The 72,089-nt window shown below is 37.3% G+C and overlaps 2 protein-coding genes and 1 pseudogene across 2 annotated transcripts in view; 2 read left to right on the top strand and 1 right to left on the bottom strand.

Annotated features, from left to right (window-relative positions):
- LOC103101495 (SLAM family member 9-like) overlaps positions 1–8,602 on the top strand; it is an 8,894-nt gene extending 292 nt beyond the window's left edge. The window contains exons 2-7 of the mRNA XM_007481635.3: positions 1,249–1,596; positions 2,824–3,093; positions 3,386–3,502; positions 5,313–5,416; positions 6,908–6,973; positions 7,973–8,602. Coding sequence (XP_007481697.3) covers positions 1,249–1,596; positions 2,824–3,093; positions 3,386–3,502; positions 5,313–5,416; positions 6,908–6,973; positions 7,973–8,014 — 947 coding nt within the window. The 3' untranslated portion in view covers positions 8,015–8,602. The remainder of the gene's footprint in view (positions 1–1,248; positions 1,597–2,823; positions 3,094–3,385; positions 3,503–5,312; positions 5,417–6,907; positions 6,974–7,972) is intronic.
- Positions 8,603–38,500: 29,898 nt separating this feature from the next.
- LOC103100675 (SLAM family member 9-like) lies at positions 38,501–69,455 on the bottom strand. Its single transcript, XM_056816156.1, has 4 exons — positions 68,610–69,455; positions 67,022–67,130; positions 43,759–44,100; positions 38,501–39,843 (listed from the first exon to the last, which is right to left on the bottom strand). Exons 1-4 carry the CDS (start codon positions 68,706–68,708, stop codon positions 39,740–39,742), a joined length of 654 nt encoding a protein of 217 aa, XP_056672134.1. The 5' UTR covers positions 68,709–69,455; the 3' UTR covers positions 38,501–39,739.
- LOC107651324 (zinc finger protein 711-like) lies at positions 53,259–55,111 on the top strand (annotated as a pseudogene).
- Positions 69,456–72,089: the final 2,634 nt, after the last annotated feature.

Here is a 72,089-nt window from a genome sequence, read left to right as displayed (position 1 = left end):
ATTGAAAGAAAGTATGAGAGAAGAGGTATTTGGTTGCATACCAAACTGAAGGTCTACTGAACCATTTTGCTGATTTCGTTGTTGAATGCTTATGAAACCAGGACAGTCTATCAGTACTATGCCAGGAAACAAATCCCTTCCACCTGAATTATCTGAGGAAGATTCTAAAGATTATCTGCCAAGATAAAGTACCAGACACCAAATCCTCTCTCTAGCTGAATCATAGCAATACAGTGAATCTGAATTGGTGTTTTGCATTTTCTATGTAATCTGAGTCTTACAACTACTTTGATAGGTTGTTATCCCATCATATGCATCTCTGGTGAAGTAAGGAGTGGTTTTGTGTCAGAGGTTATTATTATTGTTGTTGTTCAGTTTCATCTAACTCTTCATAATCCAAGTTGGGGTTTTCTTAGCATAACTACTGGAGTGATTTATCATTTCCTTCTCCAGTTCATTTTACAAATAAGGAAACTGAGGCAAACAGGGTTAAGTGATTTGTCCGCACAATAGTAAGTATCTGAACTCAGATATTCCTGACTCCAGGCCTGGTGTTCTATTCGCTGTGCTACCTAAGACAGGTATTTAAGTGTTTGCTCTACTTTTACCTGTACTGATCAAAGACATGTCTTGGTTCAGTGTGGGAACTTCAGTTTCTTCATCTGTAATATCAGGAGGTTGGACTAAAATCCTTCTGTTATAAATTGATGACCCCCAAATCCTCATGAAAACTTTCAGCAGATAGTATTTCATTTTATCTCTCTGAGATGAATCAATGTTAGAAATTGCAGCTGTTCCATGGGGAACTAGGACTAGAATTTAAGCCTTTCATCTCTCAATTAGTCTAGTGCTCATTTCCCTGTTTATAGGAGGAAGGTGACTTCTTTACCTATCAGGACTCTACTATTTAGGTCTCAAACCCATTGATGAGTTATGTGAAGACTTCTTCTGGTGAAATGGGAAGAATTATACTGTGTATTGGTTCCTAGGCAGAGGAGCAGAAAAGCTAGGCAATGGGAGATAAGGGTACTCTTCAGAATCACACAGCTAGGAAGGGTCTAAGGTCAGACTTGAACCTAGGACATTCCATCTCTAATCCAGGATCTCAATTCACTGAGTAATCTAGCTGTGGGCTATGGATCACTTCTAAGGGAAGGTTTCTGGAAGTTTTTCTGGGTTCTAGACTGATCTGGGGATGGGAAAAGTGAAGTGAAAGGTATTAACTATGTTCTTCTTTTATGTTTTCAGAGCTATATGCTTCTGGAGAGGACCTAGATTCACAGATGCTGACTGGAGTCCTAGGGGAGTCTGCTATTCTCCCACTGACAATCCCAAAAGAAAAGCAGATCACATACATTCTCTGGACTTCCAAAAGGTCTCTTGCCATCATAGAGATGGGAAAAGAAGGAAATGCAAACAAAACAACAATAATTGATCCTCATTATAAGGAGCGAGTGAACTTCCTCAAACAAAGCTATAATTATGCTATGCAGATCAATCACCTGAAGATGGAGGATGCTGGCTCCTACCAAGCAGAGATAACAATAGCAAACATTACTGAACCCATGAAAAAGATGTTTACCCTCCATATCCATGGTCAGCATTAAGTTGTTTCTCAGGATCTTTTCAAACACAGCAACATCCAAAAATTGAATACATAGAATACTTACATGGCTTCCAGCCTGATTTTTGGGAAGACTGCTTTCTTCCTGCTCCAGAGTACAATTTAAATGTAAAGGAGATTCTGCCTGATTGGCAGCTCTACCTAGGAGTAATGCAGTAAAACTCTATTGTAACAAGTCCTTACTGGTGAAGTCCAATGATCCAGTACAATGAAAAGAACCCCGTGTTTACAATCAGGCAATTCAGCTTAAATCATCCCTCTGCCTCATTAACATTCATGTGACTTTAGACAAGTCACTTCACTTTAGGGGGAGGGGGTCTTGGTTTCCTATATATCAATTGAGGGGAGGAGTCTAGAAACCCTTTAAGATCCCTTCCCTATGTCCAAGATCCTATAAGTTAAAATGATTTAATGTAAGGAAGAGAATTTAATGTAAGTACAGCTGTTCCAAATTGGAATTGCCTGTTTTGTGAGGTAGTGAGCTCTCTTTGTTTTAATATGCTCAAACAGAGGCCAGATGAACAATTATCGGAGATGCTGGAGAGGGAATCTTGGAACTGAATAAGATGTTGGACTAGCTAACCTTAAGGTCTCTTTCATCTCTAACACACTACAATTTCATGAAATCATGTCACCTGTGAATATAGTTAAGGATAATTGATTTTTCATATGATACAACATCTTATGCTTATAACCCCCTAAAGCAAGGTGCTTTATCCTGGGATAACTGTCTTCCTCCTCCCAACCTTTTCTGATCAATGGTGACCTAAAATAGGTAAAATAGTTGCCCAGAAAGGTTGGAGAAAATATGACTTCCCTGAGCACTATTACTCTCTGTTCCACAAATGTAATGGTAGTCTCCAGCCTGTCAGAAATGGGCCCCGAGAAAAACAGTACCTATTACACTCCACACATTTCCATTTGTATAGAAGGAGGTGTTTCTTACCTCAGTACTCTACCCTTTTGTAGCTCTGGGTGTACAGACTCAGGTAATGTTAGCAACTGGAACTGGATAGTCATTGTCCAGGCACTGATTTCTTCTCCTCTGTGGTACCCCAGGCCAAGAACTCTGAAATCCAGGATTTCTGTATATCATCCAGGATGATATTTAGTGCCTAAAGAAATCATTAATCATTTTTATCAGGGTAGGGGCACAATCAAAGCATCTCATTGAATATCATATTTTACTCCTCATGCAGAGCGATTGACGGAGCCAAAAATTATACCAAGTCTGAAGTTCAATGATAATGGTACATGTCTCATCAATTTGACATGTTCTGTGGAACAAATAAGAGAGAATGCATCGTACAGCTGGATGTCCAACAGACAGGGGGCTAATATATCCACAAGAGGGCCCATCCTCACCCTCAATTGGAAACCTGGTGACCATGACCTGAACTACACCTGTACTGCCAGAAACCCTGTCAGCAACAGCTCCTGTACCATTCTTGCCAAGGAGCTCTGTGCAGGTAAATTTCTCACTGTCTTCCCCGGACTCTGAGAGCATGGGGACCTTCAGGAATTGAATTTGCAGTGATTCTTGACTTTGGTCCCAACCTAGTACCCACATGGACAGACCTCCTGAGCTCTGTTACTGGCCAAGTCTCAGCTAAAGGTAATAGTCCTGCTCTGAGACTGTGAGAAAGGCAGTTGTCTCAATGGTCAATTCCCTCTAGATGAACTTATTAAGACAACTTTTTTTTTCTCTGTATGGTTTAGATTGTTCCTAGTGACTGCTTTTTTGTGTTTTTTTCTTTCAAGGTATTGAACATGGCACACACTGCTTCAGAGTCCTGTACATCGTGGTACCCACCATCCTAGTTTTTCTCTTTATATCGGGACTGTCTTTCTGGCACATTCAGAAAAAGAAAGAAAAAGGTTGGAGTTTTTCTGGAAGATGAAGCAAATTTTGCTTATTGCAGAATTTCAGTTAGAAGGACTCTCAAAGACCATTTATTTCATCTCATACCTATACAACAATAGCCCCTACAACTTTCCTGACATGTGGCCATTCAGCCACTACTTGGAGATCTCTAATGAGAAGGATCTCACTCTTATCTGAGGCAGTCCATTCCTCCTTGGGGTTGTTCTATTTGTTTGAAAGCTTTTTTTCTTACATCTAGCCCAGATTTTTTTCTTGATAATTTCTATCCATCCTATCCTCTGGGACCAGGCAGAAGTATATATATAATCCCTCCATTTTATAACAAATATGCAAATACATGAAGGTAATTCTCATAGATACCTTTACTTTTTTGAAAGAATTAACTCCCCTAATTCTTTCTATTAATATTCATATGCCATAGTCCTAAGTCTCTTCACCATTTAGTTGCTCTCCTCAGAATATGATCTCATAAATATGATCTCTTTCCTTCAATGTAGTAAAGAAAATAGTACTTCAGCTATGAGTCTGATGAGGGTAGAGTACAATAACATCTCCCTAGATCTTGACAATATTCTTTCATTTATTTGTTCACTCATTTCATTCACTCATCAAGCATTTATGAAGTACTATCTCATGCCAGGAACTATATGGGGAAGGTAGATATGACATTTGGGCCACTGATGGATGCCATTGTAGGAACTACTCAAATAATCTCAGAGAACAACATGCTTTTATTTTGTCTTGAGTATATAAAAGACAAGACCAAAATGATCCTTGCCCCCAAGAAACTTACATTTTACCCTGTGTGACAACATTTAAGTAGAAAAGTAACTACAAATCATAGACCAAGTAAAGAGAAATTAATTTGGGGGAGAGAAGGCACTAGTAACTGAGGTAGGGGAAGGAGCCAGATAAGGCTACATATCTCAGTGTACCTAAGATTGCATTGATTTTTTGGAGCTGTGATATCACACTTTATATCAAGCTTGCAATTCAGGAAAATCCATAGATCTTTTTCAGATAAATAACGGTCTAGACATGACTCCTCCATTTTGTAATTTTGAAGTTGGAGATTTTATGGCTATGTGAAAAACATTGCCTTTATCACTTTTCAATTTCATCTTACTAGAATATGGCCAATGTTTTAGCCTTATAAGATTGTTTTAGAAAACAATTGCTATCTAACATATTAGCTAGTCCTCCAAACATTGTCTCACCTGTACATTGAGTTTGTGATTACTGTCTTTGCCTTTATTCAAAACATATCCAAGATAAATAAAAGTTAAACTATTTAAAGTCAAGTACCCCAGGGCATTTTAATTGAGCAGTCTTCCAAGTTGAAATTGAACCCTAAATTTTCCTGAGGTTTGGTGGTTCTGTGTGAGTTTCTTACTTCCTGGGAACAAGGGAGATTAAGGCACAGACACTTCTCAAACTTGGTTTCTTAATCCTCCTGATCCTTGACTCCTCACCTACCTTGAGAATCTCCTCATAGCCAGTTCCTTACCTCCCTTCAGAGGATGTTTTTACTGGATTCCTCTGGTTGGTTTGCTTGTTGAGGCAGTCCCTATATAACTGGGTGCTTCTTTGACTGGGAAGGTGGTCTCAGATAACCAAGAGATTCATCCTAGGGACAACTATGGGTGCTGACCTGTGATGTGGCACCTACAAGATGATTTGCTACTAGAAATATGTAAGGGGTAACCTTGTGTCCCTGCTGGCAAAGTCCTAGGTGGTAGGACAGGAGTGTGGTAAATGGATGGTATCATGAATTCTAAACTGTCTTTCCTTTCTGGGTTGCAGAGGCTGATATAAGAGACAATGAATGTTCTATGTATGACTCGATTTCTATTCTAAACCCGGATGAAACAGAAACTGCAGAATATGTCACAGTTAACAGTTTTAAAGTAAGTTCCTCATCCCTGCCCAGAGCCTGGACACCTCCTACATGAAATCTTTGATTCCCTAAAATTGAGGTTTGCCAAGTATCAAACCATTTACAAGAAAGAGGAAGGAGAGAAGTGCATCCCACAAAAGGCAGTACTAAAATCTTCCACTCCCAAGTGATCTCACTGTTCATCCCCATCCTACTCCCTACTTATGAGGATATAATTTTGTCTTCCATTTTTTAATAATGTAAGCATTTCAAGTCACCTATTCTTTTTTAACTTATAGTATGTAGTACAAACAAGTAAAACACTAGTTTAAACCTTATTTTCTGATAGTGATTTCTAGTTTTACTGGCAATTCTTGTCAAAAAGGAAATTCTTCCTTATGTAATCTATATTCTTAGTTTTGTTCTGTTCCAAGGCAGAAGACTTGTAAGGGCTAAGCAATGGGAGTTAAGTGACTTGCCCAGGGTCACACAGCTGGGAAATTTCTGAGTCCACATTTGAACCCAGGACCTCCTGTCTCTAGGCCTGGCTCTCAATCCACTGAGCTACCCAGCTTCTCCCTATATTCTTAGTTTTAATGAATGTTAGATTAGAGTTCGATTGCTTCTGGTTTTTGTTTACTAGTCTGTTCCATTGATCTGCTTCTCTATTTTTTAAACTAGTTCCAAATAGTTTTTATTGCTATTTTAACATAATTTGTTTTTTGGAAGCACAATGTCTTCTTGGTGTTTACTTTCTCCTCATTATTTTCCATAAGATTATGTCTTTTGTTCTAATGAATTTTATCATTGTTTTACCTAGTTCCATATAGTCATTTGACTAACATATCACTAAATCTGTAAATTAAACACCAGAGTAATTTTATTATATTTCTGTGCCCCAATGATGAGACATAAAAACATTTCAGATTACTAAAGTCATCCTTCATTCCCTTAAAGATCATTTTGTAATTATACTTTTATCTTGAATATACTTTGCTATACTGACTTTCAAATGTTTTACATACTTCATAGTTATTTGAAATGAAAATTTCTTTTATATAATTTCCTAATGGATTTTAGAATTGTTATACAAAATGCTTATTACTTTTGTCAATATTTTGTGCATTTTAATTTTAATAATTATTTTTCTATGATTTTCTAAGTAAACCATTATATAAGGATAAAACAAATGTTTTCTCCTTTTTTGCCAATGTCTTTAATTTCTCTTGTTTTATTGCATCACTAGCATTAATGTAGAGAAAGAGGGTATGCTTGCTTTAGACCTGGGGAGTACTACCCTATTCTCACCTTTGGCTCTAAGAAGCAGTAATATGTGCAGCAGCCACACTTTGGTAAAATTGGCTAAACTAGATTGAAGCTAACTGACAGGTCTGAAATGCATTGGTGAGTTAGGGAGATGTCTACCCCAAGCATCTGAAGAATTTTCCTGGCAGAATAGTTGGATGGGAATAATTCTGTGACCCAAGGAAATGATCATATTTGGATTTTTGGTTTTTTATAGAAAAATATCCAAGAGAGTTTAGAAGCACCAAACACACTTTATGCCACTGTGCAGAATACTACAAAGGTAAGGATTTTTTCCTTAACTTTTCATTCTTTTCCTTTCCACCTAAAACCTTCACTGGTTCACACATTTTCTGGAACTTTCTAAGGAAAGGTCAATTCCTTCAGATCTGTTCTTTATGGCTAAGACATAGTACCTGCCCTCATGAAGATTACCCTGTACTAGAAGACTGATAAGTAAAAAACAAAACTCTGCCTGATACAGGGCAAGGAAGAGTTGTTATACCAGTTGGGGAGCTTCAGAGAAGGCTTCATAAGAGGTGACATTGGACTTGGACCTCAAAGCCTTGGTAAAAATTTAACAGGTGAACAAAGGAAACAACAATCATTCTAAAGACAGGCAACATCATGAGCAAAGACAAAGAGCAGGGATAGGTTCCTGGGATGTTCCATCAGCAGAGCATTACCCACAATTTCTGAAGATTGTCCAACTATGAGAATAGCCTACCAAGGCAAGTTGGGGGAATCTCAGGTTTAGGGGGCTTTAAAGGTAGGGTAGCTTCCCTATGTGTCTATGCTGACTAGGTCCTTTCCAGGACAGTGGACAAATGGGAAAATAGAGAAGACTTCAATAGACAATCCATGCATTTTTATGCTTATGTCAGGAGTGAGTATGCTGAAGCCAGCTTTAATCAGAAAACATTAAGTTTTCGTTATCAGAATTTATACCTCAAAATCAGCCAGCTATTTGATTGTTTTTAATATTGATAATGCAGATTAAATTTAAAATATGCAGGTGTGCATTTTCTTCTACCACCAGTTTGGTTTTCAACAATTACTAGTACATCTTCTTTTGCTCTAAAAATACTTTTTGAATTTGGTATGAGTTCAGTAGGAGACTCAAGGAAAGAAGTAATCTACAGACCAAAGGCCTCTGGCTTGGAGGCTAACAACAACAACAACAACAACAACTGTCATTTATATAGTACTTTACTATTTACAAAGTGCTTTATCTCATTTTAGCTTGATAATATCCCTACTTCTGTCTTTTTTTTTTTTACAGATGGATAAATCTGAGATACTTGAAAGAACCCAGAATCTCTAGGATAATTAGACTTTGGTATTATTATCTAAACAACAAAATGGTTCTTCTAAATCTCTCCCTGGTGGTGTTAGGCATCCTCATCAGTTGCTAATGCAGAATTTGAGGCTTATTAGGAGAGCATAACCACTTATGAGAAAATATGTTTAAAAGAAGAAAGTTTGTGGCAAATTAGTAAGCAATCAAGTAGCGCTTTAGTCATTATAAAAGCCTTCCCCTTCTGTATTCACTCTCGATATTCCTATTATCTGAATCCTGACATTGATACTTGTAGAGAATGAATCGGTATCCATGCATTAAAATTTCTTCTGTACCTTGTTAATCCATGTTACTTTCCCTAGACAAGATTTATGACTTGATAACTTATTATTTCTATATTGCAAAACACCTAGGATGTTTCTCTGCCTTTGGAAAACAGATTAAAGATCTTCACTGGAATAAAAATAATACATTAATAGCACCTACCTCCAAAAGTTGATATGAGGATCAAATGTGATCATATTTGTAACATCCTGTACATAGTAGATAATTAATAAATTCTTGTTCCCTTCCTCTTTCTCTATTTCTTTGTATCTTAGTTAGGTCAATTGAATAATGACAGAATTGTATTAAATGATCTCAGGGGTCTCTTCTAGGTTTAAGATTTTCTGGTTCCTATTCCCAAAGACCTATAAAACTCTTCATATACTTTGATATAGCAACATCACTACTAGATCTGTATTCCAAAGAGATTTTCAAAAAGCAGGAATGTGAGGATGGGGGAGGGATCTATTTGTACAAAATATTTATAAAAGCTCTTTTGGTGGTGACAAAAAATTATAAGGTTAGGGGATATGTCCATCAGCTAGGGAAAGTTGTGGTATATGATTGTGATGGAATACTATTTTACTATAAGAAATGACAAGCAGAATGATTTCAGAAAAAAATCTGAAAAGACTTACATAAACTGATACAAAGTGAAGTGAGCAGAATCAGGAGAACTTTGTAAATAGTAACAGCAATATTGTCTGTTGCTCAACTGTGAATGACAGCTACTATCAGCAATACAATGATCCAAGACAGTTCCAAAGGACTCATGATGAAAAATGTCAGAGAAAGAATTGATGGAGTCTGAATGCAGATTTAAGTAAATTATATTTCACTTTCTTTTTGCATTTTGGGTTTTTTTTAACTCCCACAAAATTACTAATATAGAAAAATGTTTTTCATGATTGCAGATGTAAAATTTTTTTCAGATTGCTTGCCATTTCAAAAAATGAAAGAGGGTAGGGAGAACGAGAGGTAGATAATTTGGAACTTAAAATTTTTAATGAATGTTATAAGTTGTATATCACATGTTATTGTCAAAAAATAAAATATTATTTAAAAATAAAAGTAAGTAAAAATATAGCAAGAAAAAATATTCTGTGGTTCCAGGGGGACTTTCTGTTTTCAAAAAACAACTGATGTCTGGGTTTAAGATTTCCTGTACTTGAGATAGGTTAGGGGTATTTTTGACTGATAAAGATAATGATCTAAAGTAGACCTGATATCTTGAGAGACTAAATCTCACTAGGAATATTTTAAGGACAAATATAAGTGTAAAATGAGAATGTGGCTCAAGGAAAGACTCTAACTATCTTTGAGAGTTCCCCTAACCTGATGCAATTACAGGCTATGGGGACATTGTTTAGTGGCAATGATAGGACAGAGGTGGTGAATGTCTTCTTGTGACTGCTAAAGTTGATCTTACCCTCTAGAAGTTTTGTTCTCTAATATTTTTTGCCTTCACACTTTCAGTTTCTTCCAAAATGCCCCAGAAGCCACAGTGTCAGCTTCAGCAGAAGTTCATAGCAATGTTAAATATTTCATTACACTTAACATGACTGAAGAGTTCAAGGCAAATATTTCTGAAATCCATATATAGAAAAGGGTGTCTATTGATTTCCTGTACAGAATGAATAAAGCCTTCAAGGACTAAAGAGAGATTTCTACAAAAATTTGTGGAATATCATGGATAATGAGGCTTTCATCCAAGTAATTGATGTCCAAATTATGCTTAGTCTTCTGATTCTTTCTTCTTTTTAGCATCACAGAAAACAGATACTCTTTCCTGCTTTTACATGTGTTCTGTTCTTCAGAGAGGGAGATAAAGAAGGTGAATCATACAGAAAGATAATAAGAGCAATAATTTCCTTCATTAAGGAAACCAGGAAATTTGGGGCATCCTCACCCAATGAACAGAGCAAGATAGAAAGAAGGGGAAAGACATACATGTTTATATATTTATATATCTATATCTATACAAGAGAGAGAGAGAGAGAAAGGGAGAGAGAGAGGAGAGAGAGAGAGAGAAAGAGAGAGAGGGAGGGAGGAAGGGAGGGACAGAGGGGAAAGTCTAAGAATGGGGAACAGATGCTTAATATTCAGCTATCTGACACAGTAACAATATTGTATGATGATCAGTTGTGAATGATAGCTATTACCAGTAATGTAATGTTTCAGAACAATGCCAAAGGACTCATGATGAAAAATGCTAAAGGACAGATTTTTTCGAGTGAGAGGAAAACATGATCATTAGACAAGAAAGGGAACAAGCAAGTTGAAAGAACAGAAGGGAAAAGTCATTCCTTCCTCTGAATGATTACATGAGAAAGGGGCAGATGTAGTCCCCAAAGTGAAGAGTGCTGGACAAAAAAAGACGAATTGATATATGAATTTAGGGGAAACAATGGAAATTGTGCCTTTAAAAATAATTATGTAGTTGAGAGAGAGCAAAGAATACTTTTCAGTGAGATTACAGAAGGGGAATAAAGGAGCTTCTACCCTTAAAGGATGAAAGAGGTTGTCAAAATAGAGTTTATCTCATGGTGAAAGGAAAGAATTGAGAACCAAGGAGAGATGGGATTGTTCTTTCCTCTGGGTCTTCATGAGTCCCTTCACTTTGCCCCCTGTCCCTTCTGTGTTAAATGGGGGAGGAGGTGTCCAGTAAATAAGTAGAGAGTTGTCCCCTTATTTTTTAATTTTACCAGTGAGAAAACTGAGGTATATTGGAGGCAGAGGCAATTTGTTCAAGTCTTACAACATAGGAATTAATATATTTGGTTAAGAATGACAGTTGCCTCTCGTCACCAATATCAGCACCAACCAAAAGGAACAGCATAGAAGGCATACACACTACCCCTCTTCCCTCAGTCTCTGAATCAAAGGATTTACAGGAGGATGTCAAGTATGAATTTTCAATGATGATGTCACTTTCCTGTTAAACATAAAGAGTGAAAGAAACAGTGAAGAATCTCTCTTACAAACAGAACAGACATAGAACAAACGGTAGTAAAAAAATTATAATAACTTTGTGTTTGATAAAAGTAAAGATCCAAGCTTTGGGGATAAGAATTCACCATTTGTTAAGAATTTTTGGTAAAACTGGAAAGCAGTCTGACAGAAATAGATATCTTATGCCATTTAGCAAGATAAGAACAAAATTGATACATAATCTAGACATGAAGACAGTTATCATAAGCAATCTAGAAGAACAAGAAACATGAGCTATCAAATTTATGGATAAAAATTTGTGAGTAAATAAGAGATAAAAAGTATTGTGAGACATAAAATGGAGACTTTGAAGACATTAGATCAAAAAGGTTTTGTACAAATAAAACAAATGTGGCCTAGATTAAAAGAAAAGCAGAAAATTTGGGTGTGGGATTTGTAGACTGTCTTGGATAAAGGCCTCCTATCTAAAATATATAAAGCACTTTGTAAAATTTGTAAGAATGAAGAATGAGTCATTCCCAAATTGAAAAATGGTCAAAAGATATTAATAGATAATTTGGGAATGTAGAAATAAAAGCATAGATATACAATTTTATTTTTAAAATGCTCTAGATCATTAATGATTAGAGAAATTCACATCAAAACAACTCTGAGGAAATTCAAAATGGGTGAGTGACTTAAACATAAAGAAGGAAACCATAAGTAAATTGGGTAAACACAGAATAGTATACATGTCAGACCTTTGGGAGGGGAAAGGCTTTAAAACCAAGCAAGACATAGAAAGAATCACAAAATGTAAAATAAATAATTTTGACTACATCAAACTAAAAAGCTTTTGTACAAACAAAACCAACGTAACTAAAATCAGAAGGGAAACAACAAATTGGGAAAAAAATCTTCATAGAAACCTCTGACAAAGGTTTAATTACTCATATTTATAAAGAGTTAAATCAATTGTACAAAAAATCAAGCCATTCTCCAATTAATAAATGTGCAAGGGACATGGATAGGCAGTTCTCAGATAAAGAAATCAAAACTATTAACAAGCACATGAAGAAGTGTTCTAAATCTCTTATAATCAGAGAGATGCAAATAAAAACAATTCTGAGGTATCACCTCACACCTAGCAGATTGGCTAACATAACAGCAAAGGAGAGTAATGAATGCTGGAGGGGATGTGGCAAAGTGGGGACATTAATTCATTGCTGGTGGAGTTGTGAACTGATCCAACCATTCTGGAGGGCAATTTGGAACTATACCCAAAGGGCGACAAAAGAATATCTACCCTTTGATCCAGCCATAGCACTGCTGGGTCTGTACCCCAAAGAGATAATGGACAAAAAAGACTTGTACAAAAATATTCATAGCTGCGCTCTTTGTGGTGGCCAAAAACTGGAAAACGAGGGGATGCCCATCAATTGGGGAATGGCTGAGCAAATTGTGGTATCTGTTGGTGATGGAATACTATTGTGCTAAAAGGAATAATAAAGTGGAGAAGTTCCATGGAGACTGGAACAACCTCCAGGAAGTGATGCAGAGCGAGAGGAGCAGAACCAGGAGAACATTGTACACAGAGACTAATACACTGTGGTATAATCGAACGTAATGGACTTCTCCATTAGTGGCAGTGTAATGTCCCTGAACAATTTGCAGGGATCTAGGAGAAAAAAACACCATTCATAAGCAAAGGATAAACTATGGGAGTGGAAACACCGAGGAAAAGCAACTGCCTGAATACAGCGGTTGAGGGGACAGAGGAGAGACTCTAAATGAACACTCTAATGCAAATATTATCAACATAGCAATGGGTTCAAATCAAGAAAACATGTAATGCCCAGTGGATTTACGTGGCGGCTATGGGGGGTTGGGGGGGAGGAAAAGAAAATGATCTATGTCTTTAATGAATAATGCTTGGAAATGATCAAATAAAATATATTAAAAAAAAACAACTCTGGGGTATTATCTCACCTATCAGATTGGCTAAAATGATTAAGGGAATGAAAAATGTTGGCGGAGATGTGAAAAAATGGACACTAATACAATGTTAGTGGAAGGAACTCTGAACTGATCCAATCATTTTGGAGAGCAATTTGAAATTATGTCCAAAGAGTTCTAAAATTGCATATGACTTTTGACCCAGCAATACCACCTTTAGGCTTATTTCCTAAAGTGATCAGGATAAAAAGAAATGAGCCTGTATGTTCTATAATAGTTATAACAACTTTCTTTGTCTCGACAATTGAGGGATGCCCAACAATTGGGGGAATGTCTAAACAAGTTGTAGCATACAATTATTATGAAATACTATTGTGCCACAAGAAATAATGAGCAGGTTAATTTAAAAATATGGAAAGACCTATGTAAAATTATGGAGTGAAACAAGGAGAACATTATATGCAGGAAAAAGTGTTTGAAGAAAGAATTGTATATGTTCATCTCCAGAGAAAGAACTGATAAATAGAAACAAGCAAGACATAGTTTTATATATACATATATCTTTCATTAAATGATGTCTTCTCTGGTGTAGAGACGGGAGGGAGTGTTGGAGATACCTGTGAATTTTAATGTAATAAACTAATTAATTAATTTTTAAAAATCTTACCATACTAAATAGTGTAATTCCAAAAAGAACACTTTTTTTTTTGCAAAAAAAAAAGCACTAAATCTGGAAATCTAATAATCTTGAGAGTATGACTTTCACTTCAGTTTTTTACTACCAATATGACTTTAAGATAGTCATTTTGATTTGTTTATGATCACACAGTTACAAGGCATAAAGGAAAGATTCTAAATTAATCCCTCTCAGTTTTATTGTTTTCTGTTTTAGATTCCACTCTTCTTTTCTTAGGGATGAATAGACTAAGAGGGGGCCCTAGTCTCTAATTTATTCCTCCACCCTTTCTCTGAAAGTTCCCTAACTTGGTACTCAAAAGCCTTCACAATGTGGTCCTAAACCAGCTTTCTATCTCTTTCTTTATCAATTATTTCAATTCAATATTCAAGTAAACCATTTGCTCAGTATCTCCTTTAGCTTTCTTACCTTTGAACTTTCATATGCATTGTTCCTCTCACTCTGATGGTCACATATCTCAATTTAAAACATAAAAGCCTATGAGACTTAGTTGAAATCCAACCTTTCTTGTAATGATTTCTTCCATCACTTTGACTGCCTCCCTTATCTGAACTCTTAAAACACTTGGTGTCAATACTTGTCATATGGCCCTGAGCACACTGACATCATCTTTTTGTTATCTCACAGTATTCTTTACATTTTATATTGTTGATTCATTTTTCTGTGGCCTCTGCAAGGTCCTCATGAGCAGGGTTCTTATTTTTGTGACTTTCTCAGCACCAAAGAACCTCACACAGTAGGTACTCAAGAAATGCCTGTTTATTTGGATAACAAAAAAACTATGTTTTTGTTTCAAACCTTGTTAAAAATTTGCTAAAACATGTTATTCTGCTTTCTGAATTAGTAAGAGGGTAGTGAACATAACTCTCTCCTCATTCTTGCCTTAGGACTTCATAGCCATCATCTGATTGTACATAATTTAACAAGAAGCTTACTACCACAAGAAAAAAAAATAGGGATAAAATGTGAAGCAGACTGCTCACAAACCATTCATATAAGGAATGGCCAACAGGTTACACTAATGGAAATGTTTAAAACAGTGGTTTCTGTGCAAACTAGAGAGCAGTGGTCCTGGATAGCATTCGTAATTATTGGCTCAGATTTTTCACAGTGATGAATGAATTATCTGGGAAGAACATCACTGGCTTTCTGTTGAGAACAAGGGTGATCCCACCTTTCTGAACCAAAGGCATCAACTATTACCAAAAGATGAGAACACTAACAGCCATTGTTATTCAGTCATGTCTGACTCTGTGAAATCCTTGGTAAACCTAAGGCTGCTTCCTTTTCCAGTAGATTAAAGCAAACAGTCTTGTCCAGCATCACACAGCTAGTGAGTGTCTGAAGCCACATTTGAACTTAAGTCTTCCTGACTCCAGATCTAGCATTCTATCCACTGAACCACCTCTCTGCCTCCATAGTGGTTAGTCAGTTGTTTTAGCCATGACCAACTCTTTGTAACCCTGTTTGAGGTTTTCTAGGCAACGATACTGTAATGGCTTGCCATTTACTACTCCTCCAGATCATTGCTCATCTGATAGATGAGAAACTGAGGCAAACAGAGTTAAGTGACTTATCCAGGGTACCTCAGCTAGTAAGAGTCTGGTGTCAGATTTGAACCCAGGAAGAGGAATCTTCCTGACTCCAGACCTGATGCTTCATCCATTGCACCATCTAGCTGCTCCATAGTAGACTGATTGTTGTCTTTTGTTCTGGAAGAGGACTAAAATGATACCACTGATGTCTTTTAACTTGCACATAAATTGTATCTAAGTGAGGCAGAATTGCACAAAGTATCAAGCCCCAGTGTTTCTTCCAGAGTCATCCAAGTACAGTAGTGAGACAAAAGTCAGGGTCACTGGTGATGGCGTGGAATGTACTGGATGGTCTTGGCATCATCAGTGTCTAACCAAACTCTAAGCACTCTCTGCCCCTGCTTCCACTGCCTTCATGGTCATTGGAACAAAATGTTTCATTGGTCCTTTCTGCTGGGAGAAGCCTCCTGTGCCTGTAGTAGACACTCCCCTAACTCACTGATGAGCTGATGCCTGCCTGTTCTCTTCAATCTGGTATAGCCTGCCTGCTGAGACTGTTTACTGGACTATGGCTACTGTGAATGCTATAGCTTGTTGGAATCACAAAGAGAGCTGGGTGGCCAGTGGACACCAAAGGAGGAAAATAACGCCAAGGAAGGCTCCGCCAGGCATCACATCAGGGGTCCTAGTCTTCCTTGAAAACCCCAGACACCCAAAAGGCACCTTTTTGACAAAGTATATAGAGGGCCACTGAGTTCAAATCCAGCCTCAGAAATTTACTGGCTTTGGGATCCTTGGCAAGTTACCTAACTATGTTTATCTCAGCCAGAGTAGACACAATAAATATTTGTCTAAGAGATGCCTCATTTCTGATAGAAAAGGCCTAGAACTGAAGTATGTAGAAGAGCAGGCTCAGGGTGGACAGCTAGGTGGGAGCTGGGTGGTTCAGTGGATTGAGAGTAAGGCCTAGAGATGGGAGGTCCTGGGTTCAAATCTGACCTCAGACACATCCTAGCGGTGTGACCCTAGGCAAGTCACTTAAGGCCCATTTCCTAGCCCTTACCACTCTTCTGCCTTGGAACTGCTACACAGTTTTAATTCTAAAATGGAAGGTAATGGTTTTAAAAAAGAAGAAGAGCAGGCTCAGGCCCAACAGAGATTACTGCACCCAGGAGGAGCAGACTCAACCTCTAACTGGGATTGCATGGAGGGAAAGAGTAGGGAAGAGAGATTATTCTGGACTACAGGTCTCTTTTAAAAACAGTCAAAAATTGCATAACACTTCATATTTATACCTACTGTGTTTTACAATGCTGAGAAGTAAATATAATTATTATCTCCATTTTATGGTTGAGAAAACTAAGACTCATGGAAGATAAAACACTTAACCTGGAGTCAAGAGCTAGTAAGCATTCGAATGGTGATTTAATCCCAGGATTTTTTATTCCAATTTTGGAACACTATCCACCAAACTATATAATCTCTCATTTATAATGTGAATTGGCAAATTTCATTATCAAATTTCCCAGCTGAGATATCTGTTCTTCTCCATCACAGTCATGGAAAAGGACAGAAGAATGATGTGGTCACCTCAGATATATATTGCTTGAGACAAATAGCCTTCCTCACCACAATCTTCCTTGCCACAATTACCATGGACTCATCTGTCCCCAAATCTGATCAGCTGAATAATCGACCAACTAGTGCTTCCCCAGTCCTAATGTTCCAAACTCCCATGTGTAGCCGTTCTTTCTTTTTTCCATTTGAATTAGTTTATTTAGTCAATTTAGAACATTATTCCTTGGTTACAATAATCACATTATTTCCCTCCATCTCCTCCATGCACCCTTCCCATAGCCAATGCGCAATTTCATTGGGTATTACTTGTGTCCTTGATCAGAACCTATTTCCATGCTGTTGACTTTTGCAATAGGATGTTCATTTAGTGTCTACATCCCCAAACGTATCCCTTCGATCCATGTATTCAAGCAGTTGTTGTTCTTCAGTGTTTTTACTCCCACAGTGTTTCCTCTAGATGTGGATAGTGGTTTTTCTCATAGATTACTACAAGTTGTTCAGGGTCACTGCATTGCCACTAATAGAGAAGTCCATTACATTCGATTGTACCACAGTGTATCAGTCTCTGTGTACAATGTTTTCCTGGTTCTGCTCCTCTCACTCTGCATCAATTGCTGGAGGTTGTTCCAGTCTCCATGGAACTTCTCCACTTTATTATTCCTTTGAGCACAATAGTATTCCATCACCAACAGATACCACAATTTGTTCAGCCATTCCCCAATTGAAGGGCATCCCCTCATTTTCCAGTTTTTGGCCACCACAAAGAGTGCAGCTACGAATATTTTTGTACAAGTCTTTTTGTCCATTATCTCTTTGGGGTACAGACCCAGCAGTGCTATGGCTGGATCAAAGGATAGACATTCTTTTGTCACCCTTTGGGCATAGTTCCAAATTGCCCTCCAGAATGGTTGGATCAGTTCACAACTCCACCAGCAATGAATTAATGTCCCTACTTGGCCACATCCCCTCCAGCATTCATTACTTTCCTTTGCTGTCATGTTAGCCAATCTGCTAGGTGTGAGGTGATACCTCAGAGTTGTTTTGATTTGCATTCTCTGATTACAAGAGATTAGAACACTTTTTCATGTGCTTATTAATAGTTTTCATTTCTCTAACTGAAAATTGCCTATTCATGCCCCTTGCCCATTTATTAATTGGAGAATGGCTTGATTTTTTGTACAATTGGTTTAGCTCCTTATAAACTTGAATAATTAGACCTTTGTCAGACGTTTTTGTTATGAAGATTGTTTCCCAATTTGTTGCTTCCCTTCCAATTTTGGATGCATTAGTTTTGTTTGTACAAAAACTTTTTAATTTGATGTATTCAAAATTATTGATTTTACATTTTGTGATTTTTTTCTAGTTCTGACTTGGTTTTAAAGTCTTTCCTTTCCCATAGATCTGACAAGTATACTATTCTGTGTTCACCTAATTTGCTTATAGTTTCCTTCTTTATATTCAGGTCATTCACCCATTCTGAGTTTATCTTGGTGTAGGGTGTGAGATGTTGATCCAAACCTCATCTCTCCCATACTGTCTTCCAATTTTCCCAGCAGTTTTTATCAAATAGTGGGTTTTGGTCCTCAAAACTGGGATCTTTGGACTTATCATAGACTGTCCTGCTAAGGTCATTTACCCCAAGTCTATTCCACTGATCTTCCTTTGTTTCTCTTAGCCAGTACCAAATTGTTTTGATAACCACTGCTTCATAGTATAGTTTGAGATCTGGGACTGCAAGTCCTCCTTCCTTTGCATTTTTTTCTCATGATTTCCCTGGATTCCCTTGATCTTTTGTTCTTCCAAATGAACTTTCTTATGTTTTTTTCTAATTCTGTAAAGAAGTTTTTTGGTAGTTCAATGGGTATGGCACTAAATAAGTAAATTAATTTGGGTAGGATTGTCATTTTTATTATGTTAGCTCATCCAACCCATGAGCAATCAATGCTTTTCCAAATGTTTAGATCTAGTTTTAATTGTGTGGAGAGTGTTTTGTAGTTGTGTCTATATATTTCCTGTGTTTGTCTCGGCAGGTAGATTCCTAAGTATTTTATATTGTCTAAGGTGATTTTAAATGGAATTTCTCTTTCTAAATCTTGCTGTTGATATGGGTTGGAGACATATAAAAATGCTGATGACTTATGTGGGTTTATTTTGTATCCTGCAACTTTGCTAAACTTGTTTATTATTTTGACTAGCTTTTTGGTTGATTCTCTAGAATTCTTTAAGTAGACCATCATATCATCTGCAAAGAGTGATAGCTTGGTCTCCTCATTGCCAATTTTAATACTTTCAATTTCTTTTTCTCTTCTAATTGCTACTGCTAGTGTTTCTAGTACAATGTTAAATAATAAAGGTGATAATGGGCATCCTTGTTTCACTCCTGATCTCATTGGAAAGGTTTCTAGTTTATCCCCATTGCAGATGATGTTTGCTATGGTTTCAGATATATGCTGTTTATTATTTTTAGGAAAGGCCCTTCTATTCCTATTCTTTCTAGTGTTTTCAATAGGAATGGGTGTTATATTTTATCAAAGGCTTTTTCTGCATCTATTGAGATAATCATGTGATTTCTGTTGGTTTGCTTGTTAATATGGTCAATTATGTGGATGGTTTTCCTAATATTGAACTATCCTTGCATTCCTGGTATGAATCCTACCTGGATGACTTGCTGGAGTCTTTTTGCTAGTATTCTATTTAAGATTTTTGCATCTATATTCATTAGGGAGTTTGGTCTATAGTTTTCTTTCTCTGTTTTTGAACTGCCTGGCTTTGGGATCAGTACCCATATTTGTGTCATAAATTGAATTTGGTAGCCCTCCTTCTTTGCTTATTCTGTCAAATAGTTTGTATAATATTGGGATTAGTTGTTCTTTGAATGTTTGATAGAATTCATTTGTGAATCCATCTGGCCCTGGGGATTTTTTCTTAGGGAGTTCTTTGATGGCTTGTTCAATTTCTTTTTTCTGATATGGGGTTGTTTAGGTAATCTATTTCTTCCCTATTAGTCTAGGCAATTTATATTTTTATAAGTATTCATCCATTTCACCTAGATTGCCATATTTGTTGCCATATAATTGGGCATAGTAGTTTTTAATGATTGCCTTAATTTCTTCTTCATTAGAGGTGAGGTCTCCCTTTTCATCCTGGATTCCCACTAGCTAGAGTACAATAGCTTGGAAGGGAAACATCTTTCCTCTTTGCCATATTCTCTCTCCCTCTCTCTTTCTTCCCCCCTCCTCTCTCCTTATCTCTCTCTCTCTCTCTCTCTCTCTCTCTCTCTCTCTCTCTCTCTCTCTCTCTCTCTCTCTCTCTCTTTCTATCTCTCTCCCCATATATACATAAATGGATATAAACACACTGATTTTGCTATTGATCAATCATTCCTTTCAATGAAGGCATTACAGTCTTGACTTGCTCATGAAATAGATTTAAGTGAGGTAAAGTTGCACAAAGTCATTAGTCTCTCTCTCTTCCAAAGTCATCCAAGTCCAGTGGTAAGATTTAAAGTCAGGCTGGTAATGGCTCTGGATGCAGTGGATGACCATGAGGTCTTAGATGTCTGACCAAACTCTAAGTCCTCTACAGTATCCTCCTCAGCCCTTTTATGGCCATTGTAACAAATTTTTCTTATCATTCCATTCCACTGGGAGAAGTCTTTGCCTGTCTGGGATCCATATCATGCTAAGTCTGATGATTCTGAGACCTGTGATTGCTTTCAACCAGGCTTAGTCCATCTGCTGAGATGGTTTACTGGGTTGTGGCTGCTGCACATGCCACATTCTCCTGGAGCCGCAGATGAGAGCTGAGTAGCAGATGGACCCACGATAGGAGGAAAGCAGCCCTAAAAAGGGGTCATCAAGCCCTCAGGTCAGAGGTACTAGTCTTTTATGAATAGCCTGTATATCTCATATGAATACATGCATATACACACACAATAATTTTTAATGTTAAATCCTTTCTGTACCCAGGAATCTATGTAATGTAGATTAATTAGAGGAGTAAAGCATATAACCCACAAAACTCCTGAATAGCCAAACTAGATTAATATGTATTTGGGAAATATTAAACAAAATAAATAAAAATACAATAAAATATAATGTTAATATGTGATTTTCCAAGTTAACTTATGACCTAGAGGGACCCTTTTATAAGTGTTAGTGGTTAGTGGTTCCTGTTTCTGTTTGAGTTTGATACTGTGGGTATAATAGGCAGTGATGAAACAAACCCATACCAAAACCAAAACCAGGACCAGAAATTTAGGAACCAAGGAAGGTTTATTAAGTTTATCTACAAGGAAATTTAATCTACATGAATGGAGATTCCCCAAAAGAACAAAAAGACAAAGATTATACAGGTTTTCATTTCGACAGGAGGTGAATTGGGTATGAGGTACCTCTGAATTAGACAGAGTTTTTCCTGGGGGCTTATTGAGTAGGGCTGGGGATATGGTATCCCTTAATTGGACAGAACCTGTTTTTAACAGGTAAAGTTCTTCTTTGGGTTGACTGCCTCAAGTAATTCGGTCCTAATAGATAGGACTATTTCAAATACTTGATGTTTCAGAACAAAAGAAGGTCTCAGCCAGGGTCAGGACTACAATACAGATAGGGTCAGGGGAAAGATAGAGATCTACAGATAATATGGAGTACTTTAGCTTTATTGACTTCCCAAAGTTCCACTGATGTAGAAACTGCTGTATTGCTCCAGTTCTCTCATGATTCTATTTTTATTTCCTGCACAATCGAAGTGGACCTCTAAGAAAGCATGGATTCAGGGGCAGCTAGGTAGTTCAGTGGATTGAGAGCTAGTCCTAGAGACAGGAAGTCCTAGGTTCAAATCTGACCTCAGACACTTCCCAGCCAATACACGGTATTGACTCAAAGATGGAAGGTAAGGGTTTAAGAATAAAAAAAAGAAAACATGGATTCATATTTGAAACCTCAAGGTTCCACATAATAACAATTTAGAGTCATATAATTCCTAAACATTTGCAGTTGAAAATTTGGGGGAAAAAAATCTTGAGACATCTTGAAATGCATCTTGAAAAAAATCCTGAGACAAAAAACATATTGGAAAAGAAATATTTGCATTAAATATATCAAATAAAGCTTTGACATCCAGAATCTACAAAGGACTGGTTTATAACAGTCCTCAGGGGAGCTAGGGTCAAATGATATGAACACAGAATTTGTGAGAGGAGGAAAAATGCCAACTGCTATTAACTACTTGAAGAGAGGAAGCTGGGTGGATCAGTGGATGGAAAACCAGGCCTGGAGTCAGGTGATCCTGGGTTCAAATCTAGCATCCTGGGCAAGTAAATTAACCCCAACTATATAGCCCTTACTTCTCTTCTGACTTGGAACCAATACTTAGTATTAATTTGAAGACAGAAGATAAGAGTTTTAAAAAATAACAACTTGAAAAAATGTCCAAATTCCCTAAAACTTAGAAAAATGCAAAGATAATGTATTACTTAAATTAGAATTGCAAAAATATTTTTTAAAAAATGACAAATTAAATATCCATGAGCCAGTGGTGAAATAAGTCCTATTATAAATTGATGATGAAATAATATACTGGAGCAAATATGAAGCATTTTTTTGTTTAAAAATTCTTACCTTTTGTCTTAGACTATCCTCTGAGTCACTTCGCTGACCCAAACATGAGAGCATTCTAAAGAGGAGACCTTAGACATGAACCAAGCCTAAGTTTTAAATTGTTTTTACTGGGACTTTAGGGTAGGGAATGGGGAGGGAGAGCTTTAAAGAACCAGAGAATTAATAGAAATAGCCAGACCTTTCTTTAGGGACTAAGTTTTCCCAGGAGTGAATTTAGTCTACTTATGTAGTCTGAAGTTAGGAGACCAACAGTAGGAAGAGTTAAGCACCTCAACTCTACAGGTCTACCAACTTCTGGACTATGACACTATCTTATTCAATAAAATCCAGTGGTTCTCCATTATCTTTAGAATCAATTATATACTTCATTATTTGATATTCAAATTTACATCTTTCTCAACTTGTCCCTAACCTTTCAAGCTTTATTACATACATATTACTCCCTGCCATATATATTATAGACCCTCTAAACTGATCTTTTTAATGCTAGTTATTAATCATTATCATTTTCATTTCTTGCATGTATATAGTACTTTCAATTTTGCAAAGAACTTTAGACACATTTTATTTTGGCAACCATCCTGGGAGATAGCCCCATTTTACAAATGAAAGAACTGAGATCAGCAGAAGTTAAGTGACTTGCCCAAGGTCACACAGCTAGGGAGTGTCTGAGGCTGGACATGAACTCAGTTCTCCTCAACTCCTTCACCTTTGGAGTCACCCAACTCTCACCTGTTGCTTGCTCCAAGAAGCTTTAAAATACAGAGTGGCCACACCATAGCAAAACCATTAGCAGAGAGGCTAGATCATTTGAAGGTAACTGACAGTCTTAAACCCACTGGTGCATAAAGCTTAGTCAGACATAGAAGAGGCCAAGATTATCCACTGTATCACAGACTATCATCAGTCATCTTGACTTCTGTTTTGCTCCTGGACTCAAAAGACTCTGGGAGAGAAAGGCTGGAGACTTTGTGGAACTCTGTCTCACTTGAATCCCCAAGACATGCACAAGCCCAAGGCATTACCATGTGATGTCAGTGGTGCTCTTTGTCATGAAGGATGAGCATGGATTCATCCTGCATCTAGCTTGCTTCATAATTATTATCACAATCCTATTAGATTGTAAATTCCTTCAACCTTCAAGAATTGATTTAGAGTGAGAGGAGCAGAACCAGGAGAACGTTGTACACAGACACTGATACACTGTGGTACAATTGAATGTAATGGACCTCTCCATTATTGGCAATGCAGTGATCCTGAACAACCTGGAGGGATCTATGAGAAAGAACACTATCCACATCCAGAGGAAGAACTGTGGGAGCAGAAACACCGAAGAAAAACAACTGCTTAATGACATGGGTCGAGGGGGATATGATTGGGGATGTAGACTCTAAATGATCACCCTAGTGCATAGTGCAAATAATAATAATATGGAAATAGGTCTTGATAAATGATACATATAAAACCCAGAGGAATTGCAAATTGGTTACAGGGGGGATGGGAAAGAACATGAATCATGTAACCATGGAAAAATATTCTAAATTAATTAATTAAATAAAATTTTTCAAATAAAAAATGATTGTAAGCTCCTTGGTGGCAGGGATTGACTCTATTTGTATTCTCAGCACTTAGCATTATTTATATGAAGAGTACAATTGTAACAAAAATGGGGACAGAACAGAAGTCAAAATTCTAGAAATATTTTGTGAAGCTAAGTGTCTGGAAATACAAAATAGTCTCTTAACCATAGGAGTATACTCTGAATATAAAAATAAATAAGTATGGCATTCAGCAGCTATGTGGCAGAGTGCTAGAACTAGAGTCAGGAAGATTCACCTCCCTGAGTTCAAAACTGGCCTCAGACACTTAGTAGCTATATGACTCTAGGCAAGTCATTGTTTGCCTCAATTTCCTCATCTGGAAAATGAGCTGGAGAAAGAAATGGCAAACCACTCTAGTATCTTTGCCAGGATGCAATTGAAAACAACCGAATAAGAGTATAGGATAAGGACCATTGATGAAGGAGTCTTCCTTCACCTCCCATTCCAGTGAATGAGATAATGGAGTTTGAAAGACAGGTAAAGGTTTTGTCCCTTTCAAAATAAAAAAAAAATTATTTTATTTAAAAAACTTAAATAAGCCTTACATTTGCATCTCATAGGAAGCTAAAACAAGTATCAGAGAAATGACTTGGTATTTCAGAATTACTATTTCATTTGGGACCAATCACAATTTCTGTCAACTGTCAACAGAATTCCCAGATTGGGAACACATAATCTTTATTCTTCATGCCTTCTCTAAGATCTTTGTTGCCAATTTCATGTTATCATTTTCTACTCTATTATTGTCTTCCCTTTTCCTGAGTTCAATATCTTGAGAAAATATGTATTTATAACAGCTTTTTTGATACTAACCAAAAATTTGCAGGGCTTATGGTTATGTTATTTATTTAAAAATTGAAATAGACATTTCTCACCTTGAGGTTTTTTAGTTCCTTTATAATGGTTTTGCAAATGTTCCTCTTATTAAAATTAGGATTTCTCTTCCATTTTTCTCATTTCTCAGAAAATCACTAACATCCCAATCTGACATCCCTTAAAGCTCTACGGCACTGAGATATACTGAGATCTCTTTTTCTTTCTGACCTGGGAAGCTTGGGTTTTCCCATGTAGATTTCCAGTACCAAGAGGGTAGAGTCCTGGGCTTTTTAAGCCCTCTGACACTTTATCTTGGAACACTTCATACCATGACTCTATGTGTCATAGAATCGAAGGAACAAGTATCCCTTTCTGTTTCTAGTTCTTACTCTTTGATGAAAAATGGAAGTCTGGCAATCCAAATCTTTCCCTTTCAGTTCTTATTTCCTTATATGGTTAAAAATTCTCAAAATAAATTGTAGAACACTTATTGAAAAATAACAAAATTACTCATTTTTAAATTATACATTGTGAAAAGAAAGAAATAATCCATTGAGTACTTAAGCCTTACCATCACAGATGCATGTTTAAAAAAGAAGTGAACTAGGTTGGGTTCATTTTGTCCCCCTGGTTATGCTATTTGTTTCATAACAATGTTCTTTTAGACCAAGAACTCAACCTGGGTTCCCTATGCATAGATTTCAAGAGATTTATGAATTTATATGGGAAAAATACATAGTTATTTCAACATATTTGTTTTTAATCCTATTTGTTATGCATTTTAAAACATTCTGAGCAAGGCAAAGCAAGGCAAGTCAACAAGCATTTACTAACCACTTACTATGTGCCAAGAACTATGCTAAAACTCATAGTCTAATGTGGAGACAAACAACCATGTATCAAAAAGATGAATAAAAAGTAGATGGAAGGTAATCTCAGAGGAACTGAGGATACTGGGAGAAGTCTTTCACAAAAGGTAAGATTTGAAAATTACTAAACTATGCAAATACTGTGACTTAATATACTATTAATGGGTTTATACTTCAAAAAGATCAAAGATCAACAAGATCTATGTGTATTTTTAGCAGCTCTTTTCATACAAGCAAAAATTGGAAATTAAAGGAAAATTATCAGTTAGGAAATGACTAAAGAAATTATGATATAAGAATGCAATGGGCTTATCCTTAAGAAATTGCAAGATGGACAATTTTAGAGAAAATGGGAACATTGAACTGATGTAGAGAAAAATGAGCAGAATTTTAACTTGAATGTATACATTGCAGAGAAAAACAACTTTGAAAGACTAGAACAGTATAATGATAAATCATAGAAAATGAAAATGAAATATACCACACACTTCCTGACATGGAGGGTTAGCAAAAAATAAAAAGAAATATTTTCTGGCATAGCCCTCATGTGAATTTGTTTTGTTGTCTGCCACATTTTTAATGAGGGTTTTCTTTCTTGCCTTTTTGCTGTTATTATTGTTGTTTAGTGTGGGAGAGAGAGAATCAATAAAGGGACAGATTATAAATGCATATGAATAAATAAATATGCTTATTTTTAAGATGTTATTTGAAGGGGCAATGGTCATTAGTAAAGGAATAGCAGCTACCTGATATTGCCCAGGATTTAAATTTACACCATCATTGCATGAAAATGGTTTCTTTCAAAGCTGACCCCAAGTCCTTCCATCTTTCCCTTAAGCTTGAAAATCTTCTAGCTATCATTCCTCCATTCTTTATCCAATACCATTCTCCTCACAATCCCTAGTCCCTGAACTTTCTTCCCATAAGATCCTATCAGACATTTCCTGACATCTGAATTCAAACATTTGGAAGTTCAGTAAATTATAACTACACTATATATTGCTTCTCCTAAAATCTGGTGGATACAGAAAGGTTGGGAAAGATTGCCTTTATGGTTTCTGTAATACAACACTTTTTTCTTTCTGTTTCATAGTTCTATTTTACTAGTCTGTCTTGTAGTCTGAGTAACCAACAGATGCTGTAATTGATCTAATCTTAGACCTCCAAAACCCTAATTGGGTATTTTTTATTTTGTTTTTAAGAATTTATTTTGTAACTGCAACTTTGCTGGAGTTAGTGTCTTCTGATTTCCTAGGGGTTTACAAGTAAACCACCATCATCATATTATCAACAAATAAGAATAGTTTTATCTCCTCTTCACCTATTTTTATTCCTTTAATTCCTTTCTCATCTTATTTGGTATTTCTAGAACTATACCAAATAATAGTGAGGAGAGGAGGAATATTTGTATTACTCCCATGTTTATCATAAAAGATTCTGTCCTATCCCAATTCATTATGATGCTCATTTTTGGTTTTAGGTGGATTCTTTTTTTTTTAAGATACTTTAAAAAGGTCCCTCTATGCCTATATGTTTTAGGGGTTTTAATATAAAAGAGGATTGTACTTTGCTCAGAGACTTTGCAACAACTAATTAATTTGTTGCAAAGTCTTTGAGCCCTAGTATAGGACAACTTTTTTTTTAAGTCCCATATATTACAGAGAAATATGTGTTCTTTAGGTTTCCCATTTAGAAGATATTTATAAATCTTTTAACTACATTTTACCTTTTGCTTGTCTTTCTTTTAGATACCCAACACTGACAGAGAAATATTGAAGACTCTAGTCATGTTTATCTTACTGTCTTCTTGAAGCTTAGGATAATGTGTCTATCAATCGGGATGCTATGGCTTTTGGAATATATAAGTTTATTACTGGCATTTATATGCTAACTATGATTCCTTAAAGCATCACATCATTTCCTTGTTTATCCCTTTTTAATTTTTGAATGCTTATTTTTGATTTGTCTGACAGCATGATGGCAATCCGTACTCTCGATGTATAGTAAAGTTGATTTTTTCCATTCTCCTCAATTTCACTTTTTGAGTATCATTTTTAAAAATGTGTTTCTTGTAAGTAAGAGACTATAGAATTTTTATTTTCTTATCCAATCTGTTACTCTTTATCAGTTAATTGAATTATTTATTCATTCACATTTAAAGTTATGATAGGTTTATATTTTCTTCCATCTCTCTCTAAAATGGTTGCCCCAAGTTATGATTTTCTTTAATGTAAAGACAATATTATATTACTTCAGTTATTTTATTTTAATCATTTTTAAAAAGATATTCTCATTGACTCTTTTCTCTCACTCTTGGTCCCCCTTTTTAAGTTACCCTTTCTCCTTTAGGAATTTATCAGTTGTTCTTCCTTCCTCCCTGGTCTTTTTTCCTCTTAGTCAAGTAGATTTCCCCTTCCTTTCATCCTCTTCAACTTGCCCTGTTCATTAGCTTTTCAACTTAATTTTTGGACCCCTTTCCAAAAAGAATTTCTCACATTCTATTCTCTCTGTATTCATCACATAATCAAAGATTCCAAGATGTCCAAGGTGCCCATTATCAGCTGGGCCTCTTGACTCATTCTACTATTGCCTTATAGAGAATGTTCCATGGATTCCCCTTTTCCATTATGCCTCACTTTTATAATAATACCAGATATTGAAGGTGGCAGAGAGGACACTGCCCCAAGACAGGACATTTCCTTTTCCACTCCACCCCTCCTCGACTGATAATACCCTCTCTTTTTTACTTTTTTTCTTAAACATTGCCTGGAAATCCCCTCCCTCTATCCATGCTTTCCCATTCCTGAAGGTGCCAGTTGCACCCAAGGGTTCCAACTCCCCATCAACCCAGTACAAATATACTTTTTAGGTACCAAATCTCTGACCTTTTCCAGTTTAAGATTCTCATCTCCCTATATATAAAGAATTCATGAGTGGGAACTCCACCTACCTCCAAACTAAAGTGTCTTCCCTTTCCTCCCTTTCCAATCTTTCTTTCCCTCTTCTTACCTTTTCCTTTGTAGGCTCTTCTCTTTCTGAGATCATAGACATCATTTTTTTCTCATTGCTAGACCTCAATTTGACCCCAGCTATCACTCACTCCTCTGTATTCCCCTAGTCCCGTCCCCGCTTTCATGTGTCCTCTCATGTTGTAATATAGTCCTTCAAAAGAAACATTCACCTGTAGGTAGAGTGTCACCAGGTTCTGTCCATAATGTTCCATGTTTGCCTCTTCACTGTTATTTCTACTAGGTTTCTATATTCACTCCTGTCACTTAAATTTTTTTATTTTTTATTTGTTATGTTAAAATACACACTTAGCCCCTTCTCTTTGTCTCCTCCCCCCATTAGAGAAGACATTACTTGGCCAAAATATTATGTATATATAAAACTATGACTTAATTATTTCTATTTATCAGTTCTTTCTCTGGAAGTGGATATATACAATACATTCTTCAAACAATATTTCTATTGCTGTAAATAATGTTCTCTTGATTTTGCTCATTTCACTCTTCATAATTTCATGTAGATCTTGCTATGTTTTTCAAAAAGTTAATTTGTCATTTCTTAGGGCACAATAGGATTCCATCACAATAATATACTAACAGTGTGTTTAGTTATTCTCCAATTGATGAACAACCCTTCAATATCCAATTCTTTGCCACCATAAAGAGAGCTGCTATACATTTTCAGTCGACCAAAGTGCCGTTGACCAGATCCCCCAAAACCTCTCCATTGAACAACTCAACGTCCCTCCTTCAAAAGAGGAAGTCCAAAAAGCCATCAAACAAATGAGTGCAGGCAAGGCACCCAGTAAAGACGGGATCCCAACCGAGGTGTACAAGGCCTTAAATGGAAAGGCGCTCCAGGCACTCCACATAGTGCTGACCAGCATATGGGAAGTGGAAGACATGCCCCCAGAACTCAGAGATGCCTCCATCGTAGCCCTATACAAGAACAAAGGCTCACGAGCAGCCTGTGACAACTACAGAGGCATCTCACTACTCTCCACTGCCGGAAAGATCCTCGCCCATGTTATACTCAACAGACTCCTGTCATCTGTTTCAGAGCAGAACCTGCCTGAATCACAATGTGGCTTCCGACCAGATCACAGCACCATCAACATGGTCTTCACAGTGAGGCAAATGCAGGAAAAATGCTACATTGTCTTCATAGACCTGACAAAGGCGTTCGACACAGTGAACAGGGACGCATTGTGGGTGATCCTCAGCAAGCTTGGTTGCCCAGCAAAATTCGTTAAACTGATCCAGCTCTTTCATGTTGACATGACAGGGGAAGTGCTATCTGGTGGAGAGACTTCCGATCGCTTCAACATCTCCAATGGTGTGAAACAAGGCTGTGTCCTTGCTCCAGTACTATTCAACCTATTTTTCACCCAAGTATTACGACATGCTGTGATGGATCTAGACCTGGGCGTCTACATCAAATACCGACTGGATGGCTCACTATTTGACCTTCGCCGCCTGACTGCAAAAACAAAGACAACAGAGAGACTCATCCTGGAAGATCTCTTCGCAGATGACTGTGCTTTCATGGCCCACCAAGAAAATCATCTCCAAACCATTGTGGACAGGTTCTCCACCGCAACAAAACTGTTTGGCCTGACTATCAGCCTCAGCAAAACAGAGGTGCTGTTCCAACCTGCACCAGGGAGGCCAATGAACCTGCCGTGCATTACAATCGATGGCACACAGCTTTCTAACATCAACATTTTCAAGTACCTGGGCAGCACCATCGCCAACGACGGCTTCCTAGACCACGAGATTAATGCCAGGATCCAAAAGGCCAGCCAGGCACTCGGGTGGCTGCGCTCCAAAGTCCTCCAACACAGCGGTGTAAGCACTGCGACGAAGCTCAAAGTGTACAACGCAGTGGTCCTCAGCTCGCTCCTGTATGGTTGTGAGACATGGACACTGTACCGGAAGCACATGAAGCATCTAGAGCAATTCCCACCAACGCTCCCTCCAGTCAATCATGAGGATCCAATGGCAGGACCGAATCACCAACCAGGAAGTCCTCGACAGAGCCAACTCCACCAGCATCGAAGTCCTGGTCCTCCAAACCCAGCTACGATGGTCTGGACACGTCATCCACATGGACCCACAGCGAATACCAAGACAGGTATTCTATGATGAACTGTCAGCTGGACTCAGGAAACAAGGCCGACCAAAGAAAAGATTCAAGGATCAGCTAAAGTCCAACTTGAAGTGGGCTGGCATGACACCAAAGCAACTAGAACTCGCTGCCTCTGACAGAAGCAGCTGGCGAACCCACATTCACCATGCCGCCACCACCTTTGAAGATGAACGACGTCGACGTCTTGCCGCTGCGCGTGAACGCCGACACCAGGCCACAACCGCACCTCCCATAACAACTGGCGTCCCATGCCCCATGTGCCACAAACTCTGTGCCTCAGTCTTTGGACTCCAAAGCCACATGAGGGTACATCAATAGATGATAATGCACAAAGACAATCGTCATTCTCGATCACTGAGAGACTACTATACGAATTTGCTTATTCCTACCTTAATGCCTAGGTCTGTGTGAACCTATGGCATATATGACAGAGGAGGCTGTTCCTTACCTCCTTTCCATGAATGTCTAAGGATATTTCTCACATGACATGCCCCTCTGCCCAGCAGCTCAATGGGAATGCTTTCTCCCTCATGTGTCTGGGGTAAGGCATGCAAGCTCAAACGCAATGTGAAGGTTGCAGTTTGGGCATTCAGTCTCTAAAAGGTCTGCTATCATTGGCCTAAATCCTGTATCCATTTTGATATTATCTTGGTAGTAGTATTAGATATTGGTCAATGTTATCTGCCAGACTGCTTTCCAATTTTCTGAACAATTTTTGTCAAATAATGAATTCTTATCCCAATTCTTAGCCCTTAGATATTTACTTTTTGTCAAACACAAGTTTATTATGATCTTTATTTTTGTTACTTTATTCTTTTATATGTTTGTTGTATGTCTGTTCTGTTCCACTGATCCATTTTCTATTTCTTAGCTAATACCAGATAGTTTTGATAAATACTGCTTTATAATATAATTTAAAATATGGTACTACTAGACTTCCTTTATATTTTTTCATTATATTTTCATATTCTTGACCTTTCACTTTTCCAAATAAATTTTGTTATTATTTTTTCTAGTTCAGAAAAATAATTTTTTGGTAATTTAATTGGGATAGCATTGAGTAAGTAGGTTGAATTGTCATTTTAATTATTTGGTTCTGTCCACCCATGAGCAATTAATATTTCTCCAATTATTTACTTCTGCCCCTTTGTGTACAATAAGTAAGAAATCCCTTACTAATCTTTAGGCTGTCAATCTATCACAGTTGCTCTCTGTATTCACTCTTCTGGCAATTCTGTTGTATGGAGTGTTTGAGAAGCAAATATTTTCTTCAGTTCTGATTTCCTTTTTAAAAATACTTCAATCTCTTCTTTATTATTGAACTCCATCTTTTATCCTATATGGTTATGCTCAGATTTGCAGGATACATTACCCTGGACTTTATCCTAAATTCTAATGCTCTTCAAAACATATTATTCCATTTCCTCCTTGAATTATTTGAATATCCTTTCTTTTGAATTTGAAAGTCTTTCTCCAGATCAAATTATTAAATTTGTAGCCTTAGGTTGTTTTTTTGTTTTGTTTTGTTTTGGTTTGGGTTTTTTTTTGTGGCAACCTACAAAATATATTGGAATTCCATTTTCTGTGTTCATAAGTTCTGGACATTCTCTTCTATCATTTTCTTCATTATGGTGCTCAGATTTTTTTTGCCTGGAGGACATATGATCTTTGGGTTGTCTCTACACATCCTATTATGCCAAGAGCTCAGGACCTGCCTTGCTCACAGCTTTGGGGGTTCTCAGCCAGATATGACAGTAAGATGGAAATGAGTGGTAGAAGACAGCTATGTGTGTGTAAGCCTGGGGCTAGGCTTGGCATGGAACTACTGCCTCACCAGGCCCAGGGTTAGCTTTTATTTTTATACCCATTTTCTTGGTACACAGCTACATTATTCATTATTGGATAAGTGATATATTAACTTTTTTAAAAAACCCTTACCTTTCATTTTGGAATCAATACTGTGTATTGGTTCCAAGGCAGAAGAGTGGTAAGGGCTAGGCAATGGGGGTTAAGTGACTTGCCCAGGGTCATACAGCTGGAAAGTATCTGAGGTCAGATTTGAACCCAGGACCTTCCATCTCTAGGCCTAGCTCTCATTCCACTGAGCTACCCAGCTGCCCCTATATTAACTTTTAACAAATCATTTGATTAACATTCTGTGATCATTCTATACACTTATATTGTAACTATTGATTCTGACAGGATACAAAAAGATTTTGCACAAGATGAATGATTTCGTCTCAGGTGGAGTAGCTGTAGGTTAGTTTTTCTCATTAACCTGTGAGGTGTTTGGCATATGGACAATGAAAGAAAATAATTTGTTTCCTTTAATAAAAATATATAATCAATCATAAGTTCTAGAGATAATCAACAATCATGGTAGTCAAGTTGAAAGATCAAAGGGGTACTAGGAACACAATTCAGATTTGATATTAAACTAAGCATTTAATAGTTTCATTGGGGAGTTTCCAAGATAGATTTTGGTTGGTAAATTGAGTCACTGAGGCATGATGTACTAGGGTATATTGTACAAGCTTCTTCCTATGATGACTTATGTACTGGCTCAGGAGAATTTGTTTCTGTGCATGGGAGTGGGGGATTTCTGGGCACAACTTTTGTTAGGAATGATATACCTAAGCAAAAGTTAACCCATGATAGTATTTTGGGTCTGTTTTGTGAATCTGATCTTTTGGTGATATTTTGGGGAAATAGTGTCCAAGTATTTTGCTCTCATATTACTTTTTCTGAGATTAGGGAGAGGAAAATAATCCTATCAATTCCATTAGTAAGGGATGTTAATGAAAGAAGTCACACAGAGGGGACTGAGTGGGTGTATCCGTTCACTTTGTGACCTCCTGGCTTCTACATGTGACCGTGTCAAGACATTGTGGTCTGACAGCTCCCAGCACTGCCAATGAGATATGTATGTTTCACTTGTATAGTGAGCACATTTTATTTTACTATTCTTGATTTTTACTTCTCTTCAACTAGGTTTTTCACAAGGTCTTTCACTTTTGTATATTTGCATCCCCAATTATTCTCTTTCATTTCTTTGATGAAATTTGCCTTTATATATTCAGGTTTTTTGTACTCTGCTCATTATTTTTGCTGTGCAGAACAGAAATTCTATTGTCATAATTCTCATTTATCTTTTAAACCTCTTAGGAACGGTGTGTTGTAGTTCCATGTCTTTGTCAGATTCCATAGTTTCTTCTGTCTGATCAAATGTTGGATCATTTCCTTTCATTTTACAATATTTATTCATAGATGTCTGAACTTTTTCACTAGATTTAGAGGTCATATTATCTTCTGTTACTATGATTTTCTGTTTATCTCTTTATGGTCAAGGTCTTTGAGATTTCTTCTTCCTGAAATCTTTGGTATTGGAATCTTCAGGCTTTCCTCCCCCTCTCTATTTTTATTGCTCAGTTCCTGACTCCCTTGGCTCTGATTATGGTTTCCATAGCATCTAGAACCTCCCTGATAAAGGCAGGCTGATAGCTCCTTGACACTCTAACTAACCGACTAAAATGAGTAAGTACCTGTAGGCTAATATAAAGATTTTTCCCCAACTTTTATTTCCAGACCATGTCTTACAAACTAATCCATGTGAGGAGAACTAATTAGGTTTTCAGGAGTAGATGTACATATTGTTAACTAATTGGATATTAGGGACTGGATTAGAGATTTGATGTTGTGTACCATGACACCAAAGCATCTTATTACATTTTCTTATGGCAAAGGAATTCCAAAGAAAGAAACATACAAAATGAAGGTGATCAGTTCAAACTTTATTAGGGAATTGACGTATAGAAGCTCCTGAGATAGCACCTTCCCACAGACAACAAACTGTAGAGGATGTGTGTTCAGAGGATTTGTTCTTAAGCTATTCACACACACACATTACTGAAATGACTTAGAAGGAAATGCAATGAAATGTGCAGAATGTGGTCAAACCAACAGAATGTACAAATGTTCCATGACAGTTATTAACCTTCCACACATCATTTTTGATAGGGAGTAAAATATATTTAAGATAGTTATAATGTAGATATAGAAATAAAATTGTTCATATTTGTTGATATTTGCCAGTTTTCAAATAACAATATTTTTAAGAAAAAAGGAAGTATAGATTACTGAGTAGAAGCAGGAAAAGCTTGAACCACTCTAATAATTCTCTCCAACCAACCTTAAAATAATGCTGCAAGATGAATACTGTAGTAAAAGAACCAATAAAGGGACAGAGTGAAGCAATTTTCCTACAGAAAACAATTTGAAAGATAGATAGCAAGGGTCCAGTTCACTGGGGTGAGAAGGAAATGTAGCCTGCAGCAAGGTTGTACCAAGGACTGCTGGTACAAGCCAATAGCAAGCCCTTGCATCCCACATCTACTGTTCCAGTGAACCTGGGCCCAAGTCAACTTTGAGACTCCAAGACCCTTCTGTAGCCAACAGCAGTGCAGCATCCCCCCAACACACACACACACACACACACACACACACCCTTCAAGTTCCAACTCCTAGCCTAAGCCTGCAATAAGGTTCCAAGCCCTAATGGAGGGTAGTCCATGGCCTAACTGGCTGGTGCAGACCCAGAGTAAGTCTCTAAGCTCTTTCCCAAACCCAAACTGAAGCCCAGAGCTCCATTGCAAGGCAGTCAGTGGGGTGTATATCCAGTGCAAGCCAAAGGGATGGCCCAGAGACTTTGTGCAGGAGTGAGGACTTGAACCCTAGAGCAAGGCAGTCTGTTACATGCCTGGCCTGTGTGAACCCAGAGCAAGGTCTAAAGTCCCTGTTTGAGGCCAAGTTGAGACCCCAAGGCAATGCTCAGTGTGCCTGACCTGTGTAAGCTCAGAATGAGGCCCAAAGACCTTGCCCAAGTCTGAGGCTAGTCCTTGAGCCCCAGTACAGGTAAGCTCACAGTACTATAAGCTCTGAAAGTCATCAGCAGAAAGAGAATTCTTTATTATCTTTTTCTATTTTGAGTTAATCCTTACTTAACCCCTATTTAACACTTTGTTAGTCATCAAGTAAGAGAATTCACAAGTCATTTGCTAAAAGAGTGATAACTCCAGAACTCAAAGCACCCCTACTTAACACAAAGTAAGAGTATTTGCAAGTGATTTGCTAAAGTAAGTGATAACTCAATCAGTCAGAAACTTGTGAAGCCTATGATAAAAGGTTGACACCTTCAGAGGCCTATGATAAGCATTAACACCTTCAGAGGTTAAGAAGTGGATCCCACAGACACTGCCCCCTAGGGCAATGATAGGCAATTTGGAAACTGTGATTGGCCCCTGTCAAGAGGGGAAGGGACAAGAAGTCATTATAAAAGCCCTGAACTTCTTTGGCTAGAGAAAGTCTTCTGCAAGCAGTCTTCTGGAGGTAATCATCCTTCAGTAGTCATCTTCAACTTGTGACCTGCCTCTTGGGGGTAACTTGGGACCTGGACTACCTCTTGGGTGAATGAATAGCTGGCCTTGGCCTTTCTTTTCTGGCTTCTGGAGAGATTAATTATGGAGAGGCCTTCCCCTCTTGGAGGAGGCTGGTCCTTCAGTCAAGGGTTAACAAGCCCTGATAGGTTAGATATCTCCTCTACCCTCTTCTTACATTTCTCTACCTTCACTCTTTCCACCCCTTTGTAAATTAAAGTTATTAAAAGTCATTTTGACTTGAGCTACAATATTTTGAATCAGTGACCACTATATTATTTTAGGATTCTCATATATTTAGTCAAATCTCTAAATTTTAATTCCTTACAGAGCAAAATTTCAAAGAAAAATATGAATTGATCTCAGGTTCTTCAAAATCTTGAAAAGGATTTTTAAAAACTAGTTTTAAAAGGTAGAAGAAAAATAGGGAAGAAAAATGAAATCAATGTAAAGTAGAATTGACCAAAAGGGGTGAGGGGAATGCATAAAATCTAGTGAAGGGAAGAGTTCCTTACAAAGTAGGATAGACCAGTGGGAAAGGAAGTTCAAAAGCTCACAGAAGAAAATAATTCCTTAGAAATTAGAATTAGACAACCATAAGCTAATTACTTCATGTAACATGGAGAAACAATAAAAAAAATTTTTAAGAATGAAAAAAATATAAGAAAACATGAAATATTTCCTTGAAGAAAGAGCTGATCTGGGAAAAGATCTAGTAGAGACAATTTAAGAATTATTGGACTACCTGAGAGCCATGAGAAAAAAACAACCTGACATCATAATGTCAGTCTGACATGAAGGGAGTCTCACCTGAAAGATTAATGAGACTAGAACGAGGGTGAAATAACAGAACTTTATTGGAGGAAGGGTGTGTAATGGAGGGAAGGAGCAGCAAGGAGGAGAGGTCTAATGCCAGGAGAGATAGCTGTGGAGACCCCATGGGGTGGGTGCAGGATAGGAACAGCAAGGAGGAGATCGACATCAGTAAAGATCGCAGCCAAATCCACACCTGAGTGAAGGGCATAACCTCTTATAGGGTTGGAAGAATAGGAGGTTGTAAGGAATGACATACCCTGTGTTGCCTCTATTGGTTGCCTCTGGGCAAGGTGAGCTACCTGGAGAGGTAAACATTTAAATATTTTGAGTTAATTAACAAGGAAATGGGGTAGGAATAGGGGTACCAAGGGAAAGGGAAATTCCTAAAGTTTATCCCCAAAGCTAATCCCTTAATATCTATCCTAATAGCTAACTTCCCAAGCTAAATAAGTTAAGTCCCCCCCCCCAAACAGAACTCACAAACAGAGTCCAGGGATGGGCCAAGATCCCAGAGATAAAATCCAAATTCGTTCCGAGTAGAGATTGATGGTCCTTTTCTTGATCTTCACTCTAGCTTCCAGCAGCCTATTCAAGTAGGCTCTCTCCTCAAGCTGGTATCTCATAGGGGCCAGATATCTTGTAGATAGGTGAAAATTACAGATACCACCAAATCTTCAGCAATAAGATTGTTTTCAGTTGGGATCACATCTCCCCTTGGAATGTTGACCCAGGCTCACATGAGGTCCTGAGTCACATGCTCCTGCCAATCATTTTACAGTCTTTTCCTTTCCTTAACACACACCAAATGGTATAACCTCCAAATTTTTAAAGGAGAAATTAAATGAGCTTTGGGAAGAAATAGACAGTAAAGCTATACTAGTGGGGGACTTCAAGTTCCCCCTTTCAGAACTAGATAAATCAAATAAAAAAATAAATAAGAAAGAAGTGGTGCAAGTGAATGAAATTTTAGAAAAGTTAGAACTAATAGATCTCTAAAGAAAACTGAATGAGAATAGAAAGAAATATAACTTCTTTTCAACAGCACATGGCACCTACACAAAAATTGACCATGTATTAGGGCATAAAAATTTCACAACCAAATGTAAAAAAAGCAGAACTATCCTTTTCAGATCATCATGCAATAAAATGGATAATTAATAAGAGTCCATTGAAAGACAAATTAAAAATTAATTAGAAACAAAATAATATAATTCTAAAAAGGGGGGTCAATGAACAAATTATAGAAACAATAAATAATTTTATTAAAGAGAATGACAGAGGAGATAGCATATCAAAATTTATGGGTTACAGCAAAAGCAGTACTTAGGGGAAAATTTATGTCTCTAATACTTACATCAATAAAATAAACAAAAAGCAGATCAATGGATTGGGCATGAAACTAAAAAAACTAGAAAAAGAACAAATTAAAAATCCTCTATTAAAGGCTAAATTGGAAATTCTAAAAATTAAAGGAGATATTAATAAAATTAAAAGTAACAGAACAATTAAACTAATAAGTAATACTAAGAATTAGTTTTATGAAAATAAAAACAAATAAAATAGATAGAGCATTGGTTAATTTGATTTAAAAAAGATAGAAGAATTCAAATAACCAGTATGAAAAATGAAAAGGGTGAACTCACCACCAATGAAGAGAAAATTAAAACAATCACTAAGAGCTATTTTGCCCAATTATATGACAAGAAATCTCAAAATCTAAGTAAAATGGATGAACAAATTGTGGTATATATTGATGATGGAACATTATTGTGTTATAAGAAATAATAAACAGGATGGTTTCAGGGAAAAAAATGGAAAGATTTACATGAACTGATGCAGAGTGAAATAAGTAAAACCCGGAGAATATTGTATACAGTAACACTATTTTCCCCATTGGTTATTTTATTTTGGGGTTTGGGTTTTATATGAGTACTCTCTGACAACAGTGATCAATATGGAAGGATGTTTTACATGATAATACATATATAACCCAGAATAAGTTGCTTACCATCACTGAGAGGAGTAGGAAAGGATGGGAAGGGAAAAAGACATTTCAGATCCTATAATATTGGAAAACAAATGTTGAAAATTATTATTACATGTAATTTGGAAAGTGAAATATATTTGAATAAAGAAAAAGGAAATGACTATGTAATTGTTTATTTACAATCCTATTTTCAAGTTTCATGGAAAGTGTCATTTTTTACCTCCAACAATATCAGGAGCAGATGAAGAAGAATTTTTCAATCAATCCATCTCTGCAGATACAGGGATTCTAAATGATATGAAGAACTAGGGGTGCTATATTCTTAATTGTCAGCTCTCCATTGGGCATAGACAAAAAACTGGTTATCCCATGGTATCTCACAGCAGGCCTCCTGTTCTTCCACTCCTCCTCTTGATTTTTTCTTTGTCAGGATCAAATGTGTCCAATTCTCAGGACCCCCAGGAACCCAAGAAAGAGAGTTTCCTTCCCCAAGGAAGAAGAATGTGAGGCCACTGAATGAGCAAAAAGGGTAGAATCTGAAAGGAAAAATGAGAGCAAGAGAGGCAAAGTCACCGAAAAAATAAAGGAAAAGGAGGACTGTTACAGAGAAGAGTGCCAAAGGAAAGACCAAATGAAGGGGACTTGATATTCATCCTGGAAATTAGTCTGGACCCCTAAACCAGGGGCCCCAAAAGACAGGGATTTCTTTTCCTTGGGAAATGAATTCATAGTAAAAAAGGCTTCCAACTGGGATAATATCATCTCATTATCCTCACTCCCTATCCCCTATCCTCTTAAAGTAGAAGAATTCTAAAAGTATAGTATAGTAGAAAGAACATTGAACATAAACATGGAATCACCTGGATTCAAATATTTCCTTGACCCATACCATTAATATTACTGCTATTATTACTATTACTACTACTGCTGTTGCTGCTGCTGCTACTACTATCACCACTACCACTACCACTACCTCTACCCCACTACCACCACCACCACCACTACTACTACTGCTGCTACTACTACTACTACTACTACTACTACTACTACTACTACTACTACTACTACTACTACTACTACTACTACTACTAATCACACAGCTAATAAGTGGTAATACAGGATCTTGAAATCTTGAATGCTGGTTTTCTGGCATTAAAGCCAGTTTTCTTTCAAGTATGTCATGGACTACTTCTGTATATATATGTATATATATATATATATATATATATATATATATATATATATATATACTTGCTATAATGTCAATGCATATCCAAAAAAGCTTTAAACTGTGGGAACCTGCCATTTATTGATAAGATTTTATGGGACTGTGATTAATGTTTGTGTCTGATTCTAGGAAATGGGGTAAAAACAAGGAGCACAGACTTAACCTGAATAGTGCCAAAAAGAGCACACAGGTCAAAGAGAAAGAAACCAATCCAGGTAGGATTGATGCACTTCTAAGACAATACAAAAGGACTTGAATCTAGTTGGAGACTCGAAGTTGCAACGCTTGACATATATTAAGACACAGGACTTCCTTGTATCTACACTTTTTATGAAATACTCACAGACAAGTACTGAAGTTTGGCCATCATCCTGGCTCCCCATATCCCTGAGAATGATAAAAAATCAGACCAGGGAGTGACATTTCCCTATCAAAATAGAAATTGAGTACTTTTTCTCTCTTATAGTATGGCAACTGCCTGTAATCTTGGCTACAAATGGGTAAGTGAAATATTACTTCATTCTGTCCTACAGACTTGTGGGATTAGAAATTACTTTAATTGGACAACAAAAAGGGCCTGTTAGAAATTTATTAAACCCTAATACAAGGGCCTATTATGAATTTATTCTTGGTTACTTAACATTTTATGCATAGATTTTGATAATTTGATTCTGATTTTGAATTTTTTTCTTTCTCCCAAAAGTTTAACTTTCTTCCATTCTTTTCTTTATGTTTTTGGGTTTTTTTCTCTTCTTTTGATAATTGACTCATACACTCCCATAACTCAACCATACATCCTGAGCTTAACTGGATGTTTCTCAACACCCACTTCAGGGGGGAATTGTATTTTAATAAAAATCCAAGGTTTAAAATTTTTGTTTGAGAAAGATCTTCAAGAAAAGAAGCTTTCTAACTCCTAAATCCAGAGAATGAACTGTTGCAGAAAGATGCCAAAAAACCTGCACTACATCAAGAAGATCCAGAATGAACTTTGGGTGTTATTGATTGAACTGAAGTTTGATTGAACATTTATTTGAATGTATACTCTTATGCTAAAAGGGGACATTGGTTTTTGTCAATGTACACAGCAAACATTGGTTTTGCTATCTCTCTCTCTTCTATTCCCCTCTTCCATCTAACTATTGTAGTTTCCTCTTAGAAGGTGAAATGTTGCATGCACCTGAAGTTAGAAGAATTAGAGGTGCAGGATGATTATGCTTAGTGATCAATTGGGGAGACTAGTCCCCCAATCATCATCAGGGCGGTTGTGAATTTTAGATTTACTCCATCCTGCTAAGTCCAACAAAACAGGAATGTCTACACCCCTACTTAAGGATTAAATATTGAGAAGGATGGCCTATGACAGACATGTGCTAGTAAATGACAAATCAGAAACAACTGACAGACCCCCTGGGCTGTCCTAAGTCAAACTGTGAAATGCAGGAAGTAATGTAAAAAATGGTCTATATAGTTCGCGCCCCTCCCTCTCTCCAGGCTCTTTTCTTGGAGAGGTGGCTCTGGCTCTTGTGGTGGAAAGGTGGCTGATGGCAGCATGCTAAGTATTTTGCCATCGTGGAATGGCTGCAGCTATTGTCCAGGTTTGGTGGTGAGCATCCTAGATACAATACTGAGAGAAGCTTTGTAGCCTAGTTCAGGTGAGGCATTTTCACTGAGCTTTCTTGGAGTTTAGGCTAATTCCTTTTCCTTTAGTTTTCCTAAAAATTCCATCCTCCTAGGAGGCCCCTCATCTCAGAGGAGGCCTGGTGGCTTGAAGGTCTCTGAATTCCCCTTGGCTCATGCTAGGCTGGAGATATCCTATACCCTTTTCCCTCTGTCTTCTTCTTAATTCCTTCCCTCTATATTAATTAAACCACCATAATATTTCCAACTTGAGTATTTTATTTGGGATTTGAATGAATCCCTAGTGACCAATTAAACTTATATTCAGTCTCAACCCTAAATTAACCCTTACAAGCAGCAACAGTCCCTACCCTGACTTTATCACTTTTCCTAATTAAACTCCTCAAGGCCACATGAAGAAATGTGGCCTTGAGTTAGGTTTCATTCACAGAGGGCTCCATTTGGGAAATGTCACATACCTAGGAACCAGACTAAGATAAAGGAGACAGTATCACATTCTTTATAAGAATGAATCATGCTAGATAGCTAGATGACTCAGTGGATATAGAGACAAGCCTAGAGATGGGAGGACCTGGATTCAAATCAGATCTCAAATACTCTCTCACTATATGACCCTGAGCAAATCACTTAACCACAATTGCCTAGTCCACTCTTTTGCCTTGGAACCAGTACTTAGTATCAATTCTAAGAAGAAGCAAAATAAAACAAAACAAAACAAAACAAAAGAATGAATGATGTCCAATCAAGTTTCATTTCTTCAGTGAAAGTTGAGTCATCATGTCCCTGGGGCTTTCAGATGGAGAATATCTATCCAAAGATGTTCATGTGTTTTCTGCTCTTAATTCCACAAATCCAGTTTTCCTAAAGTAATTAGTGTTAATTATAATCAATCATCAACAATAAATATGATTAATAATCCAATGTGCTTTGTGGGCTGTTTACATACATCATCTCATTTGATCTTTCTAGCATTCCCATGAAATACATAATACAAGTATGTTATCTCCATTTTAAATTTGAGGAACCAGAGTTTCTGAGAGGTTAAGTGATTTGTCTGTGATCACATAGCTAATAAATGGCAATGCAGGATCACTGTCATTTTTCATTCAAGTATGTCATGAATACTCCAACAGCAATAACAGTCCCTGCCCTGACTTTATCATTTGCCCAAACTTTTGAGCTCTCTCCAAAGCATTTAGCAAAATCACAAAACCTTGGATTTAGAAGGGAATAAATAATATTAATTAATTATTATTATCACACATAACATATTATATAATGCTAAATTAGTATGATGATAATAAATTCTATCTAACCCCATAGGGTTTGTAAAGTAATTTTAAAAATTAGCCTTTCTTCCCCTTCCATGGATTACATCAAGGTGATGGCATAGGAACCATCTGTATTGCTGCTAAAGCTTGCTTCCTTGAGCAATACCCTGGGTGAGGGGAAAGGCAATCAGTATGAAGATGAACATTCCATTCTCTTAGTCCCAGAAGAGAAAATTGAGAATCCAAGGGCTTAAAAAGATGAATGTCCAGTTATCAGCAGCTTAAATGCCAAGGCTATCCCTGAACCTCACCATGGATGTGCAAGGTGAACTCCTTGATGGTGCCCACAGAGCAGGTCTGAGTGATTATCAGGGCTTTGTAGGACCCTGCATCCTCCATCCTCAGTGCACTGATCTCTAGAGAATAGCTATGGGCAGGGACTTTCAACCTTCCCACGTAAAGAGGGTGTATTGATGTGATATTGGCTAGTTTTCTTCCTTCTCCTGAGCACACAACAGCAACTGGTGTTTGTGAAATCCAAGTAATGTTTTCAATCTTCTCTTTTGCCCTGATGTCCAAAGAAAGAGTAACTGACTCTCCTTTGATGCCGATCAAGTCCCCTGAGCCTGGAATCTGTCCGGAGACTTCTGGCCCTGCAAACACAAAAAGAAAATAACAAAGATTTTCTTTTCCCAGCTCCTCGGGTCCCTAGGCAGTCCTACTTGTTGATGACTCTTTATTCAAGAATATTTCACATTTCTATACTTCATGGAGTTTTATAAAAAGTATTGCCTTCAATTACCCTATAAGAGAGTTACTAAAATATAATTTTCAAAATAAAATATTAAACAGCAAATATATAGTGTATATATACATGTATGTATATTATATATATATATATATATATATATATTATCTTTACCTCAATTTTGCAGATGAAGAAACTGAGACTCTGAGAGGATTAGTGGGTTGGTCAACATTTCAGAATGTATATGTGTAGGAGCCTAGAATTAAACCTGGTGCAAGGTTCCATCATGGTGACAATGAAGAATAGTGGTTAGAGTTGCAAGTCAGAGAGAGAGATCTCTCAACAGATTATGATCGTGTAGAGGAATTTCAAAATTCATGGATGTGGACTTAGAATAACTGTGAGTGATGACAGGATAAAGGGTAGGACCATCTCTATATAGTTGAGAAGAAGTGGAGAAATATGTCATGGTAAATAAATTAGTTGAGGAATTGAGAGGTTAGTGTGTTTGAAAGAGTATCAGTAGTTATGTTGAAATCCCCTAGTATAAAGGCAGGGATTGCAGAGGAGAGAGAAAGATTGTGAGTCGGATAGTGAACCAAATGAGGTAGGAAGGAGAGTATCTTTGAAGTGAGCAGACAACAGTCAACAGAATCTTGATTGGATAGTAAATATGACTTAAATGAATTTCAAAGCAGGATTAATTATAGAGTAATGATGGTAGTGAGGGAACCTGGAAGTAATAAGGGGGACTAACAAGTATTCTATTCTTCACCACCATGAACAGTGAATCTGGTATGAGTAAATGTTCAACCAGTGTTGGAAAAGTGGCATCCAAGGCTATTTCATCAGGAGGGAACCAGCCAAGATTCATTGACTGCAAGGAGATGTGGGGAGAGGGAAAGGAAACGATTTAAGATGAAAACTCCTTTTTACTTCTAGAATAGGAATTGCACAGAGTATTGCAGAAGGAGCAGCTTAGGTGATACACTTGCTAGAGTGATGGACCTGGAGTAAGGATAATTCCTTTGCCTGAATTCAAAAATAGCCTCAGACACTAGTTGTGCGACACTGGACAAGTCACTTAACCTTGTTTACCTCAGTTTCCTCAACTATAAAATAAGCTGGAGAAGGAAATGGCAAATGACTCCAGTGTCTTGCCAAGAAAACCCCAAAAGGGATCAAGAGTTGGACACAACTGAAAAATGACTAAACTGTAGAGCGAGTGGTACTTTTATGGTGCGACTTTGAAAGGGAGTAGTTGAGGGAAGGAAATAAAGTAATGATCAATGAGGAACAAAAAATGAAGTTTGGGGATTCAAAATCACTGGATTGGTTAGCATATGGTAAATGAGTTCAGGTAGATTATGAGTCCTAGGATGAAGTTCCAGGATGTCTGAGAGTTATAGACCAGTGGCAAGTCACACAATGCAAGCTTTTAGAAGAATTGAGTAAGCTGGCATAACAGTGGTAAAAAAAATAAACAAGTAGTAAGAAGTTGGGAGCATACAACATCAGCACTAGGAAAGTAGAGGAAAAAATATTGGTGGCCATAATTCTTTACCAGCTAACTTACTGTATGTTCAATAAACTAGGCATTCAATCTCTCATATACCTGCCTTTATCCAAGCTACTTCCTATGTCTAAAATGTACTCCCTGTTTACTTCCACCTTTTGAAATTCTGAATTCTTCAGTCATCTCGAGTACTAATTTCTACAGGAAATGTTTCAAGTTTCTAAGTTATTGGGGTTCTTTCCTTCCATCGAAGAGTCAGCTCCCAAACCTATTCTTTCCCCTTCCTGTCCCCCCAACTCCAGGAGTTCCTGTCACTCCCCCTCCTGACATATACCAGAAGCCAATAGATCCCAACCTCAGAAGTTTACTCCCCCTCTTGACATATGCCAGGAACTGATAACACCCCAGCCTCAGGAGTTCCAGTCAAGTTTCTGTTCACTCCCCCCACCCCAGGAATTCCTGTGCACTCCCCCTACCACTCCAGCATAAAAAAGCCTGCAAGCCCCAGAAGCAGGGCTCCAGCCATTTCTAGAATGCTGAGCCCAAACTGCAGTTTGTTTAATAAACTCCCTCCTGTGTGTTATATTGTTGGTCATTGTTTCATCCTTGGGATCAATTAACCCTGCACTTCACCATAAAGTACATAACAGTAATTCATTTGTATAAATGCTGTATGTTCCAATGAGAATATTAATTGCTTGAGGGTGGAATCTGAGGCTATAAGGTACAAAATATAACACAGCTGCTAGTCAACATATGTCATCCAGCTCTAATAATAATAATGGCTAATATATACATAGCCATTATATGGTTCTAAAGTTGTTTAACCCACATTATCTTATTTGATCATCACAACCAATTTTTTTGGTTGGTGCTATTATTAGTCTGTTTATATAGATGAAGAAACTGAAGCTTGGAGAGGTTAAAAATGATACAGTGAGTGTCAGAGGAAAGATTTGGACTCAAGTGCCTCCTCATTTCAAGTCCCACTACACATTGCTAAAGCTCTCCTATTCTACCAGACTTGGGAGATGTTTAATTCTTATTTAGTAGCCCTTTTCACCACTCCAGCTTTCCCTTGGGGCTTTCTGAGACTCCAGTTCCATTAGTTTAGAGGGCTAGAGCTTAGTCCAACATAGAATTCAGAGCCTCATTTCTTTGATCAACTCTTTGCCCTCCATTGTGACACACCCTAATTTTCCCCTTTCCCTTCTTTTTCTAGTGACATTGTTCCTCTCAGTCTTCTTTATCTCCTTCAGATCTTAAAGTTATTCCCATTCTACCACCCTGGATTCTTCCTCTTTTTAGAAGGGGTATTCCTCTTTGAGGTCTGGGAAATCTACATATGGGAAATGGGATATGACCCTTTAATCATGAAAAACTTTTGCCCCCACAAATGGCTAATCTTGGTTGTATACAGATGTTGTTTCTATTATTCCAGCACTAGGGGAAGAGGTGCATTAAGCAGTTGCTCAATATTACAGCAAGCCAAAGATGAGATATTTTAGTAACTTCAATAGCCACAAGATGGCCCCCAAAGCTTGAGATCTAGGCACCAAATAACAGTGAAACTCAATACCCCAGCGATTAAATGATCTACGTAAAGACAATTCCCAACATTTACCAAAGGTATTTGAGTTGGAGGAAGGAAGACAATTGAGATGAGGGCAATAACTCTTCCTGAAAGGAAAAAATGCAGCATCCCCAGCACAAAATGAACTTCCCACAGATAACTATGGAAAGAGTACATTCCTGAGAGATCCCACACTGAGAACAATGGGCAGGGTTTGAGGTGACCTTGTAAAGACAACTGCTTCTGTTCCCCCAAAACACAAGCCTATAGAGGTACCTAGTCTTCTTAGGATCACAGATTTAATTAGGGGTGTTGGATATTATCTAATTTAACCTCTCATTTTATAGATTAAGAAACTGAAACCTAGAGTTAGTTTCTTCTCTTCATTGTATCTTTGTATCCTAAAATCCCAGAACAATGCCTTGAATATCATCAACACTTATTAAATGTTGAATGGAATTGAAATGATTTTGAATGATGTTCGAAGACACCATGGCTAAAGTACCTTTGTTGTAAAATAAAAACTTGTACAAAGGGATGAAATAGAGAAAGAGAGAGAGAGAAGGATAAGCAAACAAAAAAATTGATTAAGGAAAATACATAGTAATCATAATTATGAATATAAATGGAATTCACTCATACGTAAAACAGAAGAGGATAGCAGAATGGACAATTTTGAAGAATTCCTGATGAAAAATACTATCTACCTTCAGAAAGTGAACTGTAGATTGAAGTATAAGTTTTTTACTTTATATTTTTGAATGAATGTTTAAAACAAGTAAAATACTAAATTAACTTATTTTTTAAAAGAAAAGCAGAATAAAAAATGCCAAACTATTTCTGTGATTATTTTATTCTGAAGGACTGGTATCTTAGATAAATGTTTTGACCAATAAGATTAAACTATACCCAGATCCCATACTTTAAGGTCTAAGCCTAACTGGTTAACATTTAAATGGATTGAATGATGAGTGTTTTTTTCCCCCAGCTCTTTTCTAGGATTCCCCACCACCACCAGTTCTTTTTGGTTTGTATATGTTTCTTAGTTAATGCATTACTCTAATTTTTTTATTTTTTAAAAAACTACTTAGGTCTATATGGATATAAAGGTAAAAATTATTTGACAGAAATACTTCTGTATATATAAAGACTCAATTGGAGCTTGACATTCAAGAATGATTATTTTATGTAATAGACTGAGTACTGCAGTCATTACATTTTTTTTAAAAAGAGAAGACAAAAATAAGGATAGAGAAAAAAGAACAGTGACAGAAGAGAAAAATCAGACTACCCTTTCTATCTGCTCTACCTGAATCTCTTTAGCCACATGATAGAATTTATCTAAATGATGTAGACAGGTGTCCTGGGCTGAGACTCTGACACTAGCTAGCTGGGTACCTTGAAACAAGTCAAGGCACCTCTTTGAAAGCTATTTTCCTCTAAGGACTCATATAGCCCTAAATTCTCTGTAGTAATATAACTCACAGATGAACCTGATGCACATAACTCTAAACAGAAGGAATCATCTTTGCTTCTATTCATAAGCTTCAAGAAATCCCAGGTCTTGGAAACACAATGAGCAGGAAAGTGAGAAGGGTGACTTAGAGTCGATGGAAGTCAATGGCTCAAAACCAATAGATACTTGTGGCCTGTCCTCAATGGGCTCCAAGTGAGAGAAGCTGATCCTATAAGGACTAAACAGATAAAAGGAATAAAGACAATTCACTTCTTTGAAAAAAATCAAAAGGTCCTCTAAGTACATCTTGGACTATTCTCTGCAAGTACTCAGCAAGCTTTTTCTTAAGACTTCTGGGAAGATAGAAATAGAAGTAAAAACCTGAATAAACACCCATTGAGGTCAAATAGAGAACTATTTGTATAGCACTGATGGGATTCCTGGCTGTATAGATAAAATTTAGGAGACTGATGCCCCATCTCCAGGAAATGATTAGAATTGAATTCTCATAAAATAGTTCCAGGTCACAGAGCTGAAACACACATATGTAGCATCTTCTTTCCATTCCACCCAAAACATTAAGATAATGATATAGTCACCATCCTGATTGATCCTAGGGTGTGCTTTTTTTATTTTTAAGTGGTTGCATTGGAAAAATAAAAGACCAAAACTACAAACTCTGAGGACTGCCAAGAACAAAAGCAGCTATTAATTACTCATGAAACTGATTTTAAAAGCAGGTTCTCCCTAGGCTTTGGTTGGGCAGTTGCTTTTTGATCCAAGCACAAGACTTTACACACACACACACACACACACACATATATATATATGTATATATATATATATATATATATATATATATATATATTTATATATATCTTGTTAGCTTCAGGCCAGAATTCCAGATCTGGGATCTCAGTACTGTCTGTCATCCCCTATGTTGGTGATCCCTCCCAACTTTATACCATCTGAAATTATGAGCATCAGTAAAACTTTGATGCATATGTCACTTGGGTGCATCAAATCCCTTCTCTTAAAAAAGAGGTGGGGCAAAGGATGACTGCCACTATGCTCTAAAGCTTACATTTTCCTTAATGTTGTTGTTTGTCCTTCATTTTCAAAGAGGATCAATGATATCATAAGTGATATTGTGCATGAATTGAACTTAAGTGAAGCAAAGTTGCCCAAAATTGTCAGACTCACTCTCTCTTTCAGTCATTCAAGTTCAGTGGCAAGACAAAAGTTAAGATGGCTGGTGATGGCCTGGGATGCAGTGAATGTTTAGCTTCTTCAATCTCTGACCAAGCCATAAGCATTCCACAGCACTTGCTTTGGCCACCTTAATGACTGTTGAAACAAATTGCTGTCATCCACCCATTTTGCCAAGGAAAGTCAATGCATTCTTGGGATAGACACCTCCCTAACTCACTGATGGGTGTATGATCTATCTTATCTTCAATCTTGTTTAGCCCATATGTGGAGGTGGTTTACCAGGGTGGACCGTGAAGGTGGTTTACCAGGGTGGACCAGGAAGGTGCATGAACAGCACTGAAAAGGGTTTGGCAAGCCTTGAAACCCTTTTCAGTGCTGCTCACCCACCTTCTGGGTCCACCTGGAACTCAACTCTCATCTACGGCTCCAAGAAGCTACAGCATTCATAATGGTCACAACCTGGTGTCTTCCTTGAACACCCATACACTGCTTCCTTACTATAATTAAATATCCAAGATACTGGATATTAGCTCCTTTCCCATTCCCTCTCCTATTGAACTGATGCAGAAAGTAAGTAGTGTGCACTTGAAGGCATGCAGGGCAAAGGAGGTGTGGAGGGTGGGTATTGGCAATTGATGGAGACAGGGGAAAAGAAAAAGAGCTTCAAAGAAGGATATTCAGAAAAAGGAAAAAATCTTGAAGGCCTTGCCCTTGTCTTGAGTGGCATAATAAGAGGTATCCCCCTACGCACATAGAGACAAACACATATGTTATTCACTAGAATCTTGAGAAAATAGTTTTGAGTTGGAACAACATGGTGATGGTTCTCTTGGAACCCCGGACTTTTGAGCATGAATTGAAGTTGAGTGAATGATGTAGCCAAGAGAGTAAGAGTAGGGGTCAATATCATATCTGGATCATAAATGTTATTTATTCATTAGATCATAGGATTTTCAAGCATCTGTTGAATGTACTTCCTTTTAGTAAAAATTTCCTCTGTAATATCAAGAATTATTATCTCAGGACCCTGTAAGTCACTATGTATACATTGTCCTAGGATCCCTAGCTGGAGGCTTTGAGTCATGAGACCCTTCAAGTCATGAGTTTCTCTCATGCAAAGCTTGCATAAGTAATTCTACTCCTCACTATGGCAATTTCCCATACTACTACAGTGAATATCTGTTTTCCTCTCATTTCCAGGATCTAGCTGCCTGTGAGACAAAAGGGACAAGTGGAATAGTCTTAAGATTACTGTTAAAGGCACTCAGTCATGCCCTCTAGCAGGGCTTTTAAAAGGATACATAGAGGGACAGAGCCAAAAAGGTTTAGTAGAAACAGGGAGCCCCAACCAACCTTAAAATAACTCCTGAGAACCAATATAGGAGTAAAAGAACCAACCAAGAAATGGAGTGAAGCAAATTTCATGCAGAGAGCAACTTGAAATGTAGGCATAGAGGATCTGGTTCACTGGGGTAAGAGGGGATCACAGCCTGCAGGAGGTCACAGCAAAGAGTATTGGTGCAAGCCCACTGTAAGCACCCCAACCCCACATCTACTGTTCTGAACCTGGACCCAAGACAATGTCCAGACCCTGAGACCCTGCCTAATTGCCCTAAGCCAACAGCAGTGCAACCCCAGCACCTACTCCTTAAAGTTCCAGCCCAAGCCTTCCAAGATGCCAAGCCCTAACACTGCATAGTCCACAAGCTGCCTGGCTGTATAGGGAGGCTCTGAGTCCCTGCCCAAGCTCAAACCAAGGCTCCAAGCTCCAGCTCAAGACAGTTAGCAAGGAGTCAATCTGCTGTGAACCCAAGGGGAAGCCTAGAGCCCATACTCAAACCCAGCATAAGGCAGTCTGTGTAGCAGACTGTGTAAGCCCAGAGCCACAGTTCAAGGCTGCAGTGAGGAACCAAACTCCAGTGCAAGGCAGTATATGATATACTTGGTCTCAGTAAGCCCAGACCAAGGCTCAGAGCCCCAGTGCAAGGCAGTCCACTGTGTCCTAGAGCCTAGAGTGAGGCTCAGAGTCCACCTTTGCTCAAAGTGAAGTCCCAGGGCAAGGCAGCCCTCAGGGTGCCTGACCTGTACAAACTCAGAGTGAGGCCCAAAGCCCTTGCCCAAGACTGATGCTAGGCTCTGAGCCCCAGCACAAGGTATCTCAGAGTGCTCTGAGCTCTGCAAGCCATCAGCAATCGCATGAGAAGTTGAAACAGCAGTGGGGGATGGCTTTCAGTTCTCCCAGCCCACAAGGCTTCAAACCACCTTAGAAGAACTGAAACTTGCAGAAACCCAGAAGAAATAGACCTAAGGGAAACATCAAGGAAATCGTGAAGTTTAAGAGAGTATCCTCTCTACCCTGAGAACAAAGCCCAACTTTAAGTGAAAAAAAAAAAGTTAAAAAAAAAGCCTGGGAAAATGAGCAACATCAATATATATATATATATATATATAAAAGTTTTATGGAAACAAAGAAGAGCAATGCACAGAAGCAGAAGGGAACAGTGAAAGCAAAGCAAATGGACACAAAACTTCAAAACAAATGAATTAGTCTCAGGCTCTGAAAGAGCTAAAAAAAAAAATAAGAGCTAGAGGGCAGAGCCAAGATAGAGGCTTAGCAGCAGTAAAAGCTGGAACCACTCAGATTCCTCCTCCAACCAACCTTAAAATAGCACCTCAAAAAGACTAGAAACACAGAATCAAAAAGGGGACAGAGTGAAGTAGCACTCCTGTAGAAAACAACTTGAAGGGTATATAGAAAGGATCTATTTCCACAGGAGAACAAGAAGTAAAATTGCACAGAGAAGTACAGGCCACCAAACCCTCACTTAGTGTGTCAGGTTCCAAACCTGGGCACAAGCCAACTCTGAGGCCCCAGGACCCTGCCTAAGCAGCAACAGAGCATGCCACACCCTTGAAGTCCCAAGCTCTGGTACAAGCCTGCAGTGCCAGAAGTCCATAGTGCTTGGCCTATTCAAGTCTGTGGTGAAGCTCCTAGCCCTGGAGCAAAATAGCTCACAGTGTTCTAAGGTCTGTAAGCCATTAGAAGTCCCTAGAGAAGACTGAATCAGCGGTGAGAGCTCAGTCCAGAGCTCTCAGCCTACATGTTGTCGTATCACCTTGGAAGAACTGAAACTTGCAGAAAACCAGAACTAGAGCTGAGGATAGCAGCAAGGAAAAATTGAAGTTTTAGAGAGTATACTCACTACCCTGAAAACAGAGTCTACTTTTAAGATATAAGTAAAAGAAAAAAAGAAAAAAGAATGAGCGTTGCAGGTGCATGGATATGGCCTCCAGGTGGCATTAGTCCCAGTATGGATCCCAGTGGTGGAGGTCTTGGATTGCAGCCACAGGAATCCAAAGGGCCCCATACTGTAACAATGCAGGATTTGGTGGATGAAGATGTAGAGAAAATAGACCAAATTGAAAACCCACCAGTAAAAGTCACCACTGAAGCTTCCAATGATAATGTCACTAAAGAAGATGAGTTTGGTTCAGAAGTTATAAAAGTATATATTTTTAAAGCTGAAGATGAAGATGAAGATGATGTGGAAATAGGTGGAACAGAAGTTGTTACAGTGATTTCCGCAATGGACATTCTGTCCCTGGAGTACTTGATCAGCTGGGATGTGTTGGCCATTGCAGCGGGAGAAGATGGTTTACATGGCAGTTAAAGACTCATCTCATGAGGGTGAAGATATCGATTGTGCTGACATAGCTGATGAAGTTTACATGGAAGTCGTTGCAGGGGATGAGTAAGCCCCTGCTCTTCCTAAGGCCCAGGTGGAAGATTCTGGTGTGAATAAAACATTTGTTCCTGTAGCCTGGGCTGCAGCATATGGAGATGAAAGTCTTCCCCAGAGGTATGAAGATTATTCCAGGAAATAATTTGAACACCAGATTAGAAAATAAAGATGGTACCTCAGCACAGTACCTTCAGATTTTTGATAGTGTTAACACAAATAAAGCACTTAAACAGAAGTCCAAGAGAAGGAAACGGGGAGAAAGCAGGCTATGGCAAACAGCTATTATAATTGGTCCCAATGGGCAGCCTTTGACTGTATACCCTTGCTATATTTGTGGGAAGAAGTTTAAATCCAGAGGATTCTTGAAAAGACACATGAAGTATCATCCTGATCATATGATCAAGAAAAAATACCAGTGTACAGATTGTGACTTCACAACTAGTAAGAAAATAAGTTTTCATAACCGCTTAGAAAGCCATCAGCTCATAAATAAAGTCAATAAAACACTTGAACTCACAGAATTCACAAAAAGATACAAAGAAGCTAGTCCACTGATTTTAAACAAGCTTTATAAATGCAAATACTGTGACTATGAAAATGCAGAACAAGGACTCTTGAATAGACATTTACTCACCTTTCATAACAAACATTTTCCTCATTTTTGTGTTGAGTGTGGGAAGGGATTTCATCACCCCTCTGAACTTAAGAAGCACATGAGGACCCATACAGGGGAAAAGTCATACCATTGTCACCACTATATTTTCTGGTGCGCTGATCAGTCTAATCTTAAAACTCACATGAAAGCCAAACACAGCACTGTTTTACCATATAAATGTGAGCGCTGCCCCCAAGCCTTCTCTGATGAAGCTGAGCTTCAGCAGCACCTGGAGTTTTCCAAGGACATAAAACACATTAGTGCCCTCACTGTGACCACAAGAGCACCAATTCAAGTGACCTTAAGCAACATATCATTACTAAAGATTTCCCCCACAAATGTGAAATGTGTGAAAAGGGCTTTCATTGTCCTTCTGAGCTCAAAAAGCATGGTGAAACCCATAAAGGTACAAAGTCCATTAGTGTAGACACTGTGACTTTAGAACATCTGATCCATTTGTGCTCAGTGGCCATATCCTCTCTGTTCATACTAGAGACCCCCCTTTAAAAAAATGATGCAAGAGAGGATTTAGGCAGCAGACTGAACTTAAGAAGCACATGAAGACCCATAGCAGAAGGAAAATTTACCAGTGTCGTTATTGTGACTATAATACTACAGATGCCTCTGGCTTTAAGCGACATGTAATCTCCATACATACAAAAGACCACCCACATACATGTGAATACTGCAAAAAGGGAATCCATAGGCCATCAGAAAAAAATCAACATATAATGAGACACCATAAAGAGACCATTATATAAAATGATATATATAATAAAAAACAGAATTTAGAGACTGGGATTACATTGACTAGAGAAAATGAAAATCTCATGAAGCTGTTTCTCCTGGTTCCAAACTTTGATATGAAATCATAACCTTACATTCTTTGTCTTAAAAGTCTTAAAAATGTATTTGGGTTGACAGTGATCTGATAACCCAAAGACTTGCTCATCATAGCTCAAGCACTATTTATAGATTGTGATTAGGGAGCTCCACAGAATGGTTGCAGAAAGGCTGCTGAATGTTTATTTCATAGTATTATTATGCATTGTTAGGCAGAAGGGGGCAGAGAGAAAAGAGGAAAAGAGAACTGAATGTGCTGTTTGATTGATGAGAAACATCATTGGTCTCTATAATGGTGGGATGGGAGATCAGGAACGCTTCTAGAACAACCAAGCTTCACTTATGCAATTTTGGGATTGAGAAGGCAGAAGTAGGAGAGATGGCAATTGATCATTGATCATACTTCATCATCAGGCTTTTCTAGAACATCTGGAATGAGTTTCCAGAAATAGTTGTTGTTTCATTTGTCCATTTTAAAAAGCATTTCATTCAGAAGCTTTTTAGGTTAATTCAGTACTTTTAAAAGCTGAGTTTCAGAGCTGCTAACCTATTTCATTATTAGATAGGTTAGATAGGTTTTTTAAAAGATAGAATTAAATTAAGAGGTATGGGGCAATAGTTCATTGCTGAGAATAAGGGAGGGAGGGTGTATATAATTTCCCTTTTGCCTGACACTACAGTTGAATGTTCTTCTATATGGCACAGTTTGCAAAAGTATACCTGTATCTAATGTGGATTTGAAATCAAATCATTGCAGCAATAGTGTTGCAATTCAGTACTATTTTTCCTTAATATTTTAGGAAGCTTCTTTTAAAATTTAAAAAAGTTTAAAAAATGGTTCAAAGAACACAACTTTATTAAATTACAGTAAATATTTAGAGGTTCTTTAGGACAGTCTTAGACATGATTATTCTAGTCCAACTTGACTAAATTAATTAAAAGGTGCAATTTTATGCCATTGAAAATAAAAATTTTATAATATAAACATGCATTTTCATTCTGAGGCAGTATTTATGCAGTATTTAGCCAGAATAATATGCTGCCAATGAAATTAATTCAAAGATGCATCTCCAGTTTACAATATATAAATTTAATATACACATTCATTTTAAATGATGCTTTGTATTAGCATGCTCCAAATCAAAATGGCATTTAATATAACAAGCTGATCTAGGGCTATTTAATGAAAAACCTATTCATAAATGTTATGCATAAAATGTGTATGTTTTACCTTTTTTAAGTTGCTTCATGTTTGCACACAACTGTTGTCCACATGCTAACCCCCTGGGAGGAGCCCTCGGAGCTCCTGGAAGCCGCGGCCCCTCCCCCTCAGAGAGCAGGGTCGTCTGGAACAACAGCAACCCTCAGGGCTGGCAAAAGGGCCTCGGGAGCCGGCTATTCTGAAGGCCACATCCTGAAAACAACCTGACTCAGTCCCAAAATTCCAAAAGAAACAAGAAGAAGGGGGCGACTTTGGACACATTTTATGGAGCAAAAATACAAAACACAGAGGAGATAGAAGAGGAAAGACAAGCAAATGCTCCAAAACCTTCCAAAGGAAATGGAAACTCTCCACAAACCCATGAAGAATTTGAATCTGAAATGATCAAAAAAGATGGAAGCCTTCTGGGAGGAAAAGTGGGAAATAATGCAAAAGAAATTCACGCATCTACAAAACCAGTTTGACCAAACTGTAAAAGAAAACCAGGCTTTAAAACAAGAACTAATAAAGCAAAGCCAAAAGAGCAAGAAATTGGAAGAGAACATAAAATATCTCACTGACAAAGTGACAGATTTGGAAAATAGAGGGAGAAGAGATAATTTAAGAATAATTGGGCTTCCAGAAAAGCCAGAAATAAACACCAAACTCGACATCGTAATACAAGAGATAATCAAAGAAAATTGCCCAGAGATTCTAGAACAAGGGGGCAATACAGCCACTGACAGAGCTCACAGAACACCTTCTACACTAAACCCCCAAAAGACAACTCCCAGGAATGTAATTGCCAAATTCCAAAACTCTCAAACAAAAGAAAAAATCCTACAAGAAGCCAGAAAAAGACAATTTAGATATAAAGGAATGCCAATCAGGGTCACACAAGACCTTGCAAGTTCTACTCTAAATGATCGTAAGGCATGGAACATGATCTTCAGAAAGGCAAGAGAGCTGGGTCTTCAACCAAGAATCAGCTATCCAGCAAAACTGACTATATACTTCCAAGGGAAAGTATGGGCATTCAACAAAATAGAAGATTTCCAACTTTTTGCAATGAAAAGACCAGAGCTCTGTGGAAAGTTTGATATCGAAAATCAAAGAGCATGGAATACCTGAAAAGATAAATATGAAGGAAAGGGAAAAGGAGAAAAATGTTATCTTCTTCTTTTACTCAAACTCTCTTCTATAAGGATTACATTTATATCAATCTATGTATACTAACATATGGGGAAAATGTAATGTGTACATAGGGGGAAAAGAAAGACCAAATAGAATAATCGTTCTCACAAAAAGATTCACATGGGAACGGGAGGGGAAGAAAACTCCTATAAGAAGGAGAGGTAGAGAGTTTTTACTTAAACCTTACTCTCAGGTAAATCAACTCTGAGAGGGAAGAACATCCAGATCCATTGGGATCTTGAATTCTATCTTACCCAACAAAGGTAGGGAGAAGGGAAAACCAAGGGGGGGAGGGGCAGAGGGAAAAAAAGGGGAGGGAAAGAGGGGGGGAAGGGGAGGGAGCAAAAAGGGAGGGACTAAAAAGGGAAACATATCAAGAGAGGGGACAAGGGGGACTGATTTAAAGTAAATCACTGGACTAAAAGGTAGAGCCAAAGAAGAAAAGGTTACAACCAGGGAAGGATATCAAAATGCCAGGGAGTCCACAAATGACAGTAATAACTTTGAATGTGAATGGGATGAACTCACCCATAAAACATAGACAAATAGCAGAATGGATTAGAATAAAAAACCCTACCATATGTTGTCTTCAAGAAACACACATGAGGCGGGCTGACACCCACAAGGTCAGAATTAAAGGATGGAGTAAGACCTTCTGGGCTTCAACTGACAGAAAGAAGGCAGGAGTGGCAATCATGATATCTGATAAAGCCAAAGCAAAAATAGACCTGATCAAAAGGGATAGGGAAGGTAATTATATTTTGTTAAAAGGGACTTTAGATAATGAGGAAATATCACTAATCAACATGTATGCACCAAATAATATAGCACCCAAATTTCTAATGGAGAAACTAGGAGAATTGAAGGAAGAAATAGACAGTAAAACCATATTAATGGGAGACTTAAACCAACCATTATCAAATTTAGATAAATCAAAAAATAAATAAGAAAGAGGTGAAAGAAGTGAATGAAATCTTAGAAAAATTAGAATTAATACACATATGGAGAAAAATAAATAGGGATAAAAAGGAATACACCTTCTTCTCAGCACCACATGGCACATTCACAAAAATTGACCATACATTAGGTCACAGAAACATAGCACACAAATGCAGAAAAGCAGAAATAATGACTGCAGCCTTCTCAGATCACAAGGCAATAAAAATAATGATCAGTAAAGGTACATGGAAAACCAAATCAAAAACTAATTGGAAATTAAACAATATGTTACTCCAAAATCATTTAGTTAGAGAAGAAATCATAGAAACAATTAATAATTTTATTGAGGAAAATGACAATGGTGAGACATCCTTTCAAACCATTTGGAATGCAGCCAAAGAGGTAATCAGAGGTAAATTCATATCCCTGAGTGTATATATCAACAAACTAGGGAGAGCAGAGATCAATCAATTGGAAATGCAAATAAAAAAAACTTGAAAGCGATCAAATTAAAAACCCCCAGCAGAAAACCAAACTAGAAATCCTAAAAATTAAGAGAGAAATTAATAAAATCGAAAGTGATAGAACTATTGATTTAATAAATAAGACAAGAAGCTGGTACTTTGAAAAAGCAAACAAAATAGACAAAGTACTGGTCAATCTAATTTTAAAAAGGAAGGAAGAAAAGCAAATTAACAGCATCAAAGATGAAAAGGGGAACAGCACCTCCAATGAAGAGGAAATTAACGCAATCATTAAAAATTACTTTGCCCAATTATATGGCAATAAATACACCAATTTAGGTGATATGGATGAATATATACAAAAATACAAACTGCCTAGACTAACAGAAGAGGAAATAGAATTCTTAAATAATCCCATATCAGAAAATGAAATCCAACAAGCCATCAAAGAACTTCTTAAGAAAAAATCCCCAGGGCCTGATGGATTCACCAGCGAATTCTATCAAACATTCAGAGAACAGTTAATCCCAATACTATACAAACTATTGGACATAATAAGCAAAGAGGGTGTTCTACCAAACTCCTTTTATGACACAAACATGGTACTGATTCCAAAACCAGGCAGGTCAAAATCAGAGAAAGAAAAATATAGACCAATCTCCCTAATGAATATAGATGCAAAAATCTTAAATAGGATACTAGCAAAAAGACTCCAGCAAGTGATCAGAAGGATCATCCATCATGATCAAGTAGGATTTATACCAGGGACGCAGGGCTGGTTCAATATTAGGAAAACCATCCACATAATTGACCACATCAACAAACAAACCAACAAGAATCACATGATTATCTCAATAGATGCAGAAAAAGCCTTTGATAAAATACAACACCCATTCCTATTAAAAACACTAGAAAGCATAGGAATAGAAGGGTTGTTCCTAAAAATAATAAACAGTATATATCTAAAACCATCAGCTAATATCATCTGCAATGGGGATAAACTAGATGAATTCCCAATAAGATCAAGAGTGAAACAAGGATGCCCATTATCACCTCTGCTATTTGACATTGTAGTAGAAACACTAGCAGTAGCAATTAGAGAAGAAAAAGAAATTGAAGGCATCAAAATAGGCAAGGAGGAGACCAAGTTATCACTCTTTGCAGATGACATGATGGTCTACTTAAAGAATCCTAGAGATTCAACCAAAAAGCTAATTGAAATAATCAACAACTTTAGCAAAGTTGCAGGATACAAAATAAACCCACATAAATCATCAGCTTTTCTATATATCTCCAACACAGCTCAGCAGCAAAAACTAGAAAGAGAAATCCCATTCAAAATCACCTTAGACAAAATAAAATACCTAGGAATCTACCTCCCGAGACAAACACAGGAACTATATGAACACAACTACAAAACACTCGCCACACAACTAAAACTAGACTTGAGCAATTGGAAAAACATTAACTGCTCATGGGTAGGACGAGCCAATATAATAAAAATGACCATCCTACCCAAACTTATTTATCTATTTAGTGCCATACCCATGGAACTCCCAAAATATTTCTTTACTGATTTGGAAAAAACAATAACAAAGTTCATTTGGAATAACAAAAGATCAAGGATATCCAGGGAAATAATGAAAAAAAAAAACACATATGATAGGGGCCTTGCAGTCCCAGACCTTAAACTATATTACAAAGCAGCAGTCATCAAAACAATTTGGTACTGGATAAGGGACAGAAAGGAGGATCAGTGGAATAGACTGGGGGTAAGAGACCTCAGCCAGACAGTATACGATAAACCCAAAGATCCCAGGTCTTGGGACAAAAATCCACTATTCGATAAAAACTGATGGGAAAATTAGAAGACAGTATGTGAGAGATTAGGAATAGATCAACACCTCACACCCTACACCAAGATAAATTCAAAATTGGTGAATGACTTAAACGTAAAGAAGGAAACCATAAGTAAATTGGGTAAACACAGAATAATATACATGTCAGACCTTTGGGAGGGGAAAGGCTTTAAAACCAAGCAAGACATAGAAAGGATCACAAAATGTAAAATAAATAATTTTGACTACATCAAATTAAAAAGCTTTTGTACAAACAAAACCAATGTAACTAAAATCAGAAGGGAAACAACAAATTGGGAAAAAATTTTCATAGAAACCTCTGACAAAGGTTTAATTACTCAAATTTATAAAGAGCTAAATCAATTGTACAAAAAATCAAGCCATTCTCCAATTGATAGTTGGACAAGGGACATGGATAGGCAGTTTTCAGATAAAGAAATCAAAACTATTAATAAGCACATGAAAAAGTGTTCTAAATCTCTTATAATCAGAGAGATGCAAATCAAAACAACTCTGAAGTATCACCTCACACCTAGCAGATTGGCTAACATGATAGCAAAGGAAAATAATGAATGCTGGAGGGGATGTGGCCAAGTAGGGACATTAATTCATTGCTGGTGGAGTTGTGAACTGATCCAACCATTCTGGAGGGCAATTTGGAACTATGCCCAAAGGGCGACAAAAGAATGTCTACCCTTTGATCCAGCCATAGCACTGCTGGGTCTGTACCCCAAAGAGATAATGGACAAAAAGACTTGTACAAAAATATTCATAGCTGCGCTCTTTGTGGTGGCCAAAAACTGGAAAACGAGGGGATGCCCATCAATTGGGGAATGGCTGAGCAAATTGTGGTATATGTTGGTGATGGAATACTATTGTGCTCAAAGGAATAATAAGTGGAGGAATTCCATGGAGACTGGAACAACCTCCAGGAAGTGATGCAGAGCGAGAGGAGCAGAACCAGGAGAACATTGTACACAGAGACTAATACACTGTGGTATAATCGAATGTAATGGACTTCTCCATTGGTAGTGGTGTAATGTCCCTGAACAATCTGCAGGGATCTAGGAGAAAAAACACGATTCATAAGCAAAGGATAAACTATGGGAGTGGAAACACCGAGGAAAAGCAACTGCCTGACTACAGCGGTTGAGGGGACATGACAGAGGAGAGACTCTAAATGAAACTCTAATGCAAATATTGACAACATGGAAATGGGTTCGAATCAAGAATACATGTGACACCCAGTGGAATCACGCGTCGGCTATGGGGGTTGGGGGATGAAAAGAAAATGATCTTTGTCTTTAATGAATAATGCTTGGAAATGATCAAATAAAATATTATTTTAAAAAAACAGAATTGACCCTCTGGGAAAAGATTTTTTTTAATACAGTGAAGAAAAGACTCCCTTGAAAAGTAGAATGGACCAAAAGGAAAAGGAATTTCAAAAGGTCATGAAAGAAAATCCATCTTTAAAACTTATAATTGGGCAAACAGAAGTCAATAACTTCATGGGACATCAAGAAACAATAAAACAAAATCAAAAGAGTGAAAAAATAGCAGAAAATATGAACTATCTCATTGAAAAAAAAAGCACTACTGACCTGGAAAATAGAACCAGGAGAGACAATTTAAAAATTATTGGACTACCTGAAAGCCCTGATTTTTAAAAAATCATAAGTATCATATTAGAAGAAGTTATTAAAGAAAACTGCCCTGATATTCTTGAGCAAGAAGGTAAATAGAAATTGAAAGAATTCATAGAACACTTCCTGTAATAATTTCCAAATGACAACTCCTAGAAATATTATAGCCAAATTCAAGAACTCCCAAGCCAATGAGAAAATACAGTAAGCATCCAGAAAGAAATTATTCAAATATTGCAGAGCCCCATGAGGATTACACAGGATCTGGCAGCTTCTACATTGAAGGATTAGAAGACTTAAAATATGGTACTACAGAAGGCAAAGGACCATGGTTTACAACCAAGAATCATCAAAACTGACCATATTTTTTCATGGGAAAAAATGGTGATTTAAAAAATAGATTTCTAAGCATTCCTGATAAAAGGGCCAGACAAACCGAAAATCTGATGTGAAAATACAAATTCAAGAGAAGCATAAAAAGGTAAAGAAGAAAAAAGAAAATTTAAGAGATTCAATAATTGAATTGTTTATATTCCTACATGGAAAGATAATATTTGTAACTTAAAAATTTTATCATCATCATAGTATTAGAAGAAGTATACATAGACAGAGGGTTTGATAGTAAGCTGTTTAAGATGACATGCAAAAAATATCAAGGGGTAAAAGAGGATTGCATTAAGAGAAATGGGAAAAGAGAAGTAAATTATACCACATAAAGAAGTGAGAAAAATAACTATTGTTGTAGAGAGGAGAATGAGGGTGTTGACAAGCAATACTTAAACCTTACTCTCATCAGAATTGGTTCAGAGAGGGAATAACATTCAGACTGTTTGGTGTATAGAATCCTGTATTACCTTATAGAGAAGTAAAAGAGGAATAAGAAAGAGGGTGATGGGGAGGGGAGTAATATGAGGGAGGGAGAATGAGAGGAATAATTAAAAGCAAAATACATGTGTGGAGGGACAGAGTGAAAGGAAAAAGTGCAGGACCAAAAGGAGAAAACAAGATGGAGGGGAATAGACAAATGGCAATCATAACTGTAAATGTAAATTGGATAAACTTATCCATAAAACAGAAACAGATAGCAGAGTGCAAAAAAAAAAGAATCTTACAATATGTTGTTTACAAGAAACACATTTGAGACAGGTAAACACACAAAGTAAAAGTAAGGAAATTGAACAGAATCTATAGGGCTTCAATTAAGAATTTTAAAAAGCAAGAGCAGCAGGAAATCTGCTATCTGATATTATAGTTTGTGGCTCTCTAGGAAAATCACTTTGGGCTGACAAGGACCAATTTTTTTTTTGCTTTCTTCCTTCAAATTTATAGTAAGTGGAGAAAGGTCTGGTCCACAGGAAAAGAGCTGAGGAGCTGAGAGCTGTTGAAGACAATCCACATGGTTGAGGAAGGAGTAGCTTAAATTAGATAATGGTGGGAGGGAAATCAGCATCCCAATCACATGGGACAGGGAAGAGTAAACCAGACTTGTACTGCCTGAGCCTAGCTCTGTGACAAAGTGAGTGGGCCACAGGAAAGGCTGCTGGACAGGAAGTGGAATCAGTGACAGCTCTGAGACATACAAAGAAAGTAGATACCAGGGAAGTGGTTTCCCTGCTCTCTTTGACTTTAAGACTTGTGGGTGATCATTTGTATCATATTCAGTGCTTATCTATACATTAGAGAAAAAAAAGTCACAGTTACCCAGGGAAGTGACTAATTCATTCTAAATAAGCTCTGGGCTTTCACTTTAGAATAGTTCATTAATATTCATTTGTAGTCAATTTGGTACTGGCTAAGAGATAGAAAGATGGATCCATAGAATAGACTTGGGGCAAACTTTAGCAAGCTAGTGTTTGATAAACCCAAAGCTCCCAGCTTTCAGGACAAGAACCTGCAATTTGACAAAACCACTGGGAAAACTGAAAAAGAGTATGGGAAAAATAAGGTTTAGATCAACATCTTATACCCTATACCAAGATAGATTCAAAATAGATAAATGACAAATATTAACAGTAAAATCATAAATAAATTAGGAGAACACAGAATAGTATACCTGTCAGATCTATGGGAAAGGAAAGAATTTAAGACCAAGCAAGAGACAGATTGCAAGATGTAAAATGAATAATTTTGGTTATATTAAATTAAAAAGGATTTTGTATAAACAAAACCAAAGCAACCAAAATTAGAAGGGAAGCAACAAACTGGGGGAAAATTTTATAACAAAAATTTCTGACAAAGGTTTAATTTCTCAAATTTATAAGGAACTAAGTCAAATATACAAGAAATCAAGCCATTTCCCCAATTGACAAGTGGTAAAGGGATATGAATAGGAAGTTTTCAGATGAAGAAATCAAAACTATCAATTATCACTTGAAAAAGTGTTCTAACTCCCCTCCTGGTTAGATAAATACAAATCAAAACAACTCTGAGGTACCACCTCACACCTAACATATTAGCCAATATGAAAACAAAGGAAAGTGATAAATACTGGAGGGGATGTGGCAAAATTTCAATGCTGATGCATTGCTGGTGGAGTTGTGAATTGATCAACCATTCTGAAAGGCAATTTGGAATTATGCCTAAAGCCCTTTAAAATAATATATACTCTTTGATCCAGCAATACTTCTATTATGTTTGTATCCCAAAGATAATGTAAAAATATTTGTACAAAAATATTCATAGCTGCACTCTTTGTAGTAGCAAAAAAAATGGGAAATGAGAGGATGTCTCTCTATTGGGGAATGGCTGAATAAATTGTGTTATATGATGGTGATGAAATACTATTGTGCTATAAGGAGTGATGCACTGCCTGATTTCTATATCAACTGGAAAGACCTCCACAAACTGATGCAGAGCGAAATGAGCAGAACAAGGAGAACATTGTACACAGAAATGGAAATACTGTGGAATGATCAAATGTAACAGACTTTTGCATAGTAATGCAATGATCCAGGACATCCCTGAGTGACTTATGAGAAAGAAAGCTATCCCTATTGAGAGAAAGAACTGTGGGAGTAGAAATGCAGAAGAATAACATATGATTTATCACTTGTTTACATGGGTATAGGATTTGGGGTTTTGGCTTTTAAAAGATTACTCTATTACAAAAGTGAATAATATGGAAATAAGTATCAAGTGAATTGCTTGTCAGCTCTGGAAGTGGGGAGGAAAGAGGGGAGGGAGAAAAAAATGAATCATGTAACCAAGGAAACATTTAAAAATAAATTTTAAAAACATTTTTAAATGTGGCTTATAAGATATATTAAGCAATTGTAGGGAATATTTTCACTTTTCTTTTTGTGTACCCTACTATAGCTATGAATTAAATGACAAAAATGGGACGGGAAGGGAAGGGAAGGGAAGGGAAGGGAAGGGAAGGGAAGGGAAGGGAAGGGAAGGGAAGGGAAGGGAACGGAAGGGAAGGGAAGGGAAGGGAAGGGAAGGGAAACTCTTCGTGGACTTATCTCTGGGATGAAAATGAGGAAAACAGGCCAAAAGAGAAGGCAGAGGGTGTTTAAAATTCAACTTTAGGATAAGCTGCTATAATGTAACATTCAGTTCCACTAGATTTTTATTTTCATCGTAATCAACTGATTGAGGCACTTCTTTGTGGGAAATACAGAAAGAAACAACATCTGGGATCTAAATGAGTGTGTGGGTGGGGGGGATGAAATTTGAGAGCTATTTCTGGAACTAACTCATTCCTCTAGATTTTTAGAAAATAGAAGTCATGGACACTGAGGTGAGAAATGGGAGGAAGGATGTGACATAGATGGCTTTTGTCACCCCTAGCTCCATTGGAGGGCAGCTAGGTGGTCCAGTGACTAGAGCACTGAGTCTGTCAAGACTAGGTAAGCTGCAACCTGTTTGCTTCAATTTCCTCAACTGTAAAATGGGGATAATAATAGCATTTACCTCTTAGAGTTGTTATGAGAACTAAATGAGATATTTATAAAAAAGCTCTTAGCACAATGCTTGGCACATAGTAATAATTGTTATTACCCTCCCCTATTTCTGTCAAGGGCACCACCATCCTTCCAAGTTATTTCTATCATTTCTTCATGCTCTAACTGTCTATGAATCTCTAGCTCTTCTTATGCCTTTACTCACGTGTGAGTCTTCTACTCATCCACTGTTCCCTCTCCACTTTCCACATTATTTCTAAACTCGACTTCCTCAGGACCCATTTTTCAGAAAACTAAAAATAGGTTTGATTTATCAAATGGGGAATGGGTCTTGGTTTTATGAATTTGATTCAGTTCTCTATATATTTGAGAAATGAGACCTTTATCAGAGAAATTTGCTCCTGTTTCCCTTCTAATTTTGGCTACATTGGTTTTGTTTGTGCAAAAGCTTTTTAACTTCACCTAGTCAAAATTATCCATTCTACCTACTGTGATTCTTTTGTGTGGTCATAAACTCTTCCCTTATCCATAGTTCAGACAGTTAAATTTTCTATGCTTTCCTAATTTGCTAATGATTATTCTTCCTTTATGTATAAATCATTTACCCATTTTGATCTTACCTTGGCATACAGTGTAAGATATTGGTCTATGTTCATTTTTGCCAAACTGCTTTCCAGTTGTCACAGGAAATCTTGTCAGATAGTGAGTTCTTGCACCCAAAGCTTGGATCTTTGGATATGTAATAAGTTATTTATTAATTAGGTAAGAAATTAGAGACTCTTGATAAATTGGAATAAGTGATAGAGCTGAAGACATGTTTCTGAATAAACTGTACTCCTTTAACTCGGAGTGGAATCCTAAAGGATGATGGGAAAGAATTTTCCCAAGGAGTCTCGGGAAAAGTCTGTTAATCAACAATCACTCCTTGGACAGTCCTAGTTAAAGAAGGGTGTCCAGGGAGCTTGCTCTGAGAGATTTGGAAGATTTAGAGAGAAGGATATCTTGAAACATCTTGATACAGTTGCTGTGCAGTTCTTCTGGAATTTCCACCAGGAAGCTGTATAGAGCAAGAAAATCTGTCTGTGTGAAGGAGCTGACAGGCTGAAGGGAAGCAGGTTGTGAATTTCTGATTTAAGGAGATTAATAATTACCTTAGGATAATAAGTTAGATATTATATATTTAGATAGAGTAAGGAGTTAAGTCAGAGTTGAGAAATCAAGCAAGAAACAATCTTGTGAAAGACAGATTTTGGAGGGTCTGGAATTTAGCTAGTATTATTAGATATAGAGAAATATCTTTCCTAACTTTCCAATTCAATTTCTATATTTCCTTTTCCTATCCCCATTCCTTTAGAATTTAATATAAACAAAATTTTTGTATAACTGATCTCCAGCTGATTGTATTCAATTGACAAATTCAACCATCAACCCCAACAATTGAATCTCCAATAGCCTATCAATAGACCATCAATAGCTACCATTTAATAACAGATCAAATTCCCTATGACAGATATATCAAACTCTTCATTACTGTGATCATTTTGTGCTGTGTATTGTGTACTTTATCTATTCCATTGGCCCACTGCTTTATTTTTTTAGCCAATACCAGATAGTTTTGATGATTACCACTTAGTTATACCATTTGAAATCTGATATTGCTAGGCCACCTTCCTTCACTTTTTTTTTCATTGATTCCCTTGATATTCCTGACCTTTATATTCTTCCAGATTAATTTTGTTATCATTTTTCCTAGATCTACAGAAAAATTCTTTGGAAGCTTGATTGGTATATTTCTGAATAAATAAATGAATTTAGAATTATCATTTTTATTATATTGACTTGGCCTACCCATGAGCAATTAATATTTCTCAATTTGTTTAGATGTTTTTATTTGTGTGAAAAGTATTTTGTAACTATTTTCATATACTTCCCATATTTATTTTGGCAGGTAGATTCCCAAGAATATATTTTCTACAGTTACTTTAATTGTAATTTCTCTATCTCTATCCATTATTTGTTGCTAGTATGAAGAAATGCTGGTGATTTGTGTGAGTTTTATATACAAAAACTTTGTTAAATGATTGCTTCAATTAGTTTTTTTAGTTTGTTCTCTAAGGTTCTCTAAGAACACCGTTATATCATCTGCAAAGAGTTATTAGTGTTGTTTCTTCATTGCCTAGTCTTATTCCTTCAAATTCTTTTTCTTACCTTATTGTTATAGCTAGCATTTCTAGCACAGCATTGAGCAGTAATGGTGATGATGGACATGCTTGCTCCATCCCTGATCTTCCTGGGAAGGCTTCTCATTTATCCCCATTACAAATAATGCTTTCTCTTGGTTTTAGATAGATATTGTTTATCTTTTTATGAATTCTCCATTTATTATTATGTTTTCAGTAGGAATTGGTGGCACATTTTGTCAAAAGTTTTTTTTTCTGCATCTATTGAGAGAATCACAAAGGTGTTTTAGAAACATTTTTATAATTAATTTAACATAATTGGTTTCCTTCACAATCGCACATATTTTAAAAATACATTTAAAACATTATTTGGAGAAAAGATCCATAATGTTCACCTGACTGCCAAAAGTTCCAAGACACAAAAAGAATGAAGAACTGTTGATACAAAGCTTTAAAGATTATAAAACATTCCTCTACAAGAAATCTGAAAATAAGGAAGTACACATGACTATGTACAAAGCACTGAGTAAAGCATCCTATTAAGCTGCTTCTGTCTTCCTTCCCTCCAGATCAAAGTTATCTATCTCTCCATTCCTCTATTTTTCTTGACTTCTATACTTGGGTTTCCTTTGTAGATCTATCTCACTTACCGACAAGTATTTTTACTTGTCATTTGTACCCCACCACCACCACAGAGTAAGCTCCTAGAGAATAATGTCTCCTTTATGACATGCCAAAGGGGCTGAGTACAGTATGTTGCACACAGTAGGATTTAGGATTTCCTGAATGCAAATGACTAACACCTTAATGTGAATGAGTTTTTGTTCTACTTTCCTCCATATTGAGAGAGTCAAAACAGGTTAGGGTTGGGAGAGAATGTGATAGATAAAGGGATGAATAAACGATTAAAGGGAAGACAGGAGAGCAAGAAGTAATCACTACAATCTTTGCTGGTTTCATCCATTCCACACATTTTCTAGGATTATTCTCTAGCTTTCTGGACAGAATGTGATCACCTAACAGTCAAGCAGGAGGAGTCTTGACAGTCTGATCAGTGTGTATAAAAGAGGAGATGACAAGGAGAGAGGGGAATACAGTGTGGTAAATTAACCAGAGTTGGGAACCTAGATAGTTTCAATTCCAATAAGCAGCTTATATACTTCCCCTCTGGCTCAGATCTTTGGTCCTCAAGGCTACCTAACAATGGGGGGAAAAAAGAAATCCTGACTTTCTGGCAAGAAAGTCAGGTTTTTGGCCCAAGTCTGGCAGCTGGGGGCTCCCTAAGGTTTTAACCTGAAGGGTACCAGTAAAGGGGTTGTGAAAGAAGGGGTATGCAACAAGTTATATCAAAACCTCGAGAGAAGAAAGAGTAATCAACAGTGTCAGAAGCTATATAAAGGTCAAAGAGAATGAGGCTTGAGAAAATGTCATTATAATTGGCAACTAAGATGCATAATAATTTTGGAGAGAGCATTTTAGTGGAATGATAAAATCAGAAGCTAGATTGTAAGAATTTAAGAACAAGTGGAGTTACTTTTTGAAGGGAAGAACAAGTGGAGTTACATTTTTACCTTGGAAGAATGGGTAACCTGGGCACAGTGTGCCAATGATTGTTCCTAAGTTTAGATCATCCTAAAAGGATTCTCAAATAGAGAATAGAAGACCCAGAAAACAGGAACCAAATTATGGTATACAGAAAGAAGAACCCCTATTCCCCATTCTCTATCTGTTAAATTATTTGACACAATGGGGATTTGCCAGTCTTCTCTCTAAGGTACATCCAGCCCTGAGGACAGGAAATACAAAAAGCATTGGCATTTCTTTGAGGTAAAATCATGGACTAGTCTATTCTGAGCTTTGAAAAACATGCATATTTTACATAGTTTTTAAAGTTTACAAAGTCTTTCATATATTATTTCATTTGAGTCACAAAATGATCATAAAAGGTATTCCCATTTTACAGATTGGGAAAATGTCATTGTGATTTGCCCATGATTACTTAGCTAGTGCCTTAGCTGTGATTTGAACCCAGCTATTTCTGATTCAAGTCAGCACCCTTATCCAATCTATCATACCATATTGCTTCTACTTGCTCATTCCCTGCTTGAGCAAATACACAGAAAGCACTCACAGAAATCAATACCCATTACTGTTGAATGACCACCTGGCCCTCAACATTCCTAAATTTTATAGAGTAGTGACTTGACTTGGAAAATAGTTAGTTCAAAAGCCACCAAGATAGATGAGGATAGCAAAAGGGAAAAAGGAGAAACTGGAAAGTGTAGCACCTGTAGCATCAGATCACAGTATGTACTCACCCAGGAGAAGACTGAGAAGGAGGAAAGGCCACAGCTTGGGATGGGCCATTGCAACTAATAGCAAGAACTGAGTGGACCACTTTCTGGTTCTGTGTGTGTGAATTATACCCATATAATGGGACTTCCTCTTTCTATCAAGTAGAAAGAGCCAGATGGGGTTTAATAATAACTTTTAAAAATGAAGGTGAAGAGGAAATGAGAAAGAAGAGTGTGGGGCCTGGGCACTGGGGGAGTGGTCCATGAAGAAGTAAGTTAGGTCCAGTAAGATAGAAATTAGATGGGAGACCAATAATGTTATTGAAGGCTATTCATTTATCATGGAAACCAGACTTAAAAGGATCACAAAGTAATTTATACTTGCTACTCTTACCCTATATGGGAGTAGGTCAGGCTTTACTTTGCTCTTCATGGGAGACTTGAATGAACATTGTATGGGAAAAAAATGAATAAAACCTATATTTAGAAAGCTTGGTGTATCTGGGCCAGGTTTGAGGAAGAAGAGTTTGTCTCTGTAAAAATTGATTATTTTATCTCATTCAATCTTCATAATAACCCTGTGAGGTAGTAGTAATAATTCCCATTTCACAGTTTAATAAATGGAGGCCAACAGAAGTTAAATGACTTGTCCAGGGTCACACAGCTAGGATGTGTCTGAGGCTGGATTAGAATTCTCCTTAATTCCAGGCCCAGACCCAGTGCTCTATCTTCTGCATTCCTAGTATCTTGTCATCTCAAAGATGTTAAGATATCATCTTAAGATACCTGTAAAAGTGCTTAGCATAGTGCCTACCAATTAATAGGTGCTTCATAAGTGCTTATTCCTTCCATCTTCCTTTCCTCTCATGTGGTATCCTAGTCCTTATGTCCAGGAAAATATGTAGGGAAGAATAGAAGTGTCTTATGACATCAAATTCATTTATGCTCAGCTATGGTCAGTGTAGTTTCATTCATATCTCATAATCTTGTTGTAGTTGTTGTTCAGTTGTTTCAATCCAACTCTTTTTGACCCCATTTGGGGTTTTCTTGGCAAAGATACTGGGGTGGTTTGCCATTTTCTTCTATGGCTCATTTTACAGATGAATAAACTGAGGCCAATAGGGTTAAGTGACTTGCTAGTAAATGTCTGAAGCCATTTTTGAATTCAGGCCTTCTTGACTGAGGCCTGGCTCCACACCTAGTTGCCTTCATGA

The sequence above is a fragment of the Monodelphis domestica genome, chromosome 2 (genome assembly GCF_027887165.1).
Source record: "Monodelphis domestica isolate mMonDom1 chromosome 2, mMonDom1.pri, whole genome shotgun sequence".
Classification (NCBI taxonomy): Eukaryota; Metazoa; Chordata; class Mammalia; order Didelphimorphia; family Didelphidae; genus Monodelphis; species Monodelphis domestica.
This window is presented reverse-complemented; position numbering and strand designations above follow the sequence as displayed.

What these genes read in the sequence shown, in the direction of transcription:
- LOC103100675 (XM_056816156.1), bottom strand. Translation starts at nt 68,708, where the DNA reads ATGAGAAGCCTTCCCAGGAAGATCAGGGATGGAGCAAGCATGTCCATC. An exon ending in ATCTTACACTGTATGCCAAG is followed by an intron (nt 44,101 to 67,021) that starts GTAAGATCAAAA and finishes TTGTGTTTGCAG; the next exon opens with GGCCAGAAGTCTCCGGACAG. An exon ending in GTTCACCTTGCACATCCATG is followed by an intron (nt 39,844 to 43,758) that starts GTGAGGTTCAGG and finishes TTTTCCTTTCAG; the next exon opens with ATTCTACCCTTTTTGCTCAT.